The sequence below is a fragment of the Zingiber officinale genome, chromosome 8A (assembly GCF_018446385.1).
Source record: "Zingiber officinale cultivar Zhangliang chromosome 8A, Zo_v1.1, whole genome shotgun sequence".
Taxonomy (NCBI): domain Eukaryota; kingdom Viridiplantae; phylum Streptophyta; class Magnoliopsida; order Zingiberales; family Zingiberaceae; genus Zingiber; species Zingiber officinale.
In genome coordinates this window covers 82,316,302-82,388,390 of record NC_056000.1, presented here as the reverse complement: position 1 = coordinate 82,388,390, position 72,089 = coordinate 82,316,302, and the positions used below count along the sequence as shown (strand labels likewise).

General features: G+C 40.3%; 2 protein-coding genes, 1 long non-coding RNA gene and 1 pseudogene across 3 annotated transcripts; 2 read left to right on the top strand and 2 right to left on the bottom strand.

Annotated features, from left to right (window-relative positions):
* Positions 1–8,481: 8,481 nt before the first annotated feature.
* On the bottom strand, positions 8,482–16,177 carry LOC122009742. The gene is made up of 3 exons (XR_006119645.1): positions 15,844–16,177; positions 13,893–14,767; positions 8,482–8,541 (listed from the first exon to the last, which is right to left on the bottom strand). It is a non-coding gene; the product is annotated as an uncharacterized LOC122009742 (long non-coding RNA).
* Positions 16,178–27,713: 11,536 nt separating this feature from the next.
* Positions 27,714–30,209, top strand: LOC122009741 (haloacid dehalogenase-like hydrolase domain-containing protein At4g39970). The gene is made up of 11 exons (XM_042566021.1): positions 27,714–28,148; positions 28,221–28,314; positions 28,545–28,589; positions 28,702–28,752; positions 28,951–29,025; positions 29,117–29,150; positions 29,439–29,494; positions 29,591–29,650; positions 29,721–29,780; positions 29,871–29,917; positions 29,993–30,209. The coding sequence occupies exons 1-11, from the start codon at positions 27,799–27,801 to the stop codon at positions 30,042–30,044; spliced, it is 924 nt and encodes a 307-aa protein (XP_042421955.1). The 5' UTR covers positions 27,714–27,798; the 3' UTR covers positions 30,045–30,209.
* LOC122009740 lies at positions 30,071–34,362 on the top strand (annotated as a pseudogene).
* A 1,430-nt stretch (positions 34,363–35,792) lies between these two features.
* Positions 35,793–38,240, bottom strand: LOC122011025 (zinc finger CCCH domain-containing protein 17-like). The gene is made up of 10 exons (XM_042567474.1): positions 37,743–38,240; positions 37,504–37,602; positions 37,242–37,337; positions 37,037–37,126; positions 36,822–36,923; positions 36,578–36,727; positions 36,368–36,487; positions 36,204–36,266; positions 36,017–36,114; positions 35,793–35,916 (listed from the first exon to the last, which is right to left on the bottom strand). The coding sequence occupies exons 1-10, from the start codon at positions 38,238–38,240 to the stop codon at positions 35,793–35,795; spliced, it is 1,440 nt and encodes a 479-aa protein (XP_042423408.1).
* Between the last annotated feature and the right edge of the window lie 33,849 nt (positions 38,241–72,089).

Here is a 72,089-nt window from a genome sequence, read left to right as displayed (position 1 = left end):
ACACTTAGAGGGAACTCTAGGTGCAAGACAGTATGGGTTAAGGGGGAGTCTTTTGAGTCTTATCACCCCATTCGCACCTTTTCGGTGTTTGACAAAGGGGGAGAAGATAACTAAGTTTAGAAATGAATGAAAGGTTGATTTTAGGGGAGAGGATGACTTTGAGTCTTTTTGAATCACCTAATTCGCACCTATTCGACTAAGTTAAGTTAAGTGATGAATTGACTTCATCGAGTCAATATGAAAAAGGGGGAGAAGATAACTAAGGTATATCCGTCTTAGGGGGAGGATCCTGATTTCCCTAAAAATTATGGGTATATGAGCATTTCTGATCTAAACTTAAATCGTGTTGTCAAACAACAAAAAGGTGGAGATTGTTGATACAGTCTGACCTGGATGTTGTTTTGCTGTTGACACTGATTTAAGTTTGTATCAGATATTTAACTCAGATTAATTACTAATCTAGGTTGACTTGGTTGACCTGATTGAGAAAGTCCTAACTGGGATGTTAGGCAGTTGGAAAGTCCTGGTGAGTGAAGCCAGGCAGATTGAAAGTCCTGGTGAGTGAAGCCAGGCAGATTGGAAATCTTGGTGAGTGAAGCCAGGTGAAAACCCTAGTGAGTGAAGCTAGGTGCAAGTCCTGGTGAGTGAAGCCAGGCAAGGGAAAATCCAGATGGATCAAGGGTGATCGGACATCTGGTGTTGAAAAGTCCAAGAAGGAAGCTTGGCATGCGAAGTCAAAGAGGGCTCGGTAGCTCGTTCTCTGGACCTGACGAAGTCGGAGAGGGCTCGGTAGCTCGTTCTCCGGACTAGGTCAGAGAGGGCTCGGTAGCTCGTTCTCTGGACCTGACGAAGTCGGAGAGGGCTCGGTAGCTCGTTCTCCGGACTAGGTCAGAGAGGGCTCGGTAGCTCGTTCTCTGGACCTGACGAAGTCGGAGAGGGCACGGTAGCTCGTTCTCCGGACTAGGTCAGAGAGGGCTCGGGAGCTCATTCTGTGGACCGAATTAGGTCAGAATGATTCCATGGTACATTGGATCGGTCTGCCGACCGATCCAGTGATACATAAGACAGTGGATCGGTCGGTAGACCGATCCAGTGAAGCTGTAAAACTGAGTTTCCATGGATCGGTCTGGTGACCGATCAGGAAACACTCAGTAGCACACTGAGTGCAATCTGATCGGTCTGTAGACCGATCAGGAAACACTCAGTAGCACACTGAGTGTAATCTGATCGGTCTGTAGACCGATCAGAAGATGCTACTGCGAAGAGAAGAGGGAAGGATCGGTCATGGAGACCGATCCAGCTGCGGCCTGATCGGTCTCCACGACCGATCAGGTAATCTGTGGACCGATCAAGATATGTCCTGATCGGTCCATGGATCGGTCTGGTGACTGATCCACACACAAGCTGTTTTGTTCGTTGTTTCTGCGATTCCTCCACTGCATTTGTTTTGCCTTATTTATGTGATATAACCCTCTGTGCTGTTAGCTTTTGAGTTTGCAGGATTACAGGTACCATTCCAAGCATAATTTCAAATTGAGTTCATAAGAGGAATACGACAAATGAACTTTCTGCTGTGATTCGCGGCGCATGGTGCATTTGAGGCAACAACGGCTACTGGTGAGATCTGGCTGCGGTCCGCTTGACTCTTGGTGATTGATTCGAGCTCAGAAGACACCAGTGAAGGCTGTGATTTCATTGGTGTGAGTTCAGAGGACCAGGAAGAGGATTGGCTGTAGCGATGATTTTGTGCAGATTCACCACGATCCGTGACAGCGGAGAACAGGGGTTTAAGAAGCAGTAAACAACGAGAGAAAAGTAAGAACAAGCAAGTAAGAGAAAGTGATAGAAACTGTTGATCGTTGAGGTGTGCTTTGTTCTTGAGCTCTCGGGTGAGAAACTGCGATCTGTGAGTTCCTGTTTCCATTGATCCTCGCGTGGTTGTAAACATTCATTCATTCTTCTTTGCCACCGAGCTCTGTAAGTCTCATGCTTTAACATATATTTTTCTTGAGACTTTGTGGAGAGGTTACTCCACCAAGAAGGAGAATCTCTAGCCGGAATTTTACCGGGGTGCGATCTACCGAAGATCAAGGAGTCATCCACCTTACGGATACGCCGAGGAGTAGGGGCAAGTTATCCCCGAACCTCGTAAATCTGTGTGTTAGTGTGTTTGTTTCCTTTCGTTTTAGTTTCCTATTTCCGCTGTGCTAACAAGTTTTTTGTAGACATCTTTGTTAAAGTTTTTTTTAAGGGGCTATTCACCCCCCCCCTCTAGCCATCTAAGATCCTAACAAAAACAAAATCAACATACTACTATATGCTATAATCTGTTCATGCATATCTTAAAGCAAAGGGAAAACAAAATCAGCATACTACTATATGCTATAATCTGTTCATGCATATCTTAAAGCAAAAGGGAAAACAAAATCAACATACTACACTTATAAAAATCTGCATTTAAGCTCTAAGAAATCTGCATACAGACTCAAACTAAATCTAAACCTTGCTGGAATTAAAACCTATGTGAAGCTAATCTTGCTTATCTATCATAGCCTTATATTCAAACAAGGTGTAATGGCATGTTTCCATCATGGTATTTAGAACTTGCATACATATATATCTTTGCATAGTTCGGTCATGGCTACTCCTACTTGTGGTACATGCAAAATAATTCATTACTAGCAAACCTTTAAACATTAACAAGGAAAACATTATACTAAGCACATGTGAAACATTAAACTGAACAAATGTACGAGCTATCCTCTACTACTAAGAAGGTGCAACATAAACTTTTTACTTATCTGTTACATGAGTCGGAAGATCATACTACTAGATTTATTTTGTTACTCTAAACTATACATGATCAAAGTGCCCTTAATTAAATTAGGAAATTGTCCTAACCTTTAAACATTTCACACAGCATGCTACTGGAATAGGAATCCAGAACAGAAATTAAACACCAAAAATTCATTTGTACATTACTAAAAGCATGCTACTGGAACTTCTAAAAACAAGAACCTTAAATATCATAATTTCCCTTCAACTGAAATCCGAAACCAACAAAAGCAAATCCTCCCGGAACTGTGGCACAGCAGGTGACCAAAAAGGAACTAAATGCCCCACACACTAAATTTTGAGACTCGCGGCAGCACAATAAATCCAGAATTTTATGCTAAGTATAAGGGTTGTTCCAGCTTGACAAAAGAATAGCAACAAAAGAACTGCAAACCCTTGAGGGATGCTGTGAGCCGACTACCATATCAATTTACCTACACACAAGCTTCAAGATTTCAAGCAATGCTTCGGAAACAAGGAGAGCAATACGGAATAAACTTCGGAGCTATCCTGCTGCAGGTGAGTAGCAACTTACTTTGATTCTTAGATTCAAACTGAGAGAAGTTGAACTCTAGGGTTTCGGGTGAGCCCGAGCTTTCTGGCCTCCTCTTGTGCTCACCGTCCCTTCTTGATGAGGGAAGCTCGATGGTGTGGAGACCTCACGGAGAAGGGTGCTCGCCGGCCGCCGGAGACGCCCGAGCTGCTTTCTGCGTTTTCGCCCGAGAAGAAAATCGTCGTTGCATGCGTGAGGAGGAAAGGAGAGAAGGTTTCTCAGAAAAAAAAAAGAAAACCTTATTCTCTTCTTATAACTAGGGTTTTCATTAAACCAACTACTACTTATATACAATTCGTTCTTTCCTTAATTAGCATAGCCCGCTTGCACACTTGGTCAGCCGCGTTTTGACCGGAACCCCTGATCGCGGGTTCGATCCCTCTTCCGCCTCTTTTATTTCAATTTATTTCCTATTCCTTAACTACTGCTTAAACATATTTCGTTCCATATTCATTCACAAAACATTTGCGGAACAGTTGGCTAGCTGGATTCGATCAAGGTTTGGTTTGGTCCGAGGTTGCTGGTTTGAACCTCGGCTTGGACATTTTTTTGTCGAAACTTCTTTCGTTTAGTAAAAATACCAAACAACCTCCAAAAATTACATAAAAATACTTTAAAAATTTATAAAAATCTCTAGAATATTTCTATATCATTTTTAAATATTTTAAAATTATTTTTGGGACTTGAAATGAGGAAATTTGGGTTGTTACAATTCTCCATACCTTATAAAAAGTTCGTCCTCGAACTTAGAATAACTCTGGATATTTCTGTTTCATACTGTCCTCATGCTCCTAAGTAACTTCCTCGTGCTTCTGATTCTGCCAGATGACCTTCACTAGTGTCACTTCTTTGTTCCTTAGTCTCTTAACTGTTCTGTCCACTATCTGTGTAGGTCTGCCCTCATAGCTAAGATCCTCTTGGATCTGCACTGACTGAGGCTGAATCACTTGGCTAGGGTCGTGGAGACACTTCTTTAGCATGGAGACATGAAATACGTTATGTGTTGCTGACATGTCTTGTGGTAAGTCCAGCTTGTATGCTACTTTCCCAATCCTTTCTGTGATCAGGTAGGGTCCTACATAGTGGGGACTTAATTTGCCCTTCTTGCCAAAGCTCATCACTCCCTTCATAGGAGCGACTTTGAGAAAAACTGAATCCTCTACTTGAAACTCAAGTGGCCTACGATGTGTGTCAGCATAACTTTTCTGTCTACTCTGGGCAGTCTCAATTCTCTGTCTGATCTTCTAGATAGCCTGTGTGGTCTCATCTATCATCTCAGTCTGAATGTCCAGCTCTACTTCCATTTCTTTTCTTTCACCTGCTTCTTGCCAGCAAATGGGTGATCTGCACTTCCTGCCATACAACGCCTCATAAGGTGCCATCTTGATGGTGGCCTGATAGCTATTATTGTAGGCAAACTCAGCTAAGCACAAATACTTGCACCAATTCCCTTGAAATCTAGTGCACAAGCTCTGAGCACATCTTCTAAAATCTGATTTACTCGCTTTGTCTGTCCATCAGTCTGAGGATGGAAGGTTGTGCTGAACTTGAATTTGGTGCCTAGTGCATTCTAAACACACTCCCAAAAGTGAGAGGTGAAACACTCATCTCTATCAGAAACAATAGATTTAGGAACTCCGTGAAGTCTGATCACTTCCTTAACATACGGTTGTGCCAACTGCTCTATAGAATGTGACACCTTGATGGCTAGAAAATGGGCAGACTTGGTCAATCTGTCCACTATTACCCATATCGCATCATATCCATTCGTGGTTCTTGGAAGACCTGTTATAAAATCCATGGATATGTCTTCCCACTTCCACTCTGGTATTGGAAGAGGCTGTAGAACTCCTCCTGGTTTCTGGTGCTCTGCTTTGACTCTCTGGCATGTCAGACAGGTGCTGACATATTTTGCTACATCCCTCTTGAGTCCAAACCACCAGAATCTCTGCTTCAAATCTTGATACATCTTGGTGGAACCAGGATGCATAGAGTATGGTGTACTATGAGCTTCTTCTAGAATCTTCCTTCTTAATTCCTCATCATTGGGAACACAAAGACGATTCCCCTGATAAAGAACTCCACTGTCTGATACTCGAAACTCTAATTTTTTTTCTTTTTGTATCCCTTGCTTGATCTTCTGGACATCTGGATCTTCACTTTGCTTTCTCTGTATATCCTCAAGCAGGGTTGACTCTAAGGTCAATGCAGAGAGTTGCCCATAAATAATTTCCATTCCAAAATCTGACAACTCCTTCTGCAGTGGCAGGGCTAATGATGACAAAGACATCAGAGATGCACTGGATTTTCTGCTTAGTGCATCTGCCACTTTATTAGCTTTGCCTGGGTGGTAGAGGATTTCACAGTCATAGTCTTTGACCAACTCCAGCCACCTGCGCTGTCTCATGTTTAAGTCTTTCTGGGTGAAGAAATACTTTAAACTCTGATGGTCTGTGAAGATTCTGTACTGGACTCCATACAAGTAGTGTCGCCAGAGTTTCAGTGCAAAGACCACAACTGCCAGCTCAAGATCATGAGTAGGGTAGTTCTTCTCATAGTCCTTGAGTTGTCTGGAAGCATAAGCTATAACTTTTCCTTCTTGCATGAGTACAGCTCTTAGGCCTATCTTGGAAGCATCACTATAGATGTCAAAACTCTTGTTACTTTCTAGAACTATCAGGATGGGAGCACTGGTCAGTCTCTTCTTTAGCTCTTGGAAACTCTTCTTACATTTGTCTGACCATTCAAACTTCTTATTCTTTCTGGTCAGGGCTGTAAGTGGAGATGCTATTCTGGAAAAGTCCTCTACGAATTTTCTATAATATCCCGCTAAACCAAGAAAACTTCTGATCTCCCTAACGTTCTTGGGCCTATGTCAATCGTTGACTGCTTCTATCTTAGCAAGATCCACTCAGATACCTTCTTTAGAAATGATGTGACCTAGAAATGCCACCTGATTTAACCAGAATTCGCACTTTGAGAATTTAGCATAAAGTTGTTTCTGCTGTAGGGTCTGCAGTACTATTCTCAAGTGCGTGTCATGCTCCTCTGGGGTTCTGGAATATACGAGAATGTTGTCGATGGACACGATGACAAATTTGTCAAGGTATTCTCTGAACACTCTGTTCATTAAGTCCATGAAGACTGCAGGTGCATTAGTCACACCAAAAGCATGACTACGAACTCATAGTGTCCGTATCTAGTCCTGAAAGTTGTTCTGGGTATATCACTTTCCTTCACTCTCAACTGATGGTACCCAGAGCGCAGGTCTATCTTAGAGAACACTATTGCCCTCTTTAGCTGATCAAATAGATCATCTATTCTGGGAAGAGGGTACTTGTTCTTAATTGTTTCTTTGTTCAGCGTTCTAAAATCCATGCACATCCGCATAGATATGTCTTTCTCCTTAACGAACAACACTGGAGCTCCCCATGGTGAATGACTAGGGCGGATGAAGCCTTTGTCAAGCAGCTCCTGAAGTTGTTCTTGTAACTCCTTCAGCTCTGCTGGAGACATGCGGTATGGAGCTTTTGAAATTGGACCGATACCAGGAACCAATTCAAATCTCAAACTCCACTTCTCGGTTGGGAGGTAGTCCAGGTAGCTCTTCTGGAAATACCTCTGGATACTCGCAGAATATCTGAACTTCCTCCTGCTTGGGTCTTTCTTGTTCTACTGTACTCACAATGAATGCAAGTAAACCAGCACACCCTTTAACTAACATCTAGTGAGCTGTTAGGGAGGAGAGGAATTTTTGGGTCTTCCTCTTCGGCACTCCCGTGAATTCAAAGGATGGTTCACCTTCTGAATTCTATAAACTCTTCATAATGTTTATTGGTGATCCGTTGGCAGAAGAATTCTTCGTGAGACTCTGTCTCGGAGTCAGTCCATCTCATCTGATTAACTACTCTCTTGCTCTTAACTCTCTCTCTCTCCCACCACATACGAGCATTTCCTGATAGACAGAAAGAGGCACACTTGACCTTCTCGACTTCTGGCCAGTCAAGAAGCTCCATGGTGCTCTCCAGTGTCTTGAACCAAGCCTGAGCATCCCAGGGCTCAATCGTGCCTGAGAAACTTTCTGGCTTCAGCTTCAGCCACTGTATCAGGTATGCTTCTTGTCTTCTAGGTGCTGTGGGGACTTCCAGGGCGGCTGGTGGAACCTCAGTCACCACTGGAGACTCCACATTGATAGTTGGAGGAGTGGGAGGGACTGGCTGCTGATTCGCCATCAGATTGACGATCGATCACTTGTTGCTGCTCCGCCACTTGTCTCTGGAGTTGAGCAACAACTTCAGAGAGATTAGGTTCAGTTGAGCCTGGGTCTTCGTTCTCCTGATCCTGGTCCTCAGTACGAGTGGTACGGGGACGCCCTCTTCTTGCCATCTAATTATGCAAAGAACAAGGCTTGATATCTTCTTTATCCTTTCTAAACAAGCATATGTATGAATAAAGAAAACAAAATTTCTATCTTACTAAAGCGCATATATATAAGCAATTACTTTAAACTGCAAATAATAAAGAAAGCATAAAAGGAAAAATTTAAATACTTTCTTACTTGAAGACGGCAAGACTGATGCTGATGTGTGTGTGATGCTGGAGAATGGGAACTGCTCTAATACCAACTGTAACGACCACCCTTCTTATCTATACTACTACTCTCTAAGGGTGACCGTTACTTATCTATTACTATACTTACTAGTGTTACTTATGCTATTATTAGCAACACTTAAATTTATCATGACCCCAGAGAAGCTCCTACCGAAAAATTTCGGCAGAGTCTCCCTTGTACCGGTGACAATAATCATCAATACATGCAAAATAAACCATCAGCCACATGCAGCTGGTATATATATTTCACAACCACGCAGTAATAAGACACAACAACTTAAAAAAAACTATTCTAGCAATAGCAAATGAATAAAGCTTCAACAGTGGGAAACAACCAAACTAATAATGCGGAATATACTCAATTAGCAATATAAGAAAAAGGAAACAACTCTTTAACAATCTCAACTTCTCTAATAACATTAAAGAAGGACTCTAAACAACTTCTTAGCCAAGTCCCGAGGCTTCCATAGTTCAACATCACACACCATCCATCACGCATCCTCCTTGTCGCCTTCCTCTTTATACTTTAACTTTTCCTTTATCTGCAGTAGGAGGAAAATAAATCTATAAGCGAAATGCTTAGTAAGTACTAAACTATCTCACAAAAACTCGAAAGTGCATAAGATACAAAGGATGCTAAAACTGAAATGCTAAAAAGAAAAGCTACTCATGCTCATCTAATAGCAAAGCACTAAAATAAACTACATACTCATGATATACAAGAATAAATCTGCATGCTGGAAATAAAGCTAATCATGCTCAATAAACTCATAAGGAAAGCAAATGAAAATCAATACTGTATGCTTAGAATTATAAGAGCTAAACTTTGCTAGTTCTAAACATAGGTGATACTTATTTCATTTACTTATAGTCTTATACTTGAGATTAATATTTAACTTTCTTCTTCTCTTTCTTGGGCCCAGGCTTAGTACCAAATGTGCGCTCTCTAATAGAGACTGAGGTAGCGAGCCTCCAGTCCTATGAGGGTAAAGACCTTGGTCTTACCAGGGCCAAGACCTTGGAATTGGCCACCTAGATTTGTTTAACGACAACCTTGGAAATCGGGTACTAGCCTCTTGCTTTAAATTACTTGTTATCCTTTCTAACTAGACCTTGGTCTTTTCTCACTTATAACTACTCATTATAGCAAGGAAAGTCTAAACTAAATGCTATGTATATATATGTATATGCTATAATCTGTTCATGCACATCTTAAAGCAATGGGAAAACAAAATCAGCATACTACTATATGCTATAATCTGTTCATGCACATCTTAAAGCAAAAGGGAAAACGAAATCAGCATACTACACTTATAAAAATCTGCATTTAAGCTCTAAGAAATCTGCATACAAACTCAAACTAAATCTAAACCTTGCTGGAATTAAAACCTATGTGAAGCTAATCTTGCTTATCTATTATAGCCTTATATTCAAACAAGGTGTAATGGCATGTTTCCATCATGGTATTTAGAACTTGCATACATATATATCTTTGCATAGTTTGGTCATGGCTACTCCTACTTGTGGTACATGCAAAATAATTCATTACTACCAAACCTTTAAACATTAACAAGGAAAACATTAAACTAAGCACATGTGAAACATTAAACTGAACCAATGTACGAGCTATCCTGTACTACTAAGAAGGTGCAACATCAATTTTTTACTTATCTGTTACATGAGTCGGAAGATCATACTACTAGATTTACTTTGTTACTCTAAACTATACATGATCAAAGTGCCCTTAATTAAATTAGGAAATTGTCCTAACCTTTAAACATTTCACACAGCATGCTACTAGAATAGGAATCCAGAACAGAAATTAAACACCAAAAATTCATCTGTACATTACTAAAAGCATGCTACTGGAACTTCCAAAAACAAGAACCCTAAATATCATAATTTCCCTACAACTGAAATCCGAAACCAACAAAAGCAAATCCTCCCGGAACTGTGGCACAGCAGGTGACCAAAAAGGAACTAAATGCCCCACACACTAAATTTTGAGACTCACGACAGCACAATGAATCCAGAATTTTATGCTAAGTATAAGGGTTGTTCCAGCTTGACAAAAGAATAGCAACAAAAGAACTGCAAACTCTTGAGGGATGCTGTGAGCCAACTACCATATCAATTTACCTACACGCAAGCTTCAAGATTTCAAGCAATGCTTTGGAAACAAGGAGAGGAATACGGAATAAACTTCGGAGCTATCCTACTACAGGTGAGTAGCAACTTACTTTGATTCTTAGATTCAAACCGAGAAAAGATGAACTCTAGGGTTTCGGGTGAGCCCGAGCTTTCCGGCCTCCTCTTGTGCTCACCGTCCCTTCTTGATGAGGGAAGCTCGATGGTGTGGAGACCTCACAAAGAAGGGTGCTCGTCGGCCGCCGGAGACGCCCGAGCTGCTTGCTGCGTTTTCGCCCGAGAAAAAAATCGTTGTCGCACGCGTGAGGAGGAAAGGAGAGAAGGTTTTTCGGAAAAAAAAAAGAAAACCTAATTCTCTTCTTATAACTAGGGTTTTCATTAAACCAACTACTACTTATATACAATTCGTTCTTTCCTTAATTAGCATAGCCCGCTTGCACACTTGGTCAGCCGCGTTTTGACCGGAACCCCTGATCGCAGGTTCGATCCCTCTTCCGCCTCTTTTATTTCAATTTATTTCCTATTCCTTAACTACTTCTTAAACATATTTCATTCCATATTCATTCACAAAACGTTTGCGGAACAGTTGGCTAGCTGGATTTGATCAAGGTTTGGTTTGGTCCAAGGTTGCTGGTTTGAACCTCGGCTTGGACATTTTTTTGTCGAAACTTCTTTCGTTTAGTAAAATTACCAAACAACCTCCAAAAATTACATAAGAATACTCTAAAAATTTCTAAAAATCTCTAGAATATTTCTATAGCATTTTTAAATATTTTTAAATTATTTTCGGGACTCGAAATGAGGAAATTTGGGTTGTTACAATTATCTCACTTGGTTACCAGGATTCATAAACTCTAATACTTAAGCCTGGAGGTTTAGAGTTCGAATTCTGGGGGAGGCAAAAATCCACTGGCCAGGGGTGGAAAGTCCTAGTGAGTAATGGCACGACCATAAGGGTCGGCGGTCGACGATATGAGAAGTCTCCAAATGGGCCGTTGGCTGGGCCACCCAAGGGGTCGGTCGACGACATAGAGGCCGCCAAATGGGCCGCCCAAAGGGCCGGGTCGTTACATTTAAGATATTGAATGTCCATTAATTAAATGAGTTGCTGACAACTCACTTAATTAATATCTAGCTTCAAGAGTAGTACCACTCAACTTCATTGTCATGTCGGACTAAGTCCACCTGTAGGATTTACATGACAATCCTTATGAGCTCCTCAAGGGGACATCATCAACCTAAATAACTAGGACACAGTTTTCTTCTGTAATTAACAACACACCATATAAATAATATTATTTCCCAACTTATTGGGCTTATTGATTTAACGAATAAATCTCACTCATTGATAAATCAAAGAAATAAATAATAAGTATATGTGATTGTTATTATATCAGGATTAAGAGTACGCACATCCATAATAACAAAGATTATGTTCTTTTATGTAGTTAGTATAAAAGGAACAATCTCCAATGGTCCTGCTCAATACACACATAGTGTACTAGTGTAATTTTATAGTCAAGATAAACTAGTACCAAATTACACTACAACCATTCCAATGGTTTGTCCCAATCTATCTGGGTTGTGAGCTACTATTTATAATTTATAAGGAACTGATAACATGATCTTCTGTGTGACACCACACACTATGTTATCTACAATATAAATTAAATGGGCAACTGTATTTTACTAAATGCAGACATTTGATCAATGTAATTCTCATTTCAAAATAAATGTTCATACAAAAAGCTAGGCTTTTAGTATACATCCTAACAATCCTCCACTTATACTAAAAGACTATGTTGTCATATATGCTGCCATACATTTGATTCTCATCCCCTCAACATGCCCATCAAAAGCTCTCGCCTGAAGGGCCTAAGTGAAAGGATCCAGGTTATCTGCTGATGCAATCTTGGCGACAACAACTTCTCCTCGTTTTACGATGTCTCGTATTAGGTGGTACTGCGCTCAATGTGTTTACTTGCCTTATGGGCTCGTGGTTCCTTCGAGTTTGTTACTACACCACTATTATCACAATAAATTATGATAATTTTAGCCAAACCACGAATCACATCTAAGTCCATCAAGAAGTTTCTGAGACATACAGCTTCTTTGACTGTCTCAGAGGCTGCCACATACTCAGCTTTCATGGTAGAGTCCAAAACGCATTACTGCTTAACACTCCTCCATGTTATGGCCCCACCTCCCAAAGTAAACACATACCCCAAGGTCGACTTACTATTGCCCCTATCTGATTGGAAATCAGAATCTGTGGAACCCATAGGGAGCAAATCATCTGCCTTATAAACTAGCATATAATCTCTAATCCTTCTCAGGTACTTTAATATATGCTTTACGGCAGTTCAATGTCCCTGTCCTGGATTACTTTGATATCTGTTAACCATGCCCACGGTAAAACAGATATCTGGTCTCATACATAGCATTGCATACATTAGGCTTCCTACAGCCGAAGTATAAGGAACTGCCTTCATGCCCTCTATCTCCTTTGATGTTTTAGGACACATCTCTTTAGATAAAGGTACTCCATGCCGAAAAGGTAGAAAATTTTTCTTGGAGTTTTGCATGCTAAAATAAGCTAGGATAGTATTGATGTATGAAGCTTGGGATAAGCATAACATTCTTTTTTTACGATCTCTTATTACTTTGATCCTAAGAATATGTCCACATTCTCCCAAATCCTTCATATCAAACTGCTTGGACAACCATACCCTTACGTCTGACAACACTTTGACATTGCTGCTAATGAGCAAAATGTTATCTACGTATAGTACAAGAAATACCACCACGTTTCCGTCACTCTTCTTGTATACACAAGACTCATACGGACACTGAATAAATCCATAAGATTAAACTAGATGTTCTAAGATCTCGAAGCTTGCTTCAGTCCATAGATAGACCGATGTTGCATCTTTATCTTGGAGTGTTTCATCATATGTCTAGGGATCAGGTTCATGTTCACCAGGGATCAAGTCTAAAGATTCTCCCAAAAACATGAATCTATCATAAGAGATATGCCAATGGGGAGTTTGAATTTACAAGACTCATCCGGACACAATTAAAGTTACACAATTCCCAGGTAACTATCCCAAAATTTGATAAACATCTGTATGTTATACTATGGGTGTATCAAATTACAATTAAAGTTACCAAATACCTCTATACTAAAGTAGCATAGGGATGACTCGGGTCGTCTCTCAGCGAATGTAATGGTAGAATGATAGACTTAGGATTTAAATGTTATTGCTTAGTATTTTTAACATGAAAATGGGGAGTTTGAATTTGAGTGCTAAGACTAAGAATTGAAATAGCAACGCAGGTCATGAAATCTAGCACTAATAAATAAAAGATAATATGAGTAAAGGAAATCTAACTTAAATTACAATTGCAAAGGAGCTACAGACAATGCAAAACAAGCATTAAACAAAACTAAGCATGCAAAGAACCCTAGAACAATTAACAAACCCTAATCTAATTGCATTCAAATGAAGAACAAACATCATGAAAACATAAAACTTCTAACTAACAAAGCATTGTAAACTAAAGAAATTGCATTAACTAAAACCTATCAATGGAAGAACATTTAATCAAACACTTGGTGGGTGTGAGTCAACTAAACCATAATGTGTGTAAATTGAAACATAGGAGGTCCAATTAATACAAGCACTTAACATTCACATGAAACATAACTCAACACATGAAAGAAATCAAGCATATAAAAAACCACCAAGTGTTTATGGATGAACCCAAAACTTCAATTGGATCTTGTGGATGATGGCGGTTGTAGATGGAACTCCTCTCAAATGAACGGTGAACGAATCAAGCTCGTAACCTTGAACTTGATGGTGAAGGTGTTGCCCTCTCCTCTTCTAGCCCCAAGAGGAGAGTGGAAGAGGGTTGTTAGAAGCTAAGAGGGGTTGATGCTGTGTCGACTAGAAGGATTGTGAACTGATCGGAGGTGGTTGGCATACTACTCTTCTAATCAAAAGCAGAGGTGGAAGAAGCCTCTCCTCTAACCCGAAGAGGGGGTTTTGGCTCTCCTCTCCTCTAACCCGAGGAGAAGAGGTGAGTCTCCTCCCTTTTAGCCCGAATGGAGGAAGCAAAGATGAATCCGACATGTAGTGATGGAAAAGTGCTAGTGGCATTGATGTGCGTCAAGGCAGAAAATCACAAGGGGCGGCTGACAGCGTGAGAAGAACTCATGTTGAGAGATGGAGAGGGAATGGTCGACCGGCAGTGGTGAAGAGAGTGGATCGACTTGTATTTCAATTCTTTTGTGAGGAGAAGTAGCCACCATCCCTTGAACCGGCAGATGATCCTTGAGATGAACTGGTTCATTGCTTCAATTAAACTAGCCTCCTCTTAAGTTTGAACCAAGTTTCAAATTCAACCAGGTTAAACCATTCTCAAATTAAATGAACTTTAATTTGAACCGAACACTCCTTCAATCTTGAACAAGACTCTAAATTGAACCAGCTCCAATAGATGAACTGATTGATGCTTCAAGTGAATCCCTTAAATCTTGGACCAATTCTCCTCAACCTTGGCATTGGATTCATTTGGTTTGATTCAAATTTTAGTCCATGGTTCATCTTCAATTCCCTATAAAATCATAAAATAATGCAAAAAATTAGAAAAAAAATTATAAAAAGCTCAAAAATATATCTTACTCATAAAATATGATATAAATACAAAATTAAACACATAAAATGATAAAAATACAAAGTATAAGAGTCAAAATAATGTATCAAAATGCCTATTATCAATAAGCTTTATTCAAGTCTTGGAAGTTCATATAGGCACGTCATTTTCTCAAGGGGTTAGGTATCAGGACAACATTGGACAACCAGGTAAGATACTATATTTCTCAATTGTGTTTGGCGTCTAATAACTTGTTACTTCTTCTCTAACAATCTTATTTTTATCGACTCAAAAATGTCGTCGCTTTTGCTTAACTAGTTAAGCTTCTGGTGCATTCTAAAGTCGATGCTCCATTATAGCCGGATCAATTCCAACTAGATCTTTGACGTCCCAAGTAAAAATATCTGCATTTTGGAGGAGACACTTCACCACCGAGTTCTTTAATTCATCAGGAAGATCATTAGAGATCTTTGTACTTCGTCTTGGTTGGGATAGAATTATAGATACCACCTCAATTTCTAGCTTGGAAGATTGTAACCGCTCTCCTTCCTTGATAATATATACCTCTTTTGTCAATTGTTTTTGACGATTGACCCATGTTTCATGATTATTTCTTTGATGATTACTTTGGATAGTTTTAAAGTAGCATTTTCTAGAAGCTCTTTGATCTCCCTAGACTTCTTTGACTTGGCTTCCTATAGGAAATTTAATCTTTTGATGATACAGTGAAGCTATAGCTTGTAAAGCACTAAGAGTTGGTCGTCCCAACAAGATATTATAAGAAGGAGTATCAACCACCATAAAGGTAGCCATAATAGTTTTTCTTAACCATACTTCTTTAAGAGATAAGGCTAATTTGATTTAATCGAGCAATCGTACCTCTTTCCCAGAAAACCCAAATAAAGAGGTAGAGATAGGTTGGAGATCATCCAACTTGATCTCCATTTGTTCTAGGATTAGTAAATAAAGAATGCTAATAGAACTGCCTACATCAACAAACACTCTTCTCAAATCATAGCAACTAAAACATGTATTACCATAGCATCATTGTGTGAGAAGATGACACCCTTCAAGTCACCGGAACTGAACCCTAAGACAGGTCCGGTCTTTGCTTCAGGTAGATGGACAATCATGTATTTCTCCCGATTATACCTTTTGCATGATCGTATCACCATTAGTAGTACCTCCGGAAATCATATTGATTCATCCTTGGATAGGGGGAAGCCCCTTGGTTTGCTTCTACTTTCAGGGGTGGTGCTTGTCCTTGATTTAGAGGAGGAGGAACACGAAGTTGAGGATCCAGCGGATTTTTGTCTTAGGGTTTGAGGAGGAAATAGTATCTATTGACATGTGGCAAAAATTGTCAATATATTTCTCATACAAGTATAGGCTTCAATAATTTGCTCCAACTCCTGTTCTAGCCCTGGACAATTACAAGTAGTGTGCCCATACTCCGGATGAAAATCACAGAACACTAGAGAGGGTTGTTGTTGAGGACCCCATTGCGCATCCACTGACCATCTCAAGAGTCAATGTTAATCATAAATCGGCAGAGCTCTTTCTTTAGTATGACATTGGGGATGAGCATAAGGTTGATACCTTGGTAGATCATGTAGCACTAGTTAAATATGCGGTCGATGTTCAGGTTATTGTTCATTAGCTTCTCATGGGAAAACACCTTTTTGTTCTTACCAAGTCCTTTGAGTTTCTTTCACATTAATGTATTTTTCAACTCACATAAGGAGTATATCATAATCAACATAACTCCCCTTCCTTGAGTCCTTATGCAAAAACACATGTCAAGATCTTTGGTACCATTGAAGGAATTTCCTGTGTCATATGAGTATAATGTTGGACACAGTGTCATAGAGTCTCTTGAGGCTTCTACTTGAGATTAAATAGACTAAGGGGAGTAGGCACATATTTCTTTGAGCTGGAAAAATATTGCAGAAATAAAATGGTGAAATCGTCCAAAGAAGAGATAGATCTAGATTGCAAAGTGCTAAAGCATTGTTGAGTTGGTCCCGTTAGATTTGTTAAGAAGACACGACACTTGACTTTGTCAATGTATTGGTGAAGCACAATTGTATTCTCAAAGTGACACAAATGATCTTCGAGATCGGAAGAACCATTATATTCTGGCATATGTGGCAGCCAAAATGTCAAGAAAACTTTTCTTTTAATATATTTCCACTACATTTTTAGCAGAAAAGAGTCTCATAGGTTCATCCACCAATAAAATGTTATCTAGATGGTGCATCATCGAAAGTGGTGTAATAAGTGTATCATGGATAGGTTGTTATCGGACCGATACCTAGAAGCCTTGAACTATATATGTGAAACAAGAATAATTTTTGGGGGGGTTCTCTGTTGGAATCGCCTCCTTTCCTTTGGATATATGAGGACCCTTTGCCAGCCATAGAGCTTCTACCAAGATCGTCGCTACTAAATGTGAATTTTTTTCTTGAAGCCTTGGATTTCCATTACCTTCATGGATTTTTGGCTGAGAAGATTGGGAATATCCATTGGAATATTTCAGCTGATGCTCTGTCGATGCTTTTCCAAATCGAGACATAGTAGTTTTTATAGAAATTTTTCATGGACGGTGCCAATTTAATGGTCTCTTTTTTCCTTCGGCTTGGACTCATCCTCTCTAAAAAGTTAGATCTGCTTCCCAACTCATGAGATCAGATGCCCTCAGAAGTAACATAAATTAACATTTGGACCGGCTTACTAGCACGACCCCTTCGACCCTCAAGTTAGCTACTAATTAGAGGAAAAAGAAGAGGAGAAAAAGGAAGAAGAGAGCTTAATAGAAAGGAGTTGCCTTCGCTTGTAGGAATCAGAGAACCAACGTACCTCAAATTTACCATTCGTGATGTTTATATATATGTGTAAAAACATCTCAACGTCATACCTTTCGTGTACTTTTTACTTCTCGCATGAGTAGATGAATGTGGTGTTGGGATCGTCGTACTCGGCTAAAGAGGGGGGGTGTGAATAGCCGACCCCAAATTGCTCATTTCTTCCTACGATTAGGGTTAGCGCAGTGGAAATAACTAAATAGAAATGCAAAAAGGAAAGATCAAACCTCAAACTCGAACTCGACGATGTAACGAGGTTCGGAGATGAAACTCCTACTCCTCGGCGTGTCCGTAAGGTGGACGAAACCTATCAATCCGTCGGTGGATGAGTCCCCGGAAAATCGGCTAATAAGAACTCCTTCTGGGTGGAGAAACCTCACCACAAACTCTTGCAACAGCAAGATCAGAGTACAAGTACAAGAAGCACAGCAAGATACAAATATAAAGATGAATGTAACAACTCTTGCTTGCCTTCTCGTTGTCGACTGAAATCTGTAGATGAAGCACCAACTTCACAGAATCACAGCAGCAGCTGAAACCAGTCGAAGAAGTCGAGGAAGCTCACGCGAAGCTTCGGAAGCGAGCTTAACAAAGCTCTAGAACAGCAGAAGCAATAACTTGCAGAAGCAAGAAGAAGATCAAGAAGAAGCAGAAGCTTCGAAGAAGAAGAAGAAGATAACTGTAGCAGCCCTCGATCTCCTTTTATAACCTCTGATATCCTGAGCCAACCTGCGAACCTGCAAGCAAAAAGGCCAGAACACAGAAGCCCGAAATAACCTAGCCGTTGAGTCAAACGGCTAGTCCTGGACCGATCAGGCTCCACCCTGATCGGTCCAGGGTTCTTCTGATCGGTCATGGAGACCGATCATGCTCTATGCTGATCGGTCCCCAGACCGATCAGAATGCTTTCACAGAGAGTTGCTCAACTCTCTGTGCGTACCCTGATCGGTCTCGGGGACCGATCAGGCTTCCTGCTGATCGGTCCCCAGACCGATTAGTAAGCTCACAGAGGCACACTGATCGCTTTCTGATCGGTCTCCAGACCGATCAGGAAACCACAGTATCAGTGGATCGGTCACCAGACCGATCCAGGTCTTGGTTTTTGCCCAAATCAAGTCCAAACCAATATCCGGTCAACCTTGACCTCTTGGTACATCATGCTTAGCATCCGGTCACTCCCTTGACCTGCTAAGACTCCCCACCAAGTGTCCGATCAATCCCTTTGACCCACTTGGACTTTTCTCTTCGTGTCAAGTATCCGGTCACTCCCTTGACCTACTTGACCTTCTCAACACCAGATGTCCGATCACCCTTGATCCATCTGGATTTTTCCTTGCCTTGCTTCACTCACCAGGACTTTCACCTAGCTTCACTCACTAGGATTTTCACCTGGCTTCACTCACCAGGATTTCCAATCTGCCCGGCTTCACTCACCAGGACTTTCCAACTGCCTGGCTTCACTCACCAGGACTTTCCCACTGCCTGGCTTCACTCACAAGGACTTTCACCTAGCTTCACTCACTAGGGTTTTCACAACTGCTTGGCTTCACTCACCAGGACTTTCCCACTGCCTGGCTTCACTCACCAGGACTTTCCCACTGCCTGGCTTCACTCACCAGGACTTATCTGTCTGCCTGGCTTCACTCACCAGGACTTTCCACATCCGGTCCAGAGAACGAGCTACCGAGCCCTCTCTGACCACAGTTCGGGGAACGAGCTACCGAGCCCTCTCCGACTTCCATCCGGTCCAGAGAACGAGCTCCCGAGCCCTCTCTGACCACAGTCCGGAGAACGAGCTACCGAGCCCTCTCCTACTTCCCATGTGCCAAGCTTCCATACTTGGACTTCTCCGTGCCAAGTCTCCATACTTGGACTTTTCCCGTGCCAAGCTCCCTGCTTGGACTTTTCACCATGCCAAACTCCCTGCTTGGCTTTTCACCATGTCAGACTCCCTGCTTGGACTTTTCCCATGCCAAGCTCCCTGCTTGGACTTTTCCGAGTCAGGTCAACTCACCTCGGGTCAACCAGGTCAACCTTGACCACAGGTTGCACCCACAATCTCCCAAGCTTGTATCCTTGTAAAACATCAAGATACAACTTTTCTGTTCACGTCAAACATTGTCAAACATAACTCGTCAAACATCAAAACACAACTCGAGTCAAGTCAACTCGAGTCTGGTCAACCAGGTCAACCTTGACCTAAGGTTGCACCAACAATCTCCCCCTTTTTGATGTTTGACAAAACTCATAATCAAGTTAGCTTAACCCGATAACATAACTTAGGTTTTCCAATGTTCTTCCCTGAACATTCTCTAGACATTCTCCATTCTCCTCAAACTCCAATGAGACATTCTCCCCCTTTTTGACACACATCAAAAAGAGTGAATCAAGGTCAAGAGTTTCTTCCTAATGAAAATCCCATACCTTTCATTAAAACCCTTAATTTCCCCCTTGATACTAAGGTCAACAATTAACTTAGTGATAATCCCATATCACTCAAGTCTTTAGGAGTAAAAACTCCCCCTAAAAGTCAACTCCCCTTGACTAATAGGTAAAATTCCCCCTAAAGGTCAACTCCCCCTTGACCATTGCACCAACAATGTCTTGGAGAGTTTCAACCCTTTAGAAATCCAAAACACCAACTTCATTGCTGAAATTTCAGAAATTTCAGACAGCACAGCCGAAACTGGCACGCCCTGATCGGTCACCAGATCGATCAGGTCTTCCCTGGATCGGTCACAGTGACCGATCCACAACTGCCTGGACCGATCAGACTCCTTTCTGATCGGTCCACAACCTCTGATATCAGTTTCTGAATTTCCTTCCAAAATTCAGAAACCCCTATAAAATTCCAAAAAATTCCAGAAATTATAAAACTTTGAGGATACATTCCTCATAACATATACTATCAAGAAAAAATAGTTTTCTATGAAAATATCTTCCATTTTTCAATCTTGATACAAAGTTCAAAAGTCTTTGAAATAGCTCAAAGTTAGCTCACTCTTTGTATCACTTGTTCAATGATGAATGCTATCACTAGAAAAGCTTCATCAAGGTTTTTCAAATCAATTTTAAAATGATTTTAAACCATTTAATTTAGGACCATAATCTCAGGACTATATGTACATGACTTGTACACAAGTTTTCCCTATGATCCCCAATTAGAATTAGGCTCATCTAGGTACAAGAACTATGCACCTTGATCCTAACTCACAATCCTAATATCTCACACACATCTAAGGTGTATCAAACACATCCAAGTCAATTTTGATGTGAGATATGAGTTTAGGTTAGCTTAATCTAAGTTCTCATGCATTTTTCTAAATAACAATTTGATCTCCATATCAAATTGTGTTTTAGTCCTTAAATCAATTTCATTGATCATTAATGCACAAGATGATGACATGACATATAATTGTATCATAAATGGAAACATGTGCCAATGTCATGATGTCATGGCATAAAGTATGAAACTTAAATAAAGCATGACATTTAACTAACCTAAGCATTATCATGACATTTTAAATGATCATAAAATAAATATGATGTCATGACATGGCATATGACAAACAATATATGGCAAATAGCACATAAAGGTATAGAAAATACCTAATTCTAGCCTTAGTTGTCATTTTTGATAATTTTGATCATTTTGCCATAGGTTCTATATTCCTAAGTGTAATAGACCTAGCATCTTATATCAAAGATTTTTAGATCACTATGTGCCAATTAGATTGACTCTAGAAAACTCCTCAAATTTGATTGGCACATTCTAATCACCTTAAGAATAATTCTTAATTTCATTTTCAAGGCTTGATTATACCTTGAAAAATCCTAAAGTGCCACCTTTTGTCATGATTAGGTTAACTACCTATTCAAGTAAGGTTGGCACACCCTAACTAATCTAGCGTGATGAAATCACGCTCCTAGGAACCCAATACCTATTGGAGCTCATTGGGTTCACTAAGTATTCACTAGGGATGACTTCCCTAGCAACCCTTCTAATGACCCTCCTAGGCTTTGAAGCCTTGGTCATTTGGGACTCATCAAGATCAACTCTAGGGGTGACTCCCCTTGTGACCTTGGTGATGGTCTTCCTAGCCCTAGATTTTGTTCCATAATCGAATGGAACATTGTGATAAGTGGGCTTGACCACTTGGGACTTAGGTTTGTGACCCAAACCTTCCTTGTCCTTGGGCTTTGGTTTTTTCCCCTTAGACCCTATATTTGACTTTTCCAAATTTTTAAGGGTCTTTTCTAACATGTCAAGTCTTGACCTCAAGACTTGATTTTCCTTCTTTAATATCTCAAGACTTGATTTGTCATTTTTCTTTGAGGCATTCCTAGGCATGTGTCTAGTTGATTTGGGATTCCTACCTAGGTTTTCCTTAGCCTTAGATGGGTTAATTCTAGGGTTGGCTTTCCTAGTGTTATCCTTATCTAGGCTCACATGTTTGGCACCTAAGCATGTGTATCGATTTCTAATGTTATCATGCTTACCATTATTAACAATAGCAATAAGGCTACTAGCATGTGTCTTATTATTATTGCAATAATGTGCCTTAGAGATTACCTTAGGGTTTGCCTTAGCTCCCCCTATCGATGTGCTCGTCTTCTTGTCCTTGTGAGGTTGCCTCCCCCTCGGACATTGGCTCCGATAATGTCCCCTTCGCTTGCATTGGAAGCACACCACGTGCTCCTTGCTCTTGCGTATCGGGACTCCGGCTTCCTTGATCTTTGGCGCCGGTGGAGTCTTCCTAACCCTCTTTGGGCATTTACTCTTGTAGTGTCCAAGTTCCCTACACTCAAAGCATAATATATGCAATTTACTAGAACTTAAATTGCTTGAGTTACCTAGGGTTGAGGTGGGATGTAAGCTCTCTCTTTCATCCCTTCCGGAGGTAGAAGCTTCTTCTCCTTGCTCCGAACTTGAAGAGGAACTCTCCTCCTCTTCTTCTTTAGATGTTGAGTAGCCCTCAACTTCTAAAACCATCCCTCCATGATGTGAACTCCTTACTCACTTGACTCCTCTTCATGGCTTGAAGTGGAGTTCCCCTCATGGAACTTAGCCAAGTTGTTCCACAACTCCTTGGCATTGTTGTATCCACCTATCTTACATAGAATGTCATTAGGTAATGAGAATTCAAATACTTTCATTACCTCATCGTTGATTGTGGAATGGTGGATTTGTTCCCTTGTCCACTTCTTCTTCTCGAGTGGTTTTCCTTCCTTATCCATTGGAGGTTTGAAACCTAATTGAACACAACTCCAATTTTCAAGGTTAGTCATAAGAAAATACCTCATTCTTACCTTCCAATACGCGAAGTCGTCGCGGTCATAGAAAGGTGGAATGGTGATGTCTTCTCCGAGTTGATCCATCTCTAGCTTGTGCTCCCTCGGGTGTTAATCCGACGAAGAGCAACCTTGCTCTGATACCACTTGTTGGGATCGTCGTACTCGGCTAGAGAGGGGGGGTATGAATAGCCGACCCCAAATTGCTCATTTCTTCCTACGATTAGGGTTAGCGCAGCGGAAATAACTAAATAGAAATGCAAAAAGGAAAGATCAAACCTCAAACTCGAACTCGACGATGTAACGAGGTTCGGAGATGAAACTCCTACTCCTCGGCGTGTCCGTAAGGTGGACGAAGCCTATCAATCCGTCGGTGGATGAGTCCCCGGAAAACCGGCTAATAAGAACTCCTTCTGGGTGGAGAAACCTCACCACAAACTCTTGCAACAGCAAGATCAGAGTACAAGTACAAGAAGCACAGCAAGATACAAATATAAAGATGAATGTAACAACTCTTGCTTGCCTTCTCGTCGTCGACTGAAATCTGTAGATGAAGCACCAACTTCACAGAATCACAGCAGCAGCTGAAACCAGTCGAAGAAGTCGAGGAAGCTCACGCGAAGCTTCGGAAGCGAGCTTAACAAAGCTCTAGAACAGCAGAAGCAATAACTTGCAGAAGCAAGAAGAAGATCAAGAAGAAGCAGAAGCTTCGAAGAAGAAGAAGAAGATAACTGTAGCAGCCCTCGATCTCCTTTTATAACCTCTGATATCCTGAGCCAACCTGCGAACCTGCAAGCAAAAAGGCCAGAACACAGAAGCCCGAAATAACCTAGCCGTTGAGTCACAACGGCTAGTCCTGGACCGATCAGGCTCCACCCTGATCGGTCCAGGGTTCTTCTGATCGGTCATGGAGACCGATCAGGCTCTATGCTGATCGGTCCCCAGACCGATCAGAATGCTTTCACAGAGAGTTGCTCAACTCTCTGTGCGTACCCTGATCGGTCTCGGGGACCGATCAGGCTTCCTGCTGATCGGTCCCCAGACCGATTAGTAAGCTCACAGAGGCACACTGATCGCTTTCTGATCGGTCTCCAGACCGATCAGGAAACCACAGTATCAGTGGATCGGTCACCAGACCGATCCAGGTCTTGGTTTTTGCCCAAACCAAGTCCAAACCAATATCCGGTCAACCTTGACCTCTTGGTACATCATGCTTAGCATCCGGTCACTCCCTTGACCTGCTAAGACTCCCCACCAAGTGTCCGGTCAATCCCTTTGACCCACTTGAACTTTTCTCTTCTTGTCAAGTATCCGGTCACTCCCTTGACCTACTTGACCTTCTCAACACTAGATGTCCGATCACCCTTGATCCATCTGGATTTTCCCTTGTCTGGCTTCACTCACAAGGACTTTCACCTAGCTTCACTCACTAGGATTTTCTCCTGGCTTCACTCACCAGGATTTCCAATCTGCCCGGCTTCACTCACCAGGACTTTCCAACTGTCTGGCTTCACTCACCAGGACTTTCCCACTGCCTGGCTTCACTCACCAGGACTTTCACCTAGCTTCACTCACTAGGGTTTTCACAACTGCTTGGCTTCACTCACCAGGACTTTCCCACTGTCTGGCTTCACTCACCAGGACTTTCCCACTGCCTGGCTTCACTCACCAGGACTTATCCGTCTGCCTGGCTTTCCACATCCAGTCCAGAGAACAAGCTACCGAGCCCTCTCTGACCACAGTTCGGGGAACGAGCTACCGAGCCCTCTCCGACTTCCATCCGGTTCAGAGAACGAGCTCCCGAGCCCTCTCTGACCACAGTCCGGAGAACGAGCTACCGAGCCCTCTCCGACTTCCCATGTGCCAAGCTTCCATACTTGGACTTCTCCGTGCCAAGTCTCCATACTTGGACTTTTCCCGTGCCAAGCTCCCTGCTTGGACTTTTCACCATGCCAAACTCCCTGCTTGGACTTTTCACCATGCCAAACTCCCTGCTTGGACTTTTCCCATGCCAAGCTCTCTGCTTGGACTTTTCCGAGTCAGGTCAACTCACCTCGGGTCAACCAGGTCAACCTTGACCACAGGTTGCACCCACAATCTCCCAAGCTTGTATCCTTGTAAAACATCAAGATACAACTTTTCTGTTCACGTCAAACATTGTCAAACATAACTCGTCAAATATCAAAACACAACTCGAGTCAAGTCAACTCGAGTCTGGTCAACCAGGTCAACCTTGACCTAAGGTTGCACCAACATGTGGGACTTCTGACAATCCATTATTATTCCTCCATTCCTAGATCACCACATATTAGGAGGAAGGAATAAGGAGAATCGCCCACGACGTCCACTACTTCACCATTCACTGATTGTCATGCAAATAGAGAGAGGAATCAAGGGAACCAATTCTGAAACCTTATTCATCAATCGCCGTGTATTTTAACTAGAAACTTTGGAACTAATTATTCAAGAAAGGTGATTCTTGCATTAAGAGTGGATTATGCTGCCCAATATGAGGTGATATTTCATAGAAAATACTCCAATACTCAATAGAAGATATTCCAGAGTTTAGTGGAAGATACTTCGATACTTGGTAGAAGATATTCTAATGTTGATTAAGATATCCCAAATTTTGATGGAAGATACTTTGATGCTCAGTGGAAGATTTCTTGGAGCCTGTGGAAGATACTTTGATATTTGATAGAAGATATCCGGGAGCTCAGTGGAAGAGACTTTGATACTCGGTAGAAGATATCCCGGAGCTCAGTGGAAGATACTTCGGCGTTCGATGGAACTCGATAATATTGTTCAACGGAATAAATTGATTTCCAGAGCTTCATAGATTTGCTTACAGTAGCTTTATAGTATCATTTACTGTAGCAGTATGGTACCTTAGCAACTGGGAGTGCTTAGAAAAATAAGTTGCTTTCCAGGAGCACCGTAACCACACATTTATTATTGTATTCATGCTCGAGACCAAGATCGGCTCAAGGCATAGTCCATTAAGGTCTATGTCTAGGGCCTTTAATATATTGGGGCTCATAAATTTTATATATATATATATATATACTTATATAAATTAAATATGAATATTAATTTTAAAATATATGAGTTTGGATATTAAATATTTAAAATTATGGTTAAAATATATTTTAGTCTAGATTTATTTTCATTAATAATTTTAATTTTTTACTATCTAAATTATATTTAGTCAAAAATTTTAAATTTTTTATAAATTAAATCTAGATTTTTTTAGTTTTTTACTCGTGTTAGATTTAATTGATAATTTTAATTTTTTACTATTAAAATTAGATTTGTTTGGTATTTTTTTATTAAAATTTAATTAGTAATTTTAAATATTTTACTGATAAAATTTTAATTTATTAATCAAAATTAAATTTGGTTAATAAATTAAAAATATTTATTGGTTATACTTAATTAATATTTTTTATAAAAATACTTTTAAAAGTTAAAAGTATATTTACTATTGTAGTATTATTTCTTTCTTAAATTTTATTTTTCTTTCACTATTTTTTTAATAATTCACCATTGATATTTTCTAGCTAAATATTTTTAACTAAATAAATTTTATTAATAATTTATCAAAGTTAAAATTGATAAAAAGATAGTTTAGTTCACAAAGCTCCAGTTAATACGGGATTCTTTGGAAGAATTTATTATATGCAGTGACTATATCTAGCACACAAACCTATTTCCTCTAGGTTATACAATAATTTTATCGCTGTTTCGAGACTTTCTTTCCTCTCGAAGTTAAAAATGATTGATAATTTTTTTTTAAAAAAAATATAATTAAAATGTATATTAAAAGTGTTACAATAATTTATTTCTTGATTTTAAATTAGTTAATATAAAATATTTTTTATTTTAAAAATTTTACTAATAATAAAAAAGTGAGGTTTGACGTAATATAAAGTTATTGCTATGTGACTTAATTAGTCATTGCTTCTAATTGTATAAATAATCATTGGCAATACATGAAATTGTCCTTTTAAATTTTACTAATAAAATTAAATGTTGCCCTCGGGACATGGTTGAGTTGGCTAATACGGGGTAGATATTATTACGCTCTCCTCGTAGTGGCCAATTGCAACCTGATCATAGGGTCGAACATGTTAGACTGTTAGGGTGATAAATTCTACCTTTTATTATAAGTAACAAAATTAAATATTTCTAATAATATTTATTTAAAAAATATTAAATTTTTATTTTCACCTAGAGCTTCAAGATTTATTTAAAAAATATTAAATTTTTTTTCGCCTAGAGTCTCATGAATGATTGAGACAACCCTGCTCGGGACAAGAATCTAACTCAGCTTCTCAGGGATAAATTCAAATTCTATCAACACCATTAGGAATAATTAATAATAAAAATAACATGTAGTGATGAATATTAATCGTTACGCCGATGGACGATACGATATCATCATAAGAATCATTATGGCTATAAAAGAAGAAGAGTTGTAATCAAAGACGGAATATACTTTTTCTTACTAATCATTTTTTTTATTTCTTTACATTTTTTTTCTTTTACAAATTCTCATTTAAGCATTCAAATTTCACCCAAACTCCTATTAATTAAGATCAATATTAGTATTCACGTGCAAGTAACGAAATCTCAATTACTTAATTGAAAACAAATGCCGCTTTCAGATCGAACCGATAGAACCGGTCAAACCGATCGAATCATCCCTCCATCGGATGGACCTTACGTTCCAATTCCATCCATAGCCAGTAACGTCTCATCTCTCCATCTCCTCACCGATTCGCTCTTTTTCGTCACTCATTTCGACCCACTCACTAACCGTCTGCAACACCGTTCATGGCTGCCGCTTCGCTGCTAGGACCGTCTCCTTCCCCCATCTCGTCCCCTCGCCGCCTCCTTCCCTCTTCCCTTCGCCTTTCTAGAGCCCCTCCTGCTCGATTTCGTCGCTCGTTTGCTGTCCCCGCCGCTTCTTCCTCCCCCACCTCCCCTCTGGAAGCTCTCATCTTCGACTGCGACGGCGTCATCCTCGAGTCGGAGCACCTCCACCGACAGGCCTACAACGATGCCTTCGATCACTTCTTCGTCCGCTGCCCCTCCTCCTCTTCGTCGCAGCCGCTGCACTGGGACTCCGATTTCTACGACGAGCTCCAGAATCGAATCGGCGGTGGGAAGCCCAAGATGAGATGGTACCCGCCCGTACTTTTAATCGATTTCTAGTTGAGGAACTGCTGAGTAATTACCCTACGGGGATGGTGTAGGTACTTCAAGGAAAATGGATGGCCTTCTTCTTCGATCTTTGAGACACCACCGTCCAGCGATTCTGAAAGGGAGAAGTTGATCGATGTCATCCAGGCAAGTAAAGTCGGTGCCTTTGTTGTTCATGAAGACATACGATTGTTTGATGAAAAAGAACCGGAATTTCCTCTCTTCCAGTGCGGAACAATCTCACGCAGATAAAAAATAAATAAAAAATCAATTTGATGGCAGATTGTTATTAAACACTGATCTATATATGTGTTTGATACATTCGCCATTTATTTCTGATGTTGGACGATCATGCAATTTTATAATTCATTTTTCAGGACTGGAAGACTGAAAGATACAAAGACATAATCAGGTCTGGTTCTGTAAGTATTGATTTCTTACCATTCATCAACTGAGTATTCTATTACTATAAATCACGCATGTAGTTTATCTTTAACTGCGTTGTAAATGTCGGCACCTCTGTTTGCCTAACAGGTAGAGGCTCGACCTGGTGTCCTGCGGCTGATGGATGATGCCAAGGGTGCGGTAATACATTTTGAAGGCGCATGCCATAACTAATTGTACAACATTATATTTCTCTAATTGTGATCTAATTCTTGTTAATTATGTTTCACATACAGAATTTGCCTAACTAATACTTTATGTTTATGTGCATTTGATGATTAGTTTTGTTATGAGCCTTTATTATTAACCATTATATTGTTGTTCCATCTGAAATTTCAGGGTATTAAAGTTTCTGTTTGCTCTGCAGCAACTAAGAGTTCGGTTATTTTGTCACTTGAAAATCTTCTTGGACTCGTAATCCTCTTTTCTGACTTTAACATAACATCTATCATTTAGGTGCACAATCTGATATGCTTATTTATGACATACATTTTTATTATTGCAGGAGAGATTTCAAAGTCTTGATTGCTTCCTTGCAGGTAATATTAACATGTCCTGATCCATATGAGTCAAAAAGATTTAGCCTCTTTCCATTCCTAGGATGTTGAGAATAGGATTTAGACTCTATTAGTGAATGAATAATATCCAGTTTGATCCTCAGATATGCCCTGATCTTGTTTCTTCATTGAATCTAAGATATGAAGTGCATCCATCCAGGACATTTGCTTGGGTGTGCAATATCCTAAAAAATTATTTGGATTCTCTCTATATTTCTTTATTACATGAGTTGACTATACTCCTGGTTTTTAACAAACAATGCTCCGTAGGTGACGATGTCAAAACAAAGAAGCCTGATCCCTTGATTTATGTTACAGCTGCAAAGGTAATTCGAGAAAAGCATAAGTACAAATCTTCATATGTGTCTTGTTTCCTTTACTGTATTTATAAAAAAAAAATACATTTGTTATTTGACACTCAGAAACTAGGTGTGCAAGCAAGCAACTGCTTGGTAGTGGAGGATAGTGTTATTGGGCTACAGGCAAGGCTTCTTACTATCTGTGCATGAATGATGGTTACTATTGTCCCTGACAAGAAATCTCCTTGAACAGGCAGCTACTGGAGCTGGAATGTCATGTATAATTACTTACACATCTTCTACTGCAAATCAGGTGAGAGTCCATGCTCGCAAGACACTAGATTCACTTTCGTAGAACACTTATAGCTTGTAGTGCTAACAGTTTTCTTAACATTTATATCAGAACTTCAGTGATGCAATTGCAACATATCCAGATTTAAGTGATGTCAGGTATGCATCATGTTGAACTGGAATGTTTTTTTTCATAACATCTGCTTTACAGTGGTTTTCCCCTTCACCTATCAGGCTTGAAGATCTTATATTGTTACTTCAAAATGCTCTGATTGCTGCAAGCTAGTTGGATCAATCTGATACGGCCAATGAAATATAATTTGGGCCATGGTATCATTTCCTTTCACTATTTCTTTGAGCCTTGTGGTTCCATTGATTGGCCATCATTGTAGCTGGAAGAAAATTACTATGTAACTTGTTTAAAGAAAAACAAATGGAAAGTTTAATGTCAGGGATTTAGCATTCTTACACATTCATAAATCATCCACTTTAAACTAGCAGCTAAAGTAGAAGAAATTTGTTTGGGTAGGAATGAAATCCACACCCATTTTTAATAAGAGTATCAAAAGTTCTTCTCTCGTTCATGCCTCTCTATTTTAAAACTCCATCTAATTTCAATGTACTTTTACACTTGTAGGTGCACTCCAGACACTGAGGACTGAGATGATTTTTTAATTGCAAGTCTCAAAGAAACTGGGATTTTAGTCTGGCACGAAACTATGATAAAATATTCTCTTTTATAAACTTTGAAAGTTGTTAAATTGGGTTGCAAGAGTAGTGTTGTATACTGATTCAATAAAACATTTCATTTAATTTTAAAAAAATATTCGGAAATAGTCACATTTAATAATTAGCTGTGAAATAAGGGCAATTATTGCCGAGAAACACCGTGCAACCTCCTTTTCAATGTCGTTTCCGTCTCTTCCTGAGAATAGCCGAGTTTACTATCACAAATTTATAGAATTGAAATCCTAACGAGAAATTATTGTTCTATTTGATGTTAATTTTAATTTTCTGATTTATTCTCTTCTAATGACGTGGGACGCGAATTTTGCCCATTCCCTCGTAATTTATCTTTGCTATTCCATGCACAATGAAGAAAAGAGAGAGAGCGCGTTAATTCTATTTTGGATTATTGTTTTTGTCTTAATTCACTCAGTTCGTTTAAATGATTTCTCTTTCATGTTAATTTTATTAGAAAATAAAATTAAAAAGTCACAAAAAGCTAGTCTTTACTCTTGAGTCTTGTTCTTCCGGTCTTAGTCTTGTTATTCCTTGCGACGCAGATCTCGTTAACTGCAACACGCGCGCGAGAGACAGAGAGAGAAAGAGGAGGAGAGCAGCAGGCAGCAGCTTGTAAGACACGGAAGGCAGATTGATCTCTTCTGTCCTTTTCTTCTTGCGATTCTGTCTCAAGTTTGCTTCTTGACTTGCGCTTGATTCGAGACTTAGGTTTTGTTCTACTGCAATCCGAATCTGTGATTCGATTGGGCGGCACTAATAGGTAGGAAACGGAATCCGAGATGGAAATTTGCTTACTATACTGAACTTGAACTGGGGTAAAGCAATTCCCCCTTTTACCAATCTTTTTCCTTTTTTGCAAAAGAATGAGGTAGATGTGCATTCAATGCCGTTCAAAGATGCATGACTGGCCAAACTCTTTCTTGCTTCTTTTCTACTGTCGTATTCCTGTTTTCACATTTCCATTTTTTTCTATAGGTATGGGACGAAGGTGACGTCGAGACCTCTCTACCGTTGGGTTTCTGGTGGTGGAAATAGCAGCGGTTCCGCAGGGCATGATCCATTTGATATGAGCTTCCGAGGGAAGGTTCTGGGGGAGAAAGGATTTAGCCATGAATCCCTGAGCACCCTCAGATGCTGGCAAAGCCTCATCTTTGCTTTCCTTAAGTTGAGTCTAGTTGTATTAGTAGTACTATCTCTCTCTGGTCTTTCTATTGGGTCATCTCCATCTCCATCTCCATCTCCACCTCCTCCCGGAGTAATATCTATCACCACTACCGGCGATTGCAAGAACAGGTTGTCAGTGATCTCACGCAGATTGGGAAGCTATCTCTTGGGATTGCACGTCTGAAAGAACTAGAATTTTGTCCACCTCAGTATGAAAGTTATGTGCCTTGTAATAACAATGTCTCACAGAACCTTGATTCTGTAGATCCAGTGGTACAAGTCGAGTATAAGAGAAAATGTTCACGTGGCACCAAGCAAGGTTGTTTAATTCTCCCTCCAAGGAATTATAGTATTCCACTAAGGTGGCCAAGTGGGAGGGACTTTATCTGAGAGGATAATGACAAAATCACCGGACGAGTGTTCTCTGCTGGCAGCTTGACGAAGACGTAAACTGAATTTTGTCATGTTTTAATCTTATTTTGGTTTCTATTACTTAGTAGCACTTGGAGCATTTCACTAATAAGCTGTGCGTAGGTAGGATGATGGTGGAGAAAGAACAAATCTCCTTCCAATCTGGCTCCATTATGGTTGATGGTGTAGAAGATTATACCCATCAAATAGCCGAGATGATTGGGCTGCAAGAATCCAATTTCCTTGCAGGTGGGGTTAGTATTTGTGTCCACTTAACTTTGTTTTTCATCTAGCTGTGATCTCTTTTGCTGATGTAAGGGAGAAAATTGAACTAAGAAAATAAAGATTAGTGTGCATAAGTTCATTGTTTTTCTATTTCTCTAAGGGTGACAATTAAACAAGGTTAATTCTTGTCTATGAGTTGCATTTGTTCTCTTCTCTGGGCACAGATCTTTTTTGCACGCTTATCTATGGTTTCCAATATCTAGCCATAGGGCACAGATCGATTGCACGCCTATCATCATGAATTTGTGCTTTGAAAAAACTTCATTTTTACTTATTCTGTCAATGGGTTTATTAGGTTAGATGATGAATCATATTTAAGAACCATTTGAAACTCAAGCTTTAAACTATAGTCATAAAAGGTCATGGCAAATTTGAAGCATATATGTCAGCTATTTGCAGATAATTTGCACTTTTTTGGTGGCTCTCTAGTAGTAAAGTTTCACTAATTTGCAGATAAGAACTGTCTTAGACATTGGATGTGGTTTTGGTAGCTTTGGTGGGTATCTCTTCTCCAAACAACTCTTGACTATGCGCATTGCTAATTATGAGGCATCGGGCAGTCAAGATTGGGTCCTTTTCAACACAACAATTGTCATTTCCTTACCTTTCCTTTGATATGCTACACTGTGCAAGATGCGAGATTGAGTGGGATAAAAATGGTAAGTATTTATTACATTGATAAAATTGAAAGCTTAAAAATATCAGATGTGTTTTTTTTCCCTCTTGCAATCAACCTTAGCAAAAAAAATTTTCTGGATCTATAAGCAAAGTTTATATGAAAACAGTTAAACAACGCCTCTGAATTAGCCAATGAAAAGTTTCAGCGTGACTGATAAGCTGTGTTGTGATCCTTGTGTGGTGCAGCTGCAATGTGTAAGTGGCATGATTTGTTTTGCAATGACATAGAAATATTTATTTTCTCGATAACATTGTTTCACAAACCATGTGTTAGGTATCTAGATTTAGCTGGCATACTCTTAACGCTGAGGGTCATTGAACCTGCCATTTTATCTTAACTTTAACCATAGCTAGCATACCTTTATTGGAAATTCAATCTTGAACTCGGGGTCACTGTTTTACTGGTTGGATGATCAGATCAGTTGGCCATTAGCTTGGCCTGCATGTATATTTTTGAAGCTCTTTCTTTATATACCAGAGATCCAGTATAGATCCAATTAAAAAAAGATATATAGTTGAAAATTCAGGAATTATAAAATAGTCGAGTACTTAAAAAATGGCTATATTAATCTGGCTTAATGCTGAACTTGGGAAAAAAAATTATTTTGCAATTTATAAACAAATAGGATTCCCAATATTTTGCTTTTGGATCTGAGTATTGTTTTAATTCATTGTAAGTTGCTACACAAAGCTCATATTCTCCTAAAAGATATTGAAAGATTGATAAATTAAGCAAAGTTCATATCAAACACTTATGTAGCTTTTACTGAAGTGATGTTTCATGTTCAAAAGTAATAGGAGTATTTCTCTTAATCTTGCAATGTTTTAGAGGATTTTATTTAATGATTGTGATTTGTGTTTTGATATGCAAATGTGGTTTTAGATGGTTTCTTAGTTGAAGTCAATAGACTTTTGGTTGGACCGGCTGTTTGTGGTAGAAGCCATGATGTTGAATCTCCATATTACCAACCGTTAAATCCATGCATTTCAGGAATTTGAAGTCAGCGATGGATTCCCATCAAGTCCCGTACTCCTTGGCCTTGTCAAGCTAGATTGAACTGGACTGAGCTTGATCAATATGGCAAATATCAGATGTAGCTGATAAATTGTCTTAATTGTACTGACATTATTATCATCATCTTCCATATGGAATTGCTGTTGTAATATTTTCCACTCAGTAGGTTTACATCCTGAGGCCTTAACCGAGGATGCTGCAAACTGGAATTCAGTGATTCATAATTATTGGTCACTTGTATCACCTCTTATATTCTCAGATCATCCAAAGAGGACTGGGGATGAGGAACCCTCCCCGCCTTTTAACATGCTTTTCGGAATGTTCTTGACATGAATGCTCATTTTGGTGGTTTTAATGCTGCTTTGCTGGATGCTGGGAAACCTGCATGGGTGATAAATGTTGGGCTGACAAATGGTCCTAATTATCTTCCGTTGATTTTTTACAAGGGTTTTATCGGCGTTCAACATAATTGGTATTACACTCTAGAGACACTCTTTATCTATTGCATCCTCAAACTTGTGCATATTTGTTGTTATTTATATGAATGGAGGAAATTTAGAGATGAAATGAAAATGGCTAGTAGTTGTACTGGTTGTAGTATTCAAGTTAAACATTTGTGGTGTATGCTATTTGTCGAAGATATTTTGCAAAGTGATGAACTTTTATTTAGAATACACTTTTTAAGTTTGAATATGGGGATGAGATTTAGCTAGAAAAAATTTTAAAGTAGAACTAGGATTAACTCTTTGATAAACTGTAGCAACAACAAAAGAATCTGTGCCAATTACTGAAAGTTGTCGAGTGCCCTGATAAAATTAATAGTAAATATAGCTCTTCTAGTTAGTATATCCATCATGAGGGTATCTAAGACTTATTGTTAGGTGTCAAGCCTTCCCAACATATCCAAGAACTTATTATATGGTGCATGCTGAAGGATTGATGACTCATGTAGCTCGCCAAAAGCATAGATGTTCCACACTTGAGATGCTCTTAGAGATTGATCGCATTCTAAGATCTGAGGCATGTGTTCTTTTTTCTCCTTTTTACCTTCTTTTTCGATGGAAGTACTTTTTTGAAAATTCCTCATAATAGAATGTCTTTTTGTTTAATACCAGTTTTGACATTTTTATCAGAATATTGAAGTTATTGATTAGGGTACACCTATTCATAGACTTTTTAGGTTCGATCACAGTTATCCAACATACTTATTGCATAACTTCCTCCTGTTGGAGAGCACTTGTTGTATGACTCACTTGTATTTTCATTTTTTAATATAAGTTTTCACAGGGGTGGATGATCATTCGTGTTACGAGACATTTTGTTGAAGCTGCAAGATCAATGGCCACACAACTGAGAAGGGATGCTCGTTTGATGGAGCTCGATAGTGGCAACAACAAGAAGATCCTGTCCTTCAGGAAACAATAGTAAATAACTCGTACAATTACAACAACTTGGCATACGACAGAGTATTTGTTATTCCATAATTAACTTCAGATGATGAGAAAGCCAAATAAAACTAAGAGCATCTCCTTCATAGATAACCAGTTGAATACATAAGCCGAGCATGTTGAATGTCTTGAGCAAGAGAATTCATGTATCAACTACAAATACAATGATAAGTATATATATACACAGAGTGAAAATTACAAGCTAAGTAATGAAAAAAAGAATGTTTATATATATTAACAAAATGTTTCCAGTACAACAATTAATGTCTCAAGTAGAGAAGGAAACAATTCAGCCGGACAAGCTCCAGACTCTGAGCTCTCCAGTGGCATCGCCAGTAAAGAATAAACCACTAGGGTCACTTTTGACCACCTTCAACTCCTCACTAAAGTGAATTTGGCCCCTCTGCGTGAATCTGCAAAACAAGACCAAAGATTAAAGATCATGCTTATCGATTCTCTCATAATTTCAAAAGAATAAACATGACGATAAATCAATCTTAAATTAGCACATACGATGGCAAATCATAGAGACAAATGGAACGGTCACTGCGTGCACATATCAATACTGACTTAGCATTAGCATCGCTAATGCCGCAAAGAGAAATCACGCCCTGAAGAAACAAAAAGTAATTGAAGGTGAAATAACGATCACTAGAATATTAAAACTAGCTAGCTAGTGGGAATATTAAAAATTACTCACATTATTTTCTTGATGTGTATAAACTAGTTGCAACTGTTGACTTCCTTCGGAAGTGGCCCAAATCTGTACAAAGAAAAATTAAATGATTATTATAAATAAATGTTAATATTAAATCATGTACAATATAATAAATGAAACAATAAAGCAAGGAATATACTACTAACTTTTATTGAGTTATCAAGAGAGCAAGATAGGATATACGGTCCCCATGAAAGCAGCGACATCACTGATGATGTATGACCATTAATTGTTTGTATGCATTGTAACGAAGTGAGATCCCACACCTGAAGTCAAGTAAAAATAAAGGGATTAATTATAAAATGACCATGCATTATTCGAACATTTAATAAAAATAAAAATAATAATAATATTACCTTAATTGTGTGATCCATAGAACCGGAATAGAGTTTATCTTCATGCACTAGCAGTGACACTACTGGAAGTAGATGCCCATCGAGAGATGCCATCGGCTGTTCTGTAATTAATTCTTCTGAATTGAATTGCCAAGCCAAAATGGAGCCATCCTGTAACAATAAATACAAAAATGAGATTTATTGCATGAAAAGTCACATCAAATAATTTAATATTAAAACGTGATTAAAAATAATATATATATACCTGGATACCAGCAAAAACGAATCCATTCGAAGCAGCTATAGCATGAACTTGTCCTCCAAGTTCTTCGATTATATACTGAGTTTTGGTATGTGAATTGTAGGCCTGTCAATAAATTAATTAATTAAAATAAGATCAATTAGTAAGTCATTAAACGAAAACAATTTAATGAAATGTGAAAATAAATAAATAAATATATATGAGTCAGAAGTTCTCACTTGGAAAGAATCGAAGACGCCCATAAAGCTCCAATGTTGCTCAGTGAGGAGGGCTCCAACTTCAGCACCCATAATGTTTACACGAACACGCTGGAAAATGTTTAATGATTTTTAGGTAAACAAATTAATTAAAGAGGTAGTTAATTAATCATGTTAAACAGAATTTATATATTTTAATTAAATTCCATAAAATTAATTAATTAACCTGTCCGGTGAGTGAATCCCAGACGCTGATGGTTCCATCTTTGCTTCCTAGGAGCAATCTGTTTGTATCGGATGCTAATGCGATCCCAGATATGGCCTGTTAATTCCATCACCAAATCAATTAATAAAAACGAGCTAGAATTAATTAAATGAATAAGAATTCATGAAACAATTAATTAAAGAAAAAATTAAATGACTAAAGAATTTATAAAATTCAAACAATTTTTTTTTAAAAAAAATATTATTATATCGGTAATTATCACCTGTTGATGCCCCCGGAGCGTGGCCAGAAGAGAGCAATTGCTCTCGTTACGAACCGTGTCCCTGTCAGCGGCGATCTTATTCTTATCATCAGCGATGACCTGCTACATCAGAATAATAAGATATAATTAAATGAACAACAATATAATTGAATTTGAACAAATAATAATAATAATAATAATAATAATAATAATAATAATAATAATAATAATAATAAATAAATAAATAAATAAATAAAAACCGAGACGATGACCTGCTGATTCGCTGGGGCAGTGTCGGCGACTATCTCCTCGGCGAATGACTCAACAGGTCTCGGTCTCTCAACAGTATAGAGGTTGGCTCCGGAGGAAGCATGCGGCGAAACAACGGAGGAAGCAGTATTCTCTCCCCTCCATGCGAGATCGGTCTTGTCGTTCGTCACCGGAGCAGAGGGAGGCTCCAGGTTGCGCTTGCCCTTTGTTGCCGGAGCAAACGGGGGCTGCAGATTGCGCTTGGCGTTTGTTGCCGGAGATGACAACGGGGTCTGCAGATTGCGCTTGGCGTTTGTTGCCGGAGATGACAACGGGGTCTGCAGATTGCGCTTGGTGTTTTTCTCCGGAGCAGATGGGGGCTGTTCGGCGTGGAGGAAGCGACAAGGTCGACGGTTGCATCGACCCGCGCGCCAGAAGACGCAAGGGACCGCCACCGGCGGCTTCTGAAGAACCACCCTCTTGTTGCGAAGGAGAACACACGATTCCATCTCCGCCGCAATTGATCGAGAGAAAAGAGTTGTGGATTGGGGAGGAAGGAATTGAGGAATGATTACGAACACGCTAGGTTAAAACATTTATATGTAATCCTAAAATGGCGGGATGTTTGATAATTAGGCGGGTTAATGTCAGTGCCACTGGGCTATTTACTCAACTTTAAGTCTAACACTTTTTAAAATTAAATCGTTAGTTTTTAAACTTTGTAAGTAAAAAAGTTAAATCTTATCCATAAATGATACTTTAGAAACACTCTACTAAACCAATTACATCTTGACTTGGATATTAAGGAAGATTATGGATTGCTTTTTCCAAATTAAACTTAGTCAGTAATATTTGAAATTATCGTACAAATTAAATTTAATAAATAAAAAATTAAAATTATCTATAAAATAAATTTTAGCGGTAAATAATTATAATAATTTACTGATGCGATAATGATGAGGGATCCTACCCTGCTTTCATGGTGGAGGTCAAATGAGGTCAAAGTCAAGGCGGTCAATGCGAAGGACCGTCTCTTCGGTCGAGCGGCGCTGCTCGACGACCAGGAAGTCTTCAGCTTCTGGGCGAGAGCCCGAGCCTCCTTATTCTTCTCGTCCAGGTAGGCGATAGCTCGATTCTTCCTCGTGTTCGCCGACTCGATCTTGTTATCAAAAGTGTTTACCTACTTATTTAGTCGCTCGAGCATGGTGGCCTGCCCAGTGCTCTTTACCCGTTCGGCCTCGAGCAGCTTCTCGCTCTTCTCCAGAGCGGCTTGGAGTCGGGCTACCTCAACGTCGATTTTTTCCTGAGCGGCGAAGGATTGGTCGTTCGATGCCTTCAACTGCTTAACTTCCTTCTCCAGAAAAGCGAGCCTTTGGCACATGGTCAGACTCTCCACCCAGTACTGCGAATCAGTAAAAAAGAGTTCGTGAGTACCGATCGGAGGTAAATTATGAATTTACATTAAAATGTTGGATCGAGAATTCGCTATAGGGGGTGAATAGCGATAAAAAAATTTATCGAGTTACGAGCGGAAAAATCAAAAGACAATAATGCTAACAAGATTCGTTTTACTTGGTTCGGAGCCTTTGTCGACTCCTACTCCAAGGCACACACTCGTCGAGTGTTTTCGTTGGACAAGCCACTAGCAATTCAAAAAGGTATTACATAATTGAATTACAGGAAATTGCTAAAAGAAATTCCCACAATAATAATAAGGAAAAGAAGAAAGAAATAAGACACTTTGTCAGAGTAGCCTCGTGGCATCGCAGGAGCACAGCAGAGCACGTGATAGAAGATCTTGTTGTTATACTTTTGCTCCAGCCTTCACCCTCCTTATATAGGAGGTTCGGGGTGCCTGGATCCCTTCGGGGCGCCCTGAATGTGACGTAGCCGAGCCAACCAGGTGCTCCATATGGCGAAGCTCGTTGGGGATAATTTTTGCATTCCTGGCGCTCGGACCCTTGTTTTCCAGCAGTTTCTTTCCTGCAAGAAAACGTTAGTCCGAGGCAAATATTAATTATATATCTTGCAAAACAGAGTGTTAACACATGATCAACATGAAATATTAATTAGACTCCGTCTCATCGAGACCGGAATCTAATCAAGATCTCAACTTAGATAGGGGTGTAATTGAGCCGAGCCGAGCCGAACTCTTGGATGTTTGAGTTTGACTCGTTTATAATCGAGCCGAGCTTGAGCTTTATTTAGCGAATATATTCATGGCTCACGAGCTTATTCGAGCTTTTATCGAGCCTAAACGAGCTTAATAAATATAAATTATAAATTTAAATATTCATTAAAAAATAAATTATATATTTTAAAAAATTTATAATATTCTTGTTAAAATTTATAATTTTATTCTAATAAATAAATTAAATATATTTGTTTATGTTTTGCATAAATAGAGTGTAAAATCTATATATTCAATATTAAAACTATTATTTTTTTAATTTAAAAGTTGATTTATGAGCTTAACGAACATGTTTACGAGCTAACGAGCCGAATATTGTGAAGCTTGAGCTTGGTTTGTTTATCTTAACGAGCCTCATTAAACGAGCTCAAACGAGCTTTTATCGAAAATAGCTTCGAATAGCTCACGAGTGGCTTGACTCATTTACATCCCTAAACTTAGAGTTCCGAAATGGTTCTAAGTTGAATCGGTGTCTAAGTTCCCTTCCCGGGAACGCGTCCTCACAGTCACTCTCCTCCAGTGACTTATCTTCACTTACCTACTAGACGTCCGGTCAGCCCGTCGACCCATCGACCCGTATGGACTTTGTGCCAGCTATCCGATCAGCCCGTCGACCTAGCTGGACTTCGTGCCAAACGTCCGGTCAGCCCTTCGACCTGTCTGGACTTCGTGCCAGCTATCTGGTCGGCCCATCGACTTAGCTGGGCTTCGTGCCAGCTATCCAGTCGACCCGTCGACCTAGCTGGGGTTCGTGCCAGACATCCGGTCAACCCGTCGACCTGTTTGGACTTTTACACACTTGATCAAAGTGTTTAGAACACAAATGAAACTAACTTAACCTACTTTGTCATTTCATCAAAACTTGAGTTAGACCGTTAGTGCTAACCGCACCAACAATCTCCCCCTTTTTGATGTAATGACAACCTGATTAAGTTATTGAAAAATATGCAATTAAAACAATCAATTTGGTTTTTTTAAGTTAACCTTTATTTTAAATTTGGTAGTTTGTTGTTTAACTAACTTAACCACCTAACTCTCCCCTTTTGGCATTCATCAAAAATAAACATAGATCAAATGATAGTTTAAAATGTAAGGAAGTCTACAAATATAAGTCAGATTGACTTGGGGGATTTGAAAACATAGAATATTTTATTTGAAACCTTAGTTTTTAGTTTTCTAAAAATAACTAAGTTTTAAAACTTTAGAAAGATAACTTTTTGAACTTGTAACAAAATTTTTAAAGATAAAATTTGTAAATTTAACCTAGTTTTCGAAATTAGCTTTGCAAACATAATTTTCAAATATAGCATTTTTACAAAAGGGAGATTATTAAGGCTAAGTCCAATTTTCAAAACTAAATAAGAATTTATTTTTCAAGACTCAATTTGTAAAATCCAACTTTTTGAATCAAATTTCAAAACTATGTTTGGAAAATCCAACTTTCAAAACAAACTTTTGAAACGATTTCAAACCTAAGTTTGTAACCTCCAATTTTTAAAATAAATTTTCAAAAATATGTTTTCAAAAGCCAATTTTTTAAAGCTAAGTAGAATATAATTTTCAAAACGCAGTATGAAAAATCTAAATTATAAAATCGAGTAAAGTTTATTTTTCAAAATCAACTTTTCAAACCTAAGTTTGTAAGTTCTAAATTTCAAAACTAAGTAGATAAATATGATTTTCAAAATTAAGTTTGAAAAGTTTAAAGTTTGAAACTAAATAAAATCAATTTTCAAACATAAGTTTAAAACAATCTAATTAAGGAAATCTAATTTTCAAAACTAAGTTTGAAAAATCCAAACAAAATTTTTGTTTTTTAAAAAAAACTTAATTTTATAAAAGTTAGTGTTAAAAAGATTTAAAAAGAAATATTTTTCAAAAATTAATTTCAAAATAAGTATAAAAATAATTAATCCTCCCCCTGAACCTGACATTACAAAAACTGTCTAACCAATTAGCTACTTACTGACTATTAGAGGATAGCAACATTCACTTGGTTAGTCATGTTAAGTCTAATTGTAATCAATTAGTGTTTGACTAAACTGAATAACTTAACCTGATTAATGTTTGTTTTGTATTTAACGCCCAGACTTATGTCGATGCACTGAAATAAGCATCTTAAATCCAGACAATTTACCTATGTATCTCACCCCTTTCTATATTCGGCAATCACAAACAAGGGAATCCTAGGGTGTTGGTGGGATGCTCAAGTACTAGCCCTAAGAGAACATGCTTTCTAAGGAATTATTCTAGTCTAAGGCTAAAACTGTTTTAAAATTCTAAAAATGAGAAGTTTTTACAAAAAAAATAAAGACTTTATCCTAGAATTTGAAAGCACTATTTTTTAAAATAGATTTTGTAATTTAAGAGTCCTAGTCTATTAAACACATTCCTAATTTTCTACGTAGATTGCTAAATTCACTTTCAGGGAGGGGTTTGGTAAATATGCCAGCTAAATTAGATTTGGACTCAATGTACTTGAGTTCAATATCTCCTTTAGTGACATGATCCCTGATAAAGTGGTGCCTAATTTCAATGTGTTCGGTTCTTGAATGATGCATAGGATTTTTTATTAAATTAATTGAGCTAAAATTATCAATTAACACTTTTACATTTGTAAGGTTTAAGTTAAAATCTTTTAAGGTGTGCATCATCCATAATAGTTGTGCAACGCATTCTCCTATAGCTATATACTCTGACTCAGTTGTAGATAGAGCAACACAGTATTACTTTCTACTAAATCAGTTGACAAGTGATGTACATAATAGTTGACATCCACCACTTGTGCTCTTGCGGTCTAATTTACACCCAGTGTAATCTGAGTCAGAATACCCTATTAATTCAAAATTATTAGTTCTACGATACCAAATTCCTACATTTGATGTTCTTTTAAGGTATCTAAAGATTCTTTTGACTTAAGTCAAATGAGATTCTTTAGAGCATGTTTGGTATCTAGAACACATAGTAACTACAAATAAAATATCGGGTCGACTTGCAGTTAAGTATAGTAGGCTACCTATGACACTCCTATAGTATTTTAAGTCAATGGATTTTCCATTAGGATCGTCATCAAGGATTGTGTTAACTTCCATAGGTGTTTTTATTTCTTTACTATTTTCCATCCCAAATTTTTAAGTAATTCTTTAGTATATTTTTGTTGATAAATATAATTTCCCTCATTTGTTTGTTTGATTTGTAATCTTAAAAAGTAAGTTAATTTTTCTACTTAACTCATTTCAAATTTTTGTTCCATTAGATTTGTAAATTCTTTTAAAAATTCTGAGTTGGTTGAACCAAAATTATATCATCTACATATATTTGGGCTATAAAAATATCCTCTTTTATTAATTTCACAAATAGGGTTGGGTCAATTTGACCTTGGTTGAACCCTTTGGATATTAGATAAGAGGTTAGTCTTTCATACCATGCCATGGGTGCTTGCTTAAGTCCGTATAAGGCTTTCTTTAATTTAAAGACATAGTCAGGGTGTTCTAGACTTTCAAACCTAGGTGGTTGTCCTACATAGACTTCTTCTTTTATCAGTCCATTTAGAAAGCCTGATTTAACATCCATTTGATACAGTCTGAACCCTTTATAGGTTGCATAACTGAGTAACATTCTAATGGACTCTAATCTAGCTACTGAGGCATAAGTTTCATCATAGTCAAGTCCTTCTACTTGACTAAACTCTTTAGCAACTAGCCTAGCTTTATTTCTAGTAATTTCCCTAGTTTCACTTAATTTATTTCTAAATACCCATTTTGTTTCTATTATCTTTTTATTTTTGGGTGGTGGCACTCAGTCCCAAACTTTATTTCTTTCAAATTGAGATAGTTCCTCTTGCATAGCAATGACCTAATTTGTATCAAGTAAAGATTCAGCTACGGTTTTAGGTTCAATTTGTGAAATCAAAGGAATTTAGCTCAGGTTTCTAAAGGATGACCTAGTCTGAACCCTTAGGTCTGGATCACCAATTATTTGGTCAATTGGATGATTTGGGTTGACTCTTATGGTTCTAGGCTGTTGATTCTCTTGACGTTCTTCTTCCTCTTTGTGATTGGTTCCTTCTTGATTACTATTTCCTTGAGTAAACTCAATTGGTCGAAGTTGGGTTTGTTCTAGGTTTTGTTTAGATTCCTCAAATTTTACATTGGTAGTTTCTTCAATTCTTAATGTAACCTTATTATAGATTCTGTAACCCTTACTATTTAGTGAATATCTTACAAAGATTCCATTTTCTATTTTAGAAGTGAATTTTCCTAAGTGTTCTCTAGTGTTTAGTATGAAGGCTGGACACCCAAATACTTTAAAGTATTTTATATTGGATTATTTATTATAATATATTTCAAAAAAGGTTTTGTTATGTGTTTTATTTATTGTTATTCTATTTTGTACATAGCAGGCTGTGCTAAGAGCTTCTGCCCAAAAGTGCTTAGGTAGATTATATTCATTTAGCATAGTTCTAGAGGCTTCAAGTAGAGTTCTATTTTTCGTTTCTACAATTCCATTCTGTTGGGGAGTTTTCGGACATGAAAATTCATGATGATATCTGTTTTCAAGAAAGAATTTATTAAAGTTATTGTAAAGCCCGAAAAATTCCCGAATTTATTTTAGAATTTTTCTATGATTTTTCTGGAATTTTTAGGTATTTTTCCGGAATTTTCCGAGTAGCGTAAGTAGCAAAAATAATTAATTAAGCAAAACGGTCTAAGCGGGAATCGAACCCGGGACCTCTCGGGTCCGCTAAACCATTAGTTAGCTTTAGAAACCGGTGAACCAGCCGGGCCATATTGAGAGAAAAGAGAACCGATTTTATTTATATTAGAGTTGGTTCAATTGAACCACTTAATATAAATAGGAGAATTAGGTTGGTTTGGGTTATTTTTTTAGATTTGTGGTTCGGCAATCCTTCTCCCCGACACCCATCCACGCCGCCCCTCTCCTCTCTTCCTCATTCTCTCGGCGCCAATTCAAGAAGAGCCTAGGGATCTTCTCCAAAGGTCCCAAGTTCACCATCCGGCAACGATTTCAACACAAGGAAGATTCCTCCACGAGTAGAGCACGTGGACGCGAGGGAATCGTCGAGAAATCGTCTTCACCGAAATTTCTAGCGGGTAGATTTGTAAGGAAATTAGCGTACGAGGTAAGAAACCCCTCACCTGCGGTATAATAGCTCCGTTTGTTTATATGCATTAGTTATTAGCTATATGTGTAGTTTCCGGCACCTAGGATGTGTTTTAACCCTTCTCGAAGATTAGGAATTTAGTTAGCACCTTTAGAAGGGCCGGACACGTTTATTCTCCTTCAGTTGGAGATCATAGACGCGGTTGGGTGCCTAGAGGTGTCTTTCCTGATGCAGAGAGGGGTTGAAGCACACCAAGTGTTCGAAAAAGGGGTTAGTTTAGCTAATTACCCTTCAGTTATGTTTATTAGCCCAGTTAAATGCATTAGTAGCATTTAAATTAGTAACTTTGCTCACTACAGCTTATATGGGACTATGGTCCAATGGGTAGGCTCCCACAGTCGCCTCTAGGTTCAGATAACCTAGCTCTAGGTTCAGATAACCTAGAAACAGCATGTTATATCAGTTAGCTATAGATATTAGTATTTTATTTTCAGTGGCACTGTACTGGATTAGATATCCATTGGGTTGGACTCCCACAGTCGTCCCTAGGTTCAGACAACCTAGTAAACCCTGCTAAATTCGGGACTTGCAACCCCGGGTCTAGTAGGGATGCGCGCACAGCAAGTACAGTTGCCGGGCCCAACAACATGTTTATTATTTTCACTTATTATGTATTAGTTTTCAAAACTCAAAAACAGTTATGCTAGTTGAGTTTGATTGCAGCTTCAGTTTAGTTAGTTTAGCTCAGTATTATATTTCAGTTCAGTTCTCTATGTTAGCTTTATAATTGGTTGTATGCTATGCCATGACTAGTTCAGTATGCCATGTTTATATGATTGTATGCCATGCCATGCTAGCCTGTCCAGTATGTTTTCGAATAGCATGTTTTCAAATCATAAACTGCATCGTATGCATGATTTTGTGAGGTAGATGGTTTCTTACTAAGCGTTATCTTACAGATACTACTTTTCTTATACTGCAGATACAGGTAAAAGAAAAGTGGATTAGCAGTGGAGGCTGGAGGTCAATGCAGATGAGGGTGTGTGTGTGTGGAACTGGAATAAAAGATCTCAGGGATCTAACAAGTTTTAGTTATGCATTAGAACTCGTTAGCATTTACTTTCATCTTATTAGTTTTGATACTTTCACTTTCATGCAATTTAGATTTGGGACGCATTGAACTATGAAAGAATGTTTTAAAATGTCAGTAATCATGTTAGAATGTTATTACATGTTGTTAGAATAGTTTCTGATGCATTAGTTAGAGGTTATGTGGGGTTTTGGCACGCCAAAGTGCTGAAATCAGAATTCTCGAGTGAAATCAGACACTGATCGGTCTCCAGACCGATCAGAGTCTGAGCTGTTCCACTGGATCGGTCAGCCGACCGATCCAGCGAGATACAGTAGCCTCGAAGAGATTTCCAGGTGCCTGGATCGGTCAGCCGACCGATCCAGCTCGATACAGTAGCCTCCAGGAGAACTGCGAGTGCCTGGATCGGTCAGCCGACCGATCCAGCCATTCCTGGATCGGTCTGCCGACCGATCCAGCCACTCCTGGATCGGTCTGCCGACCGATCCAGTAGCGTACAGAGTCGCAGTATAGTTTGGGGATCGGTCGATGGAACGATCCAGCCCTGAACAGAAGTTGAGCTTTGTGGATCGGTCAGCCGACCGTTCCAGAACCCTTCTTCCGTGCCAGTAGTAAGCTGGAATGATCTTTGGATCGTTTCGATAGCCCAATCGACCCACGGGTCGATTGAAATGTCTGATTACAGTTAGTAGAATATCCGAGAGGCATAGATTGTCTTTCCTAGCACGGGTACAGTAATTAGTTAGCAAAATTTTAATTAGCCCAGCTTTCCGCACAGTATAGCTTAGCAGTAATGTAGCGATTCGCCTTACAGCCTAGTAGTTAGAAGGCGGGTCGTTACAGAGTGGTATCAGAGCAGTGTTCCATACTTCCTACACACACATCAGCATTGTACCTGCAGCTTCCAAGTAAGAATACCTCTACTCTTTTTATTGTTCTTGTTTATAGTTACAGTTCATGTTATATGCTTCTTGCTTATAGTTACAGTTCATGTTATATGCTTATTGCCGGTTAGTACATGATAGTTTAAACATGATATCAGAAATTATATAACTGTGATAGTATTAGTTATACATATGTTCTCTATGTCATTAGAAATGGCACGAGGACGCCCAGCTAGAAGGGCACTAGCCACCGAGCCCCAGCAAGAGGCAGGCAGGTCAGTGCCCCCCCCAGACCCGACAGCGTTAGCGGCTCAGCTAGCTGAACAGCAACAGGAAATAGCCACCTTAAAGGCTAACCAGCAGAATACCCCCACCGTCACCCCGGAACCGAATCTGACGACTCCAGTAGTCTTAGAGGTTCCACCAGCTCAGCCTACAGCACCAGCACCAGCACCAGCAGTCCCAGCAGCTGAGCTAAGGAAGGAAGCATATCTGATCCAGTGGCAGAGAGTCAAGCCAGAGAACTTCTCAGGCACTAGTGAACCATGGGATGCTCAAGCCTGGTTCAAAACACTGGAGAGCACGATGGAGCTTCTGGACTGGCCAGAACACGAGAAGGTGAAGTGTGCCTCCTTCTGCTTGACAGGAGATGCACGCATGTGGTGGGAAAGGATCAGAACGAAGCGCCCAGTGAATCAGATGTCATGGGGGGACTTCGAGAAGGAATTCTTCGAGGAGTTCTTTCACATGCGGGTTACCAATCGCCACTACGACGAGTTCACGGAGTTTCGTCAGGGCAACCTTTCAGTAGAGGAAGCCGTGAAGAAATTCAACAGGTTGGCTCGTCTATGTCCAGAGTTAGTTAGCACAGAGAAGGAACGAGTCTGGTTGATGCTCAAGATGCTGAGGCCAGAGATTGCAATGAACGTGGCTGGTGGCATTCATAGGCCACAAACCACAGAGGAGCTGGTGAGCAGTGCCTTGACCACAGAGCATTACCAGAACAGCATGAAGCAACAGAAGCAAGTCTCCTCAGAGTCCAAAGGCCAAGGAAGCTCTCACACTCAGAAACAGCAAGGCCACAGCTCTAACTGGAAAGGAAACTCCAACAGCAAGCGCAAATCAGGGAGTGACCCAAAAGGAGGGCCATCTAGCAAGCGACCCAGTTATCCAAAGTGTGCCACTTGTGGGAGATTCCACCCAGGGGTTTGTCGCAAGGGCACACGAGGATGCTTTGAATGTGGACAAGAAGGGCACATGGCCAAGCAGTGCCCGAACAAGACCGGTCTTCCTCAGCCACAGCAGATCCAGTATGCAGGCCAGCCAGCTCAGTTACATCAGATGCAGGCCGCTCTGGAGGGTCCACTCATCAGCCAGGGCCGATTAGAAGCCCCTCCAGCTATGGCGAATGCGAGGATCTTCTCACTCACCAGAGAGGACGTAGCAAATGCCTCGACAGTTGTCACAGGTCAGATTAGCATCTTTCAGTATAGTGCTACTGTTCTATTTGATACTGGGGCAACCCATTCATATATAGCCAGGGTGTTCTCCGAGAAATTAGAAATACCCCCAGAGATACTCAGCGGTCAGTTTCTGACGGCACTACCTTCAGGAGAGGTTATGACATCTACGCACTGGCTCAGAGCAGTGCCAGTCGTTATAGCAGATCGGGAACTCTTTTGTGATCTGATCCTGCTGGAAATGGCTGACTACGATGTCATCCTTGGGATGGACTTTCTGGTCAAATACGGTGCTTCCATAGAGTGCCGTAAACAGAAAGTCGTATTCCAACCCGAAGCAGAAGCACAGTTCGAGTACATCGGAGAACCAGAGAGAAAAGCCCGAAAATTTCTCTCAGCTATGAAGGCACGGAAGTTGATGGATTCGGGATGTACGGGATTCTTAGCACACGTAGTCAGCACCAGTCAGGACAGGGACCAACAGCTAGCAGAGGTCCGAGTCGTTTGTGACTACCCAGCAGTCTTCCCTGAAGAGCTACCAGGCTTAGCACCAGACAGGGAGATTGAATTTGAGATAGAGCTCATCCCTGGCACCAATCCTATCTCCAAGGCACCATACCGCATGGCTCGAGCAGAACTGAAGGAACTTCAGGAGCAGTTACAGGAGCTTCTTGACAAGGGTTTCATACGCCCGAGTCACTCACCATGGGGAGCGCCTGTGTTGTTCGTGAAGAAGAAGGATGGAAGCATGCGACTGTGCATAGACTACAGATCACTGAACCAGGTCACAATCAAGAACAGGTATCCTCTTCCCAGAATAGATGACCTATTCGATCAGCTGAAGGGAGCAGCAGTGTTCTCTAAGGTAGATCTCAGATCAGGTTATCATCAGGTAAAGGTCAAAGAAGGAGATATACCCAAGACAGCATTCAGAACCAGATACGGACACTACGAGTTCGTGGTCATGCCCTTTGGCGTGACCAATGCTCCAGCTACATTCATGGATCTCATGAACAGAGTATTCAGGGAGTATTTAGATAAGTTTGTTATTGTGTTTATCGATGACATTCTTATCTACTCAGGAACTCAGGAAGAACATGCAGAGCACCTGAAACTAGTATTGCAGACACTTCAGCAGAACCAGCTATACGCCAAGTTCACGAAATGTGAATTTTGGCTAGATCAGGTGTCCTTCCTGGGTCACATCATCTCAAAGGATGGTATTATGGTAGATCCCAGCAAGATAGAAGCAGTAAGTAACTGGAAGAGACCTAAGAACGCCAGCGAAATCAGGAGCTTTCTGGGATTAGCAGGATATTACAGAAAGTTTGTAGAGGACTTCTCCAGGATAGCCTCCCCACTGACAGCTCTTACCAGAAAGAACAGGAAGTTTCAGTGGACAGGGGACTGTGAGAACAGCTTCAGCGAGCTAAAAAGGAGACTAACCAGTGCTCCCGTTTTGGCTCTACCAGACGACACCAGCAGCTTTGACATTTATAGTGATGCCTCTAAGTTGGGACTAGGAGCCGTACTGATGCAAAATGGCAAGGTGATCGCCTATGCCTCCAGACAACTCAAGGATTATGAGAAGAACTACCCTACTCATGACCTTGAGCTTGCAGCAGTCGTCTTCTCTCTCAAAATTTGGAGACACTACTTATATGGAGCTCTGTGCAGAGTGTATACAGATCATCAGAGTCTGAAGTACTTCTTCACTCAGAAGGATCTGAATATGCGACAGCGCAGATGGCTTGAGCTGGTCAAGGACTACGATATAGACATCCTCTACCATCCAGGGAAAGCCAATAAGGTAGCAGATGCACTTAGCAGGAAATCCAGTGCTACCTTATTATCTCTTACAGCCATGTCACCGCCCCTACAGAAGGAGATCGTGGATTTCGGTCTCGAGCTCATCGTGGGACAGCTCTCTACTATGACCTTAGAGTCTACCTTGCTTGGTGATATTCAGTCAGCTCAGAAAATCAAGCAAGGGCTAGCAGAATCAGAAAGTAGAGAATTCAGAGTGTCCGATAGCGGGGTGTTGTATTTTGGCGACAGACTCTGTGTTCCAGATCAGGAGGAGCTACGGAGACAGATTTTAGATGAGGCTCACAGGACTCCCTACGCGATGCATCCAGGCTCCACCAAAATGTATCAAGACCTGAAGAAACGCTTTTGGTGGCCCGGGATGAAGCGAGACATCGCCAGATATGTTAGCATCTGCCTCACCTGTCAGAGGGTCAAGGCAGAACATCAGCGACCAGGAGGAGTTCTGCAGCCTATACAGATTCCAGAATGGAAGTGGGAGGATATCTCCATGGATTTCATAGTGGGACTACCCAGAACCACGAATGGTTTTGACGCCATCTGGGTAATAGTCGACAGGTTAACTAAATCAGCCCACTTTTTAGCTATCAAGATATCCTATTCCATGGAGCAATTAGCTCATTGTATCTCAAGGAGATTGTTAGGTCGCATGGAGTCCCACGAACCATTATATCGGACAGAGACAGCACATTTACTGGAAGTGTGTACAATCAACTATGGGCACCCGGTTAAAATTCAAGATGCCTTCCATCCCCGCATGATGGTCGACGGAGCGAGTAAATCTGTGCATCAAGATATGCTCGAGCTTGTGCCCTAGATTTCAAGGAAGTTGGTGCAAATATCCGAGTCTAGCAGAATTTGCATACAACAATGCTATCGTGCCACTATCGGCATGGCACCTTATGAGGCACTCTATGGGCGGAGGTGCAGATCACCAATCTGTGGTATGAGAGCGGTGAACAGAAAGAGCTAGAACTAGAGGCAGATACCACAGCAGCCATACAACAGATTCGCCAGAGGATAGAGACAACACAGAGCCGTCGGAAGAGCTATGCCGATACACCACGCACCCTTAGAGTTGGGGATACAGTTTTCCTCGAGTAGCTCCCATGAAGGGAGTCATGCGAAGAAGGGCAAGCTAGCTCCCAGATATGTGGGACCATACCTTATTACGAAGAGAGTGGGCAAGGTAGCATATGAGCTAGAGCTACCTCAGGAGATGTCAGCTGTCCACAACGTATTTCATGTCTCCATGCTGAAGAAGCACATTCCAGACGCCACCCAGGTGATTGAGCCCCAGTTGGTACAGGTCCGTGATGATCTCAGCTATGACAGTCGGCCTATTCAGATAATAGACCGAGCAGTAAAGAAGTTACGGAACAAGGAGGTACCATTAGTCAAAGTCAGCTGGCAAAATCACACAGCGGCAGAGGCGACTTGGGAGACAGAGACCAGCATGAGACAGAAGTACCCAGAATTGTTTTAAGTTCGGGGACGAACTTTTTATAAGGTATGGGGGATTGTAAAGCCCGAAAAATTCCCGAATTTATTTTAGAATTTTTCTATGATTTTTCTGGAATTTTTAGATATTTTTCCGGAATTTTCCGAGTAGCGTAAGTAGCAAAAATAATTAATTAAGCAAAACGGTCTAAGCGGGAATCGAACCCGGGACCTCTCGGGTCCGCTAAACCATTAGTTAGCTTTAGAAACCGGTGAACCAGCCGGGCCATATTGAGAGAAAAGAGAACCGATTTTATTTATATTAGAGTTGGTTCAATTGAACCACTTAATATAAATAGGAGAATTAGGTTGGTTTGGGTTATTTTTTTAGATTTGTGGTTCGGCAATCCTTCTCCCCGACACCCATCCACGCCGCCCCTCTCCTCTCTTCCTCATTCTCTCGGCGCCAATTCAAGAAGAGCCTAGGGATCTTCTCCAAAGGTCCCAAGTTCACCATCCGGCAACGATTTCAACACAAGGAAGATTCCTCCACGAGTAGAGCACGTGGACGCGAGGGAATCGTCGAGAAATCGTCTTCACCGAAATTTCTAGCGGGTAGATTTGTAAGGAAATTAGCGTACGAAGTAAGAAACCCCTCACCTGCGGTATAATAGCTCCGTTTGTTTATATGCATTAGTTATTAGCTATATGTGTAGTTTCCGGCACCTAGGATGTGTTTTAACCCTTCTCGAAGATTAGGAATTTAGTTAGCACCTTTAGAAGGGCCGGACACGTTTATTCTCCTTCAGTTGGAGATCATAGACGCGGTTGGGTGCCTAGAGGTGTCTTTCCTGATGCAGAGAGGGGTTGAAGCACACCAAGTGTTCGAAAAAGGGGTTAGTTTAGCTAATTACCCTTCAGTTATGTTTATTAGCCCAGTTAAATGCATTAGTAGCATTTAAATTAGTAACTTTGCTCACTACAGCTTATATGGGACTATGGTCCAATGGGTAGGCTCCCACAGTCGCCTCTAGGTTCAGATAACCTAGCTCTAGGTTCAGATAACCTAGAAACAGCATGTTATATCAGTTAGCTATAGATATTAGTATTTTATTTTCAGTGGCACTGTACTGGATTAGATATCCATTGGGTTGGACTCCCACAGTCGTCCCTAGGTTCAGACAACCTAGTAAACCCTGCTAAATTCGGGACTTGCAACCCCGGGTCTAGTAGGGATGCGCGCACAGCAAGTACAGTTGCCGGGCCCAACAACATGTTTATTATTTTCACTTATTATGTATTAGTTTTCAAAACTCAAAAACAGTTATGCTAGTTGAGTTTGATTGCAGCTTCAGTTTAGTTAGTTTAGCTCAGTATTATATTTCAGTTCAGTTCTCTATGTTAGCTTTATAATTGGTTGTATGCTATGCCATGACTAGTTCAGTATGCCATGTTTATATGATTGTATGCCATGCCATGCTAGCCTGTCCAGTATGTTTTCGAATAGCATGTTTTCAAATCATAACTGCATCGTATGCATGATTTTGTGAGGTAGATGGTTTCTTACTAAGCGTTAGCTTACAGATACTACTTTTCTTATACTGCAGATACAGGTAAAAGAAAAGTGGATTAGCAGTGGAGGCTGGAGGTCAATGCAGATGAGGGTGTGTGTGTGTGGAACTGGAATGAAAGATCTCAGGGATCTAACAAGTTTTAGTTATGCATTAGAACTCGTTAGCATTTACTTTCAGCTTATTAGTTTTGATACTTTCACTTTCATGCAATTTAGATTTGGGACGCATTGAACTATGAAAGAATGTTTTAAAATGTCAGTAATCATGTTAGAATGTTATTACATGTTGTTAGAATAGTTTCTGATGCATTAGTTAGAGGTTATGTGGGGTTTTGGCACGCCAAAGTGCTGAAATCAGAATTCTCGAGTGAAATCAGACACTGATCGGTCTCCAGACCGATCAGAGTCTGGTGCCTGGATCGGTCAGCCGATCGATCCAGCCATTCCTGGATCGGTCTGCCGACCGATCCAGCACGGGACAGTAGCGAACCCAGGATTCTACAGGTTCCTGGATCGGTCAGCCGACCGATCCAGGCATACCTGGATCGGTCTGCCGACCGATCCAGCCACTCCTGGATCGGTCTGCCGACCGATCCAGTAGCGTACAGAGTCGCAGTATAGTTTGGGGATCGGTCGATGGAACGATCCAACCCTGAACAGAAGTTGAGCTTTGTGGATCGGTCAGCCGACCGTTCCAGAACCCTTTTTCCATGCCAGTAGTAAGCTGGAATGATCTTTGGATCGTTTCGATAGCCCAATCGACCCACGGGTCGATTGAAATGTCTGATTACAGTTAGTAGAATATCCGAGAGGCATAGATTGTCTTTCCTAGCACGGGTACAGTAATTAGTTAGCAAAATTTTAATTAGCCCAGCTTTCCGCACAGTATAGCTTAGCAGTAATGTAGCGATTCGCCTTACAGCCTAGTAGTTAGAAGGCGGGTCGTTACAGAGTGGTATCAGAGCAGTGTTCCATACTTCCTACACACACATCAGCATTGTACCTGCAGCTTCCAAGTAAGAATACCTCTACTCTTTTTATTGTTCTTGTTTATAGTTACAGTTCATGTTATATGCTTCTTGCTTATAGTTACAGTTCATGTTATATGCTTATTGCCGGTTAGTACATGATAGTTTAAACATGATATCAGAAATTATATAACTGTGATAGTATTAGTTATACATATGTTCTCTATGTCATTAGAAATGGCACGAGGACGCCCAGCTAGAAGGGCACTAGCCACCGAGCCCCAGCAAGAGGCAGGCAGTTCAGTGCCTCCTCCAGACCTTACAGCATTAGTGGCTCAGTTACAGCAGCAGCTAGCTGAACAGCAACAGGAAATAGCCACCTTAAAGGCTAACCAGCAGAATACCCCCACCGTCACCCCGGAACCGAATCTGACGACTCCAGTAGTCTTAGAGGTTCCACCAGCTCAGCCTACAGCACCAGCACCAGCACCAGCAGTCCCAGCAGCTGAGCTAAGGAAGGAAGCATATCTGATCCAGTGGCAGAGAGTCAAGCCAGAGAACTTCTCAGGCACTAGTGAACCATAGGATGCTCAAGCCTGGTTCAAAACACTGGAGAGCACGATGGAGCTTCTGGACTGGCCAGAACACGAGAAGGTGAAGTGTGCCTCCTTCTGCTTGACAGGAGATGCACGCATGTGGTAGGAAAGGATCAGAATGAAGCGCCCAGTGAATCAGATGTCATGGGGGGACTTCGAGAAGGAATTCTTCGAGGAGTTCTTTCACATGCGGGTTACCAATCGCCACTACGACGAGTTCACGGAGTTTCGTCAGGGCAACCTTTCAGTAGAGGAAGCCGTGAAGAAATTCAACAGGTTGGCTCGTCTATGTCCAGAGTTAGTTAGCACAGAGAAGGAACGAGTCTGGTTGATGCTCAAGATGCTGAGGCCAGAGATTGCAATGAACGTGGCTGGTGGCATTCATAGGCCACAAACCACAGAGGAGCTGGTGAGCAGTGCCTTGACCACAGAGCATTACCAGAACAGCATGAAGCAACAGAAGCAAGTCTCCTCAGAGTCCAAAGGCCAAGGAAGCTCTCACACTCAGAAACAGCAAGGCCACAGCTCCAACTGGAAAGGGAACTCCAACAGCAAGCGCAAATCAGGGAGTGACTCAAAAGGAGGACGATCTAGCAAGCGACCCAGTTATCCAAAGTGTGCTACTTGTGGGAAATTCCACCCAGGGGTTTGTCGCAAGGGCACACGGGGATGCTTTGAATGTGGACAAGAAGGGCACATGGCCAAGCAGTGCCCGAATAAGACTGGTCTTCCTCAGCCACAGCAGATCCAGTATGCAGGCCAACCAGCTCAGTTACATCAGATGCAGGCCGGTCCACTCATCGCCAGGACGATTAGAAGCCCCTCCGGCTATGGCGAGGATCTTCTCACTCACCGAGAGGACGTAGCAAATGCCTCGGCAGTTGTCACAGGTCAGATTAGCATCTTTCAGTATAGTGCTACTGTTCTATTTGATACTGGGGCAACCCATTCATATATAGCCAGGGTGTTCTCCGAGAAATTAGAAATACCCCCAGAGATACTCAGCGGTCAGTTTCTGACGGCACTACCTTCAGGAGAGGTTATGACATCTACGCACTGGCTCAGAGCAGTGCCAGTCGTTATAGCAGATCGGGAACTCTTTTGTGATCTGATCCTGCTGGAAATGGCTGACTACGATGTCATCCTTGGGATGGACTTTCTGGTCAAATACGGTGCTTCCATAGAGTGCCGTAAACAGAAAGTCGTATTCCAACCCGAAGCAGAAGCACAGTTCGAGTACATCGGAGAACCAGAGAGAAAAGCCCGAAAATTTCTCTCAGCTATGAAGGCACGGAAGTTGATGGATTCGGGATGTACGGGATTCTTAGCACACGTAGTCAGCACCAGTCAGGACAGGGACCAACAGCTAGCAGAGGTCCGAGTCGTTTGTGACTACCCAGCAGTCTTCCCTGAAGAGCTACCAGGCTTAGCACCAGACAGGGAGATTGAATTTGAGATAGAGCTCATCCCTGGCACCAATCCTATCTCCAAGGCACCATACCGCATGGCTCGAGCAGAACTGAAGGAACTTCAGGAGCAGTTACAGGAGCTTCTTGACAAGGGTTTCATACGCCCGAGTCACTCACCATGGGGAGCGCCTGTGTTGTTCGTGAAGAAGAAGGATGGAAGCATGCGACTGTGCATAGACTACAGATCACTGAACTAGGTCACAATCAAGAACAGGTATCCTCTTCCCAGAATAGATGACCTATTCGATCAGCTGAAGGGAGCAGCAGTGTTCTCTAAGGTAGATCTCAGATCAGGTTATCATCAGGTAAAGGTCAAAGAAGGAGATATACCCAAGACAGCATTCAGAACCAGATACGGACACTACGAGTTCGTGGTCATGCCCTTTGGCGTGACCAATGCTCCAGCTACATTCATGGATCTCATGAACAGAGTATTCAGGGAGTATTTAGATAAGTTTGTTATTGTGTTTATCGATGACATTCTTATCTACTCAGGAACTCAGGAAGAACATGCAAAGCACCTGAAACTAGTATTGCAGACACTTCAGCAGAACCAGCTATACGCCAAGTTCACGAAATGTGAATTTTGGCTAGATCAGGTGTCCTTCCTGGGTCACATCATCTCAAAGGATGGTATTATGGTAGATCCCAGCAAGATAGAAGCAGTAAGTAACTGGAAGAGACCTAAGAACGCCAGCGAAATCAGGAGCTTTCTGGGATTAGCAGGATATTACAGAAAGTTTGTAGAGGACTTCTCCAGGATAGCCTCCCCACTAACAACTCTTACCAGAAAGAACAGGAAGTTTCAGTGGACAGGGGACTGTGAGAACAGCTTCAGCGAGCTAAAAAGGAGACTAACCAGTGCTCCCGTTTTGGCTTTACCAGACGACACCAGCAGCTTTGACATTTATAGTGATGCCTCTAAGTTGGGACTAGGAGCCGTACTGATGCAAAATGGCAAGGTGATCGCCTATGCCTCCAGACAACTCAAGGATTATGAGAAGAACTACCCTACTCATGACCTTGAGCTTGCAGCAGTCGTCTTCTCTCTCAAAATTTGGAGACACTACTTATATGGAGCTCTGTGCAGAGTGTATACAGATCATCAGAGTCTGAAGTACTTCTTCACTCAGAAGGATCTGAATATGCGACAGCGCAGATGGCTTGAGCTGGTCAAGGACTACGATATAGACATCCTCTACCATCCAGGGAAAGCCAATAAGGTAGCAGATGCACTTAGCAGGAAATCCAGTGCTACCTTATTATCTCTTACAGCCATGTCACCGCCCCTACAGAAGGAGATCGTGGATTTCGGTCTCGAGCTCATCGTGGGACAGCTCTCTACTATGACCTTAGAGTCTACCTTGCTTGGTGATATTCACCACCGGATCGACCCCGAGATTCGTAAAATCAAGCAAGGGCTAGCGTAATCGAAAGTAGAGAATTCTGTCCGATAGCGGGGTGTTGTATTTTGGCACAGACTACGTGTTCCGGATCGGGAGGGAGATGGATTTTAGATGAGGCTCACAGGACTCCCTACGCGATGCATCCGGGCTCCACCAAAATGTATCAAGACCTGAAGAAACGCTTTTGGTGGCCGGATGAAGCGAGACATCGCCAGATATGTTAGCATCTGCCTCACCTGTCGAGGGTCAAGGCAGAACATCAGCGGTTCTGCAGCCTATCAGATTCCAGAATGGAAGTGGGAGGATATCTCCATGGATTTCATAGTGGGACTACCCGGAACCACGAATGGTTTTGACGCCATCCGGGTAATAGTCGACAGTTAACTAAATCAGCCCACTTTTAGCTATCAAGATATCCTATTCCATGGAGCTAGCTCGGTTGTATCTCAAGGAGATTGTTAGGCGCATGGAGTCCCACGAACCATTATATCGGACGAGACAAAGGTTCACATCACACTTCGAAGTGTGTACAATACTATGGGCACCTTGTTAAAATTCAAGACCTTCCATCCCAGCATGATGGTCGACGGAGCGAGTAAATCGGTGCACTCAAGATATGCTCGAGCTTGTGCCCTAGATTTCAAGGAAGTTGGTGCAAATATCCGAGTCTAGCAGAATTTGCATACAACAATACATTCGGCCATACAGATGGCACCCTATGAGGCACTCTATGGGCGGAGGTGCAGATCACCAATCTGCTGGTATGAGAGTGGGGAACAGAAGGAACTAGAGCTTCAGACAGATCTAGTAGCAGATACCACAGCAGCCATACGGCAGATTCGCCAGAGGATAGAGACAGCACAGAGCCGTCAGAAGAGCTATGTCGATACACGACGCAGACCCCTAGAGTTTTCAGTTGGGGATACAGTTTTCCTCAGAGTAGCTCCCATGAAGGGAGTCATGCGTTTCGGGAAGAAGGGCAAGCTAGCTCCCAGATATGTGGGACCATACCTTATTACGAAGAGAGTGGGCAAGGTAGCATATGAGCTAGAGCTACCTCAGGAGATGTCAGCTGTCCACAACGTATTTCATGTCTCCATGCTGAAGAAGCACATTCCAGACGCCACCCAGGTGATTGAGCCCCAGTTGGTACAGGTCCGTGATGATCTCAGCTATGACAGTCGGCCTATTCAGATAATAGACCGAGCAGTAAAGAAGTTACGGAACAAGGAGGTACCATTAGTCAAAGTCAGCTGGCAAAATCACACAGTAGAAGAGGCGACTTGGGAGACAGAGACCAGCATGAGACAGAAGTACCTAGAGTTCGAGGACGAACTTTTATAAGATATGGGGATTGTAAAGCCGAAAAATTCCAATTTATTTTAGAATTTTTCTATGATTTTCTGGAATTTTAGGTATTTTTCCGGAATTTTCCGAGTAGCGTAAGTAGCAAAAATAATTAATTAAGCAAAACGGTCTAAGCGGGAATCGAACCCGGGACCTCTCGGGTCCGCTAAACCATTAGTTAGCTTTAGAAACCGGTGAACCAGCCGGGCCATATTGAGAGAAAAGAGAACCGATTTTATTTATATTAGAGTTGGTTCAATTGAACCACTTAATATAAATAGGAGAATTAGGTTGGTTTGGGTTATTTTTTTAGATTTGTGGTTCGGCAATCCTTCTCCCCGACACCCATCCACGCCGCCCCTCTCCTCTCTTCCTCATTCTCTCGGCGCCAATTCAAGAAGAGCCTAGGGATCTTCTCCAAAGGTCCCAAGTTCACCATCCGGCAACGATTTCAACACAAGGAAGATTCCTCCACGAGTAGAGCACGTGGACGCGAGGGAATCGTCGAGAAATCGTCTTCACCGAAATTTCTAGCGGGTAGATTTGTAAGGAAATTAGCGTACGAAGTAAGAAACCCCTCACCTGCGGTATAATAGCTCCGTTTGTTTATATGCATTAGTTATTAGCTATATGTGTAGTTTCCGGCACCTAGGATGTGTTTTAACCCTTCTCGAAGATTAGGAATTTAGTTAGCACCTTTAGAAGGGCCGGACACGTTTATTCTCCTTCAGTTGGAGATCATAGACGCGGTTGGGTGCCTAGAGGTGTCTTTCCTAATGCAGAGAGGGGTTGAAGCACACCAAGTGTTCGAAAAAGGGGTTAGTTTAGCTAATTACCCTTCAGTTATGTTTATTAGCCCAGTTAAATGCATTAGTAGCATTTAAATTAGTAACTTTGCTCACTACACTTATATGGGACTATGGTCCAATGGGTAGGATCGCCTCTAGGTTCAGATAACCTAGCTCTAGGTTCGGATAACCTAGAAACAGCATGTTATATCGATTAGTTATAGATATTAGTATTTTATTTTCGGTGGCACTGCATCTTGGATTAGATATCCATTGGGTTGGACTCCCACAGTCGTCCCTAGGTTGAGACAACCTAGTAAACCCTCCTAAATTCGGGACTTGCAACCCCGGGTCTAGTAGGGATGCGCGCAAAGCAAGGCAGCATGTTTATTATTTTCACTTATTATGTATTAGTTTTCAAAACTCAAAAACAGTTATGCTAGTTGAGTTTGATTGCAGCTTCAGTTTAGTTAGTTTAGCTCAGTATTATATTTCAGTTCAGTTCTCTATGTTAGCTTTATAATTGGTTGTATGCTATGCCATGACTAGTTCAGTATGCCATGTTTATATGATTGTATGCCATGCCATGCTAGCCTGTCCAGTATGTTTTCGAATAGCATGTTTTCAAATCATAACTGCATCGTATGCATGATTTTGTGAGGTAGATGGTTTCTTACTAAGCGTTAGCTTACAGATACTACTTTTCTTATACTGCAGATACAGGTAAAAGAAAAGTGGATTAGCAGTGGAGGCTGGAGGTCAATGCAGATGAGGGTGTGTGTGTGGAACTGGAATGAAAGATCTCAGGGATCTAACAAGTTTTAGTTATGCATTAGAACTCGTTAGCATTTACTTTCAGCTTATTAGTTTTGATACTTTCACTTTCATGCAATTTAGATTTGGGACGCATTGAACTATGAAAGAATGTTTTAAAATGTCAGTAATCATGTTAGAATGTTATTACATGTTGTTAGAATAGTTTCTGATGCATTAGTTAGAGGTTATGTGGGGTTTTGGCACGCCAAAGTGCTGAAATCAGAATTCTCGAGTGAAATCAGACACTGATCGGTCTCCAGACCGATCAGAGTCTGAGCTGTTCCACTGGATCGGTCAGCCGACCGATCCAGCGAGATACAGTAGCCTCGAAGAGATTTCCAGGTGCCTGGATCGGTCAGCCGACCGATCCAGCTCGATACAGTAGCCTCCAGGAGAACTGCGAGTGCCTGGATCGGTCAGCCGACCGATCCAGCCATTCCTGGATCGGTCTGTCGACCGATCCAGCCACTCCTGGATCGGTCTGTCGACCGATCCAGTAGCGTACAGAGTCGCAGTATAGTTTGGGGATCGGTCGATGGAACGATCCAGCCCTGAACAGAAGTTGAGCTTTGTGGATCGGTCAGCCGACCGTTCCAGAACCCTTCTTCCGTGCCAGTAGTAAGCTGGAATGATCTTTGGATCGTTTCGATAGCCCAATCGACCCACGGTTCGATTGAAATGTCTGATTACAGTTAGTAGAATATCCGAGAGGCATAGATTGTCTTTCCTAGCACGGGTACAGTAATTAGTTAGCAAAATTTTAATTAGCCCAGCTTTCCGCACAGTATAGCTTAGCAGTAATGTAGCGATTCGCCTTACAGCCTAGTAGTTAGAAGGCGGGTCGTTACAGTTATGTTTTTTAAATTCTCCCCCGTTGTCACTTCTAATTCTTTTAATTTTAAGGTCTTTTTCATTTTCAACTTATTTGCAAAAGTTTGTAAAGATTTCAAACATTTCATCTTTATTTTTTAAAAATTTTACCCAAGTGAATCTAGAATAATCGTCTATTATTACTAGACAATATAAACTTTCATTTATTCATTTGACCTCATGTGAGTCAAATAAGTCTAAATGTAGAAGTTCTAGTATTGAGTTGGTTTAAGTTTGATCAATTGGATTGTGAGTAGATTTTGTTTGTTTACCTTGTTGACAGACATTACATATTGTTGAGTCTAAGTTAGGTAATTTTGGTAATAATCTAACTAATCCATTTAATTTCCTTATATTTCTGAAATTAGTGTGTGACATTCTTCTATGTCATAACCAAGTTTCTTCTTTTTGTGTTAAATAATACTTAATTGAAGAAGTGGTTAAGTTAATTGCATAGATGCTATCTTTTCTAAACCCTTTTAGACTTATCGTAGGGTTATTTAGGTGCTTCATTAGATATTCTGAAGATAAAAACCTAACCTTATATCTAGTGTCACACAATTGACTGATACTAAGGAAATTATACTTAAAATTTTCAACAAGTAAAACATTTGTAATAATGAAGTCAATTTTAAGCTCAATGTTACCTATACTAATTACCTTGAGTTTGTCATTGTTACCAAAGACAACTGTTCCTAAACTTTTGTAGGTAAGTTGAGTGAATTTGGTGTGATCTCCAGTCATATGTTTGAAGCAACCACTGCCCAAGATCCACTTGGTTTCCTACAATTAGTAGGATTGAGGGTTAGTCTATGTCTTAAGTTCAACCTTACTTAGGTAAGAATAATAGTAAAACAATTATCATTTATTATTATTATTATTTAAATGAATTTTTAAAGAGTTTTCAAAATGAATTTTTTTAAGGGTTTTTAAAATGAAAAATTTTAAAGGGTTTTTAAAATGAATTTTTAAGAGTTTTTTTTAAATGAAAATGTTAAAGAGTTTTTAAAATGAATTTTTAAAGAGTTTTCAAAATGAAATATTTAAAGAGTTTTTAAAATGAATTTTTAAAGAGTTTTTTAAAATTAAAATTTAAAGAGTTTTTAAAATGAATTTTTTAAAGAGTTTTTAAAATGAAAATTTTTTAAAGAGTTTTTTTAATGAATTTTTAAAGAGTTTTCAAAATGAAATTTTTAAAGGGGTTTTAAAATGAATTTTTAAAGAGTTTTCAAAATGAAATTTTTTTAAAGGGTTTTTTTAAAATGAAATTTTTAAAGAGTTTTTTTTTAAATGAAATTTTAAAGAGTTTTTAAAATGAAATTTTTTAAAGAGTTTTTAAAATGAAAATTTTAAAGAGTTTTTAAAATAAATTTTTAAAGAGTTTTTTACAATGAAAATTTAAAGAATTTTTAAAATGAAAAATTTTTAAAGAATTTTTAAAATGAATTTAAAAGAATCGATTTTTTTAAAGAATTTTTAATTTTAATTTAAATTAATTTAAATTAAATTAATTTTTAATCCTTAGTCATCTCACCTGATCTAAATTTTCAATCAGGGAGTCCTATAATTTTGTGAGATGAGTTAGATTCAATTTTTTTATTTTTTTTATTTTCAGGATTTAGTTTAACTTTTTATTAGATTCAGGTTTAGCTTTGAGCTCAACAAACAGACATTCTTTGGATAAATTTCTAGGCTATGGTGAGTCACCTGGACATCATTAGAGTAACCAAGCCTTCGAGATTTTCTAAATAATTCTATCCACTAAACTTAGTACAAAACCTTGGTCTAACTAGTTAGGATCCGTAAAGGGTAGCTTCAGTTAATTCCACTTAGACAAATACACTAGGTCGAAGACATATCTTCCTACACATACATAGACTAAGCTTCCCCAACGTACTATCATCCAAAACTTCATTAGTATCATTGGTCAAGTTAAACTATTTTCTCTTTGAACTAGTCCTAATTACCCTACCGGGTAGATTGGTTTTGATTACCCTATCGGGTAGGTTAATTTTTGGAGGTGCCAGCTATTCTGGAGCCTCCCCATTCTGGAGCCTCCCCCTGAATTATTGGTCTGTTATTTTTAAATTCTACATTTGTGTCTGTTACTTTTATAACTATATTTAACTTGATGATAATATGATTTTTGGTTGGTTCTTAAATTTTTCGATTTTGATTTTATTGATCTAGGTTTGTGTTTTGGTTTTTGATTTAGTTTATTGGGTTTTATATAGTATATTTTATCTTTAGGTATGTAATATTGGTTAATTCCTACTTGCGTGGTTAAGCACGCTTTCGGAACCCATGCTTGTTTTGTTGTTTATGTTGGGTTATTAGTGATTTAAATATTTTATTCGAACTTGACTTGTAGCCAAGTCCGATTTTGTTGTAAATTGCCTTTTGATTGTTAAAAATAAGATCTAAATTTTTAGATCTTGTTGTAAATTTTTCTATAAGATCTTTTAATTTATTAATTTCTATTTTTAATGTTAAATTTTCCTCCTCAAGTGTTAAATCTTGAGTTGGATTAGAATTTGTGATTTGTTCCTTGAGGTTTTGATTTTCCTCAAGGAGCAATTCATTTTTATTTTCTATTTTAACTAATTTCTTATTTAAGCAAGAAATAATTTTAAAGAATTTTTTATTCAAATTAGAATATACCTCTTCGGGACCTTCGAAAATTAGTGCGGACACGTGGCTTGATTCGGGTTCGGACCCGTCTTTTAATTCATCCTCCGATTCTGCTTCACGGACCATCAGCGCGAGGTGACTCTGGTGCTTCTGATCTTCAGCTTCTGATTCTTCTGAGGAAAAGTTGTCCCACGTCGCTTTGAGAGCCTTCTTCTTGGTTGTCTTCGTCTTGTCACTCTTCACTCTTGGGCACTCGTTCTTGTAGTGGCCCTTCTTGTTGCACTCGAAGCACGTTACGTTCCTTGGTTCGGTTGGGGAGTTGATCTTCTGTAGGTCCTTTTTGCTGAAGCTCTTCTTTCTCCTGGTGAACATTTTCCTTACCAGGTTCACCAGGTACTCTTCATCTTCAGAATCCTGGTCAGACTCATCTTCAAACTCAGGCTTGTTTTCTATCCTTTCCTTGTGGGAACCTGCAAACAAGGCAACACCTTTCTCGGTTCTGGCATTAGTTTGCTCGTGTAATTCTAATTCGCAAAATAATTCATCGAGTTTTAATTTGGATACATTTTTTGAAATTTTGTAGGCATCCACTATAGATGCCCACAAAGTATTACGCGAAAAAGTATTTAACGCGTACCTGATTAGATCGCGATTCTCCATTTGGTGGCCTATCATGCGAAGTCCATTGAGGCTGTCTTTGATCCTCGCATGCAGTTGACTCGCGTGTTTCTCCTTGCTGTATTTTAATATTAAATAATTTGTTTAAAAAGAGATCATTTTTCATTACCTTGGCGTCGCTTGTTCCTTCATGTAGTTCAATCAGTTTATCCCACAATTCTTGTAACAACCCAAATTTCCTCATTTCGAGTCTTAATAATACTTACAAATATTTAGAAATGCTTTAGAAATATTCTAAAGAATTTTAGAAATTTTTAGAGTATTTTTATGTAATTTTTAGTGTTCGTTTGGTATTTTTACCAAAACAAACAAGTTGTAAAAAAAAAATAAAGAGGTTGAGCCGAGGTTCGAACCGGAGACCTCTGGTTAAGCAAAGCCTTAAGTTGTTTTGAATGACCAAGAACCCAGCAGGGTCGTGCTGATCAAATAGAAGGCGGAAATAATTTAAGCGGTGATAGGTAACAGAAATACCCTAAGTATTAAAAGGGATAAGTTAAGAGGGGAATTGGATTATTGGCTCGTGACCTAAATCTTCCTCCCTTCTCTCGCGTACGCGGCGTCTCTGCTCGAGCGGAAACGAAGCCGAAACTAGGGCTTCGTCTCTGGCGGTCGGCCAAGGGGATCGTCGTGAAGTTCTTCACAAATACGAGACTCTCTCGTCGAGGAGAGCCCGTAGGCACGAAGAAGAGGTTGAAGTTCGAGCTCTCCAAAACCCTAGAAGCTTTTTTGTTTGGTTGTGAGTTTAAGAACGACTGTAAGTGCTTCTCACCTGCAGTAGGAGTAGTTTTCAGACCTTGTTCTTCTTGATTCTGAATCATGCTGTAAAAATTTTGGTTTTGTGCTTGCTGCCATGAACCTCAAAGAAATGAAGAGGATGATTGGTATAGGTTAAGCATGTGGGTTGTTTTCTTCAAGCTTTGAAATTAGTATTTTAGCTTTTGATTTAGATTTCCTGTTTATGACCTTGATGAGCATAATCGGTTCATATGGAGTCTTGCAATTTTTGGGTTTTTGTTGCCGTGGCATTGAGCGTGAAGAACAGTTATGTTTTTAGGGTTCCGATAGCAATTTTCTTACTAGTTGCATTGTGTATAAATTGCTATACATTTTGTAAGTATGATGTTTAGATTTTCTTACCGCTACTCACAAGTTTAGCATTCTAGTACAGACTATCTTGTTAATTTTGAGCATGTACAATTCTAAATCAAGTGTGCGGCCCAAATTAGCTTTTTTTGTTTTGTTTTGTTTTTTTTTCATGAGCTGGAACAGCCACCAAATTGCAATGCAGGTTATTTCTGTTGGCTGGTTTTGTTTGAGTGTGAAAGGCTTTATAACATGGCATTGTAGTTTTCGGTTTCTTTGGGAACTTACTGGACGCAGACAGATATGTGTAGTTGCATCTCAATTTCAGATTTTTACTAAGTATTTCAGCTTCAGATATTTCCTTAAGTATTTAGTTTTAGTTTTTATGTAGATGCAATGAATACGAACAATTTTTAGTTTGCTGTTAAATTGCCGAGGCATTCTTTTATTAGAAGTAATTACCAATAACAAGTATTTTATTTGAAGAGGCTAGTACCCGACTTTCGAGGTTGTCGTTAAATAAATCCGGGTGACCAATTCCGAGGTCTTGACCCTGGTAAGACCAAGGTCTTTACCCTTGTAGGACTGGTGGCTCGCTACCTCAGTTTCTATTAGGGAGCGCGCAAATGGTACTAAGCCTGGGCCCAAGAGATTATTATTATTATTTTGAAGTATAAGAGTATAAGTTTTGGGAACAAATGAAATAAGCTTCACATGGGTTTAAAAATCAACAAGTTAATTTTCTTCTATTCTAGCATGTTGTTTGTTTTCCTTACTGTTATTTGCTATTAGATGAGCAGCTTTACATGTTTAGCATTTCAGTCTGTTTTGATTCCTTTGCTATTAGATGAGCATGAGTAGTGTTTCTTTTAAAGCATTCAGTTCTTAGATTTCTTCCTGTTCACATGCATACCCGAGTTTTGTGAGTTAGATAGCGCTTACTAAGCATTCGCTTATAGTTGTATTTTCCTCTTACTGCAGATAAAGGGAAAGGAAAGCTATAGTGAAGGAAGGCGACAAGGAGATGCGAGATGGATGTGTGATGTCTGGACTATGGAAGCCTTGGGATTTTCTTAAAGAATTTATTAAAATTTTGTATTTAGATTGTTAGTTAAATTTAGGTGGATTATGTTCTTTTTGCATTGTTAGAACTATTCTTTCATGTTGATGGTTTATTCATAGAAAGCTTTTATGTATTTAGAATTTTTTTCCACTTAAATTGCTATGCACATTAGTTCCATTATTTGAGTTGTATTATTGTTGCATGCATATTCAGATTGATATATAGTTTTAGTTGAGAACAAATGCTTGAGTAGAATGTATAGATGAGTTATTTATGTTTTCAGCTGTTACTTATTGCATGTTTCGAGTTTGAAAAGAGTTATAAGTATAACTATCAACATGTGAGCAATACTAGTTAAGTAAAGAATTTATAGTTAAGTAACGTCCCACTCTCACAGACTAGCTAAGGGGAGGGTAGGGTCGTTACAGTTGGTATCAGAGCAGTCCCCATTCTCCAGCATCACACACACATCAGCATCAGCCTTGCCGTCTTCAAATAAGAAAGTACTTAAATTCTTTTATTTAGTATCTCTTTCCTTATTATTTGTAGTATAGAGAAATCCTTAGAAATATTTGCTTATATGTGCTTAAGCTAGATAAAAGTTCTTGTTTGTCTTTGTATGTTTTTATATATATGTCTAGAGAGTATAGAGACAATTTCAGGTTTTCTCTCTCTACATGACTAGATGTCAAGAAGAGGACATCCCCGTACCGCTCGTACTGAGGGCCAAGCACAGGAGAACGAAGAGCCCAGAGCAACTGAACCAAATCTCTCTAAAGTTGTTGCTTAACTCCAGAGACAAGTGGCAGAGCAACAACAAGTGATCGTCAATCTGATGGCTAATCGACAGCCAGCCCCTCCCACTCCCCTAACTATTAATGTGGAGACCCCAGTGGTGACTGAAGTTCCACCGGCTACCCTGGAAGTCGCCACAGCACCTAAAAGACAAGAAGCATATCTGATACAGTGGCTGAAGCTGAAGCCAGAAAGTTTCTCAGGCACGACTGAGCCCTGGGATGCCCAGGCTTGGTTCAAGACACTGGAGAGCACAATGGAGCTTCTTGACTGGCCAGAAGTCGAGAAGGTCAAGTGTGCCTCTTTCTGCCTATCTGGAGATGCCCGTATGTGGTGGGAGAGAGTGAAGAGCAAGAGAGCAGCCAACCAAATGAGCTGGGCTGACTTCGAGACAGAGTTTTACGAAGAATTCTTTCGTCAACGGATCACTAATAAACATTATGAGGAGTTTATAGAATTCAGACAGGGTGACCTGCCAGTAGAAGAAGCAATCAAGAGATTCAACAAGCTAGCTCGTCTCTGCCCAGAGCTAGTAAGTACAGAGAAAGAACGAGTCAAACTGATGCTCTGAATGCTGAGGCCAAAAATAGAACTTAACGTGAGTAGTGGAACTCACCGACCACAAACTGGTGAAGAGTTGGTCAGCAGGGCATTAGTCGCTGAGCACTATCTGAATAGCATTAATGCACAACAAACGCAGCTCAAGCCGGTCAAGATAGAGGACATGATAGCAGGGAGTCAGAAACCCCAGGCAAGCAAGCAGAACTGGAAGGGCAAAGATAACAAAAGGAAACGATGGAATACAGGAGGCAACCAAAAGGGAGGTTCAACAAACAAGCAAACCAAGTTCCCTTCCTGTCATAAATGTGGGAGAGTGCATTCAGGAGCCTATCTTTTGGGTATGACTGGATGTTATTCATGTGGTCAAGAAGGGCATCTAGCTAAGGCATGTCCTAACAAGCTCAAAGCACCTCAACAACAGACAGCGCAATACGGGAACAAGCCTCAGTTACACTACATGCTTGTAACTCTGGACGGACCTCAGCTCAGTCAAGGAAGGTTGGAGGCCCCACCAGTTTTAGCCAGTGCCAGAGTATTCTCCCTCACTAAAGAGGAAGTTGCTAGTGCCTCCACGGTCGTAACAGGTCAAGTAGTTATTTTCCAGCATGTAGCTACTGTACTATTTGATACTGGGGTGACCCATTCTTTTGTATCAGTACCCTTTGCCAAGGAATTTCAGGTGCCTACAGAGAGCATGAACTCCAAGTTCTTGACAACCCTACCTTCCAGGGAAGTCATGGAGTCCAACCAGTGGCTTCGGGCTATACCAGTCAAAATTTCAGACCGAGAGCTATATGTTAATTTAGTAGTCCTTGCGATGCAGGATTTTGACATTATTCTGGGTATGGATTTCCTCAGTAAGTACAGCGCTTTGGTGGACTGCCGCAGAAGGAAAGTGATTTTCAGCCCAGAAGGTGAACCATCCTTTGAGTTTACGGGAGTGCCGAAGAGGAAGACTCAGAAATTCCTCTCTTCCCTAACAGCTCACCAAATGTTAGCTAAAGGGTGTGCTAGTTTTTTGGCGTACATTGTGAATGCAGAAGAACAAGAAGGACCCAAGCAGGAAGATGTTCGGGTAGCCTGTGAGTATCCAGAGGTATTTCCAGAAGAGCTACCTGGACTACCTCCCAACCGAGAAGTGGAGTTTGAAATTGAGTTGGTTCCTGGCACCAGTCCAATTTCAAAAGCTCCGTACCGGATGTCTCCAGCAGAACTGAAAGAGCTACAAGAACAACTCCAGGAGCTGCTTGACAAAGGTTTCATTCGTCCTAGTCATTCACTATGGGGAGCTCCGATGTTGTTCGTTAAGAAGAAAGACGGATCTATGCGGATGTGCATCGATTATAGAGCGCTGAACAAAGTGACAATTAAGAACAAGTACCCTCTTCCCAGAATAGATGATCTATTTGATCAGTTAAAGGGGGCAACAGTGTTCTCTAAGATAGACCTGCGCTCTGGATACCATCAGTTGAAAGTGAAAGAAAGTGATATATCCAGAATAGCTTTCAGGACCAGATATGGACACTGTGAGTTTGTAGTCATGCCTTTTGGTGTGACTAATACACCTGCAGTCTTCATGGACTTAATGAACAGAGTGTTCAGAGAATACCTTGACAAATTTGTCATCGTATTCATTGACGACATTCTGATCTATTCAAGAAACCCAGAGGAGCATGACACACACTTGAGAATAATACTGCAGACCCTTCAGCAAAAGCAGCTTTATGCCAAATTCTCAAAGTGCGAGTTCTGGTTAGAGCAAGTGGCGTTTCTAGGTCACATCATTTCTAAAGAAGGTGTCCAGGTGGATCCTACCAAAATAGAAGCGGTCAACAACTGGAGTAGACCCAAGAATGCCAGGGAGATCAGAAGCTTCCTTGGTTTAGCTGGATATTACAGAAAGTTAGTGGAGGACTTTTCCAGGATAGCCTCTCCACTAACATCTCTAACTAGGAAGAACAAGAAGTTTGAATGGTCAGACAAATGTGAGCAAAGTTTCCAACCATTGAAGAAAAGACTGACCAGTGCTCCCATTCTGATTGTTCCAGAGAGTGACAAGAGTTTTGACATATACAATGATGCTTCCAAGATGGGCCTTGGAGCTGTTCTCATGCAAGAGGGGAAGGTTATAGCTTATGCTTCCAGACAACTCAAAGACTATGAGAAGAATTACCCCACTCATGATCTTGTGCTGGCAGCTGTGGTCTTTGCACTAAAACTCTGGCGACATTATTTGTATGGAGTTCAGTGCAGAATCTTCACAGACCATCAGAGCTTGAAGTATTTCTTTACCCAGAAAGACTTAAACATGAGACAGCGCAGGTGGCTAGAGTTGGTTAACGATTATGACTGTGAAATCCTCTACCACCCAGGTAAAGCTAACAAAGTGACGGATGCACTAAGCCGAAAATCCAGTGCAACTCTGATGCCCTTGTCATCATTAGCACTGCCACTACAGAAGGAATTGTCAGACTTTGGAGTCGAAATTATTTATGGGCAACTCTCTACATTGACCTTAGAGTCAACCCTGCTTGAGAATATACAGAGAAAACAAGGTGAAGATCCAAATATCCATAAGATCAAGCAAGGGATACAAAAAGAAGAAAATTCAGAGTTTCGGGTGTCAGACAGTGGAATTCTCTATCAGGGGAGTCGCCTTTGTGTCCCCAATGATGAGGAATTGAGAAGGAAGATTCTAGAAGAAGCTCATAGTACACCAAGATGTATCAAGATTTATCAAGATGTTCCACCAAGATGTATCAAGATTTGAAGCAGAGATTCTGGTGGTCTGGACTCAAGAGAGATGTTGCAAAATATGTCAGTATCTGCTTGATATGCCAGAGAGTCAAAGTAGAGCACCAGAGACCAGGAGGAGTTCTACAACCCCTCCCAATACCAGAGTGGAAGTGGGAAGAAATATCCATGGACTTTATAACAGGTCTTCCAAGAACTACTAATGGATATGATGCGATATGGGTGATAGTGGACAGGTTGACAAAGTCTGCCCATTTTCTAGCTATCAAGGTGTCTCACTCTATAGAGCAGTTGACACAGCTATATGTTAAGGAAGTGATCAGACTTCATGGAGTCCCGAAGTCGATTGTTTCCGATAGGGATGGGCGCTTCACCTCTCATTTTTGGGAGTGTGTCCAGAATGCATTAGTCACCAAACTCAAGTTCAACACAACCTTCCATCCCTAGACTGATGGACAGATAGAATGAGTAAATTAGATTTTAGAAGACATGCTCCGAGCTTGTGCATTAGATTTTAAGGGCAGTTGGTGCAAGTATCTGTATTTAGCTGAATTCGCCACAACAATAGCCATCAGGCCACTATCAAGATGGCACCTTACGAGGCACTGTATGGTCGAAAGTGCAGATCACCCATTTGTTGGCAAGAAGCAGGTGAAAGGAAAGAAATGGAAGTGGAGCTGGGCATTCAGACAGAGATGATAGATGAGACCACTCAGACTATCCAGAAGATCAGACAAAGAATTGAGACGGCCCAGAGCAGACAGAAAAATTATGCAGACACACACCGTAGGCCACTTGAATTTCAAATAGGGGATTCAGTCTTTCTCAAAGTTTCTCCTATGAAGGGAGTGATGAGATTTGGCAAAAAGGGCAAGTTAAGTCCTCGCTACGTAGGACCCTACCCGATCACAGAGAGGATTGGGAAAGTAGCTTACAAGCTGGA

Bases quoted from the DNA above. Each gene is read 5' to 3' on its own strand.
- LOC122009741 (XM_042566021.1), top strand. From the start codon at position 27,799: ATGGCTGCCGCTTCGCTGCTAGGACCGTCTCCTTCCCCCATCTCGTCC. The intron at 29,026-29,116 runs GTAATCCTCTTT...TTATTATTGCAG, and splicing joins TTGAAAATCTTCTTGGACTC to GAGAGATTTCAAAGTCTTGA. The intron at 29,151-29,438 runs GTAATATTAACA...AATGCTCCGTAG, and splicing joins TCTTGATTGCTTCCTTGCAG to GTGACGATGTCAAAACAAAG.
- LOC122011025 (XM_042567474.1), bottom strand. From the start codon at position 38,240: ATGGAATCGTGTGTTCTCCTTCGCAACAAGAGGGTGGTTCTTCAGAAG. The intron at 37,338-37,503 runs GTGATAATTACC...TGGAATTAACAG, and splicing joins CGCTCCGGGGGCATCAACAG to GCCATATCTGGGATCGCATT. The intron at 36,488-36,577 runs GTAATATTATTA...ACTTGACTTCAG, and splicing joins CTATGGATCACACAATTAAG to GTGTGGGATCTCACTTCGTT.